This window comes from Epinephelus lanceolatus, chromosome 16 (assembly GCF_041903045.1).
Source record: "Epinephelus lanceolatus isolate andai-2023 chromosome 16, ASM4190304v1, whole genome shotgun sequence".
Lineage (NCBI taxonomy): Eukaryota > Metazoa > Chordata > Actinopteri > Perciformes > Serranidae > Epinephelus > Epinephelus lanceolatus.
In genome coordinates this window covers 36953473-37016810 of record NC_135749.1, presented here as the reverse complement: position 1 = coordinate 37016810, position 63338 = coordinate 36953473, and the positions used below count along the sequence as shown (strand labels likewise).

The following is a 63338-nucleotide window of genomic DNA, read 5'->3' as shown; positions in this document are numbered from 1 at the left end:
ATAGGAAACAGCTAATGTCCATGTGTATTTTCTTGGCTGTCTTGTTGGAGTTATGTTTTTCAGTATTGTAAAGAGCCTTTTAAAGTCAGTAATGTACCAGTTGAAGGTGGGCTTGCTATTTTTCCATTTGCAACAATGAATATGATATTTACTTAGAAGAACAATTATACTGACCATGTCAGAGATCAATGGGTTTAAGTTGTCCATATAAAAAAGGATATGGACAATATTAAAAGATGGAATGTCATTAATCTTGAGAGATAACCAAATTTTTTATGTCTGACCAAAATTTTTGTACCACTAGGCATGAAAAAAACATATGTTCCAGGGTTTCTTCACAAACACTGCAGAAGGCACGGGGGTCCACCTCGAATTTAAATCTTTTTTTAAGAACCTCAGTGACTGGATAGAACTTATGAATTATTTTAAAGTGGGTTTCTTTAACTTTTGGGGAAACTGGCCATTTGATAAATTTAGAAACTGCCTTTTCCACAGTGGACAAGGATGACTCGGGGACCCGTAGCCCTCTGCGATAGTCGTGGAACACATTGGGTTTCAAAACTGCACTGATAAACTTATCATTACATTTTTTATCATTTAAATTACAACCTTCAATTACTATACTTGGCGAGATTGGCTTAATATTGGAGTACCTTGTGGTGTTACTAATTAAATGTATCAAGGGTACAGGAATAGCTATATCAATCAATCAATCAATTTTATTTTTAAAGCCCAATATCACAAATCACAATTTGCCTCAGAGGGCTTTACAGCATATGACATCCCTCTGTCCTTAGGACCCTCACAGCGGATAAGGAAAAACTCCCCAAAAAACCCCTTTAAAGGGGAAAAAAATGGTAGAAACCTCAGGAAGAGCAACTGAGGAGGGATCCCTCTTCCAGGACGGACAGACAAGCAATAGATGTCGTACAGAACAGATCAACATAATAAATTAACAGTAAACCGTATGACACAATGACACAGAGAGGGAGAGAGGGAGAGAGAGAGAGAGAGAGAGAGAGATGCAGGACAGACGGTAATGACAGTAGCTTACAACAACATTAATGAAAGTAATAATATTATAATTAATTAATAATAATATATTAATATCTGATAGTATGCATGTGTGACAATAATCATATGTGTATAATAACAGTAGAAGTATGACTAATGATAACAGCAGCAGCAGGAGGCATCTGGCAGGACCACGGCAGCAGCACAACCACACACATCACACTATCCAGGCACCGCTACAATACGAGTTAACCTGAGAGACAGTGGAGCACAAAGGCTCCGGAGAAGAAGCCGAGTTAGTGACATCCAGAATGGCCGAGTTAGCAAGATGCAGTAACAGGACACGAGAGAGAGAGAGGGAGAGAAGGTGTCCGGTGTATTATAGGAGGTCCCCCGGCAGACTAGGCCTAAGTCAGCCTAACTAGGGGCTGGTACAACGCAAACCTGAGCCAGCCCTAACTATAAGCTTTATCAAAGAGGAAAATCTTAAGTCTAGTCTTAAATGTGGAGACAGTGTCTGCCTCCCGGACCGCAACAGGAAGATGATTCCACAGGAGAGGAGCCTGATAGCTGAAGGCTCTGGCTCCTGATCTACTTTTGGAGACTTTAGGGACCATGAGTAACCCTGCATTCTCAGAGCGCAGAGTTCTGGTGGGATAATAGGGCACTATGAGCTCTCTAAGATATGACGGAGCTTGACCATTTAGAGCTTTATAAGTTAACAGTAGGATTTTAAATTCAATTCTGGATTTTACAGGGAGCCAGTGCAGAGAAGCTAAAACAGGAGAAATATGATCACGTTTCTTAGTTCCTGTTAATACACGTGCTGCTGCATTCTGAATTAGCTGGAGAGTTTTTAAGGACTTACTAGAGCTACCAGCAGTGTTGTGTGTAACGCGTTACAGTAACGTAACTACTTTTATTGGGTAAAAAGTAGTGTAACGCGTTACTACTGAAAATATGGTAAAGGAACGTAGTTACTTTGTCAGTTGGGCACAACATTACTTTTCCCGGGGACAGATTTGACGGTGACACTGCCTGTCTGCCTCAGCTGCGCACTAGGCAGGAACTGTGACAGTTGCCATGTCAACAGTACAGACAGGAGCGCCAAAATCAAGAATCGTATGAGGAATATGGAAGATACACACGCCTCCTCGGATTATTTTAACGGTTTGTCAACCAAAGACAGGTTAGCTTATTGTAATAAGCTAACAATTAGCAACGGAGTGAGGTTTCCAACCCAACGAAATGGCCTAAGCTACAGTGGCCGGACATTTTTTTATATCTTGTGGAGAAACCCGGCATTTATACGCATGAAAAACTCAAGGCATATAAATCCCTTGATGTGTATAATTTTGTACTTTGCGGTCATGTCCAAGATATTGAATACCGGGATTTATCTGATGGTTTTTGTGCTCTACGGACCGAAGTACTGCCGAGCCAGCAACAAGGACACAAAACAGTAACGTTAACTAATCAGGGTTCAACGCTAAGGTTTTTTTTCACTTGCCCAGTCGGGCAAGTTGGTCAGAGATCTACTTGCCCGAAGTCAGTTTTTACTTGCCCTATAAAAATTGTTTAATTTAAGCGGCTATCAAATAACAAAGACTGCAGTTATTTTTATGTTATGTAATCTTTATTCACACTGTATTTATTAATTAAAACAACATACGTCATGTATTGTAGCTTAATTCCTACACAAAAATGACAGTGTCAGGGCTTAAAGTGAAAAATTTGTCAATCATTCTCCGTCTATAATTTTGCGCCCTACTTGAGCCATGCCCACCTCTATTTATTTTTCACCCCTCTCTCCAGTTCTGCTGTATTAACACCGGGTTTAATATATTTTGCTTCCATCTCTCTGCCCTGCTCAACTCTACTTCAACACTACTTAGCTCTCTCTCTACTCTACCAGTAGACTACCACATCCACCTGTTGCACAAAATGCACACAGCAGTGTTTCCCCTAGGATGGAGTTGTAGCAGCGGAGGTGAAGCACATGCATGAAAAATAATTTTCACATGCATGAAACTTTTTTGTATGCTTGCAAAGCACAGCCTGCTGGGATGTTTCTATGTATCTACTGGCACCAGAAGGGCTCTTTAGGACTAAGTACATACAGTACATGTGTGCACAGTAATGAGCAGGTGAAATGTCTGTCTAGCTTACATATGAGGTGTATCAAGATTTAGGAACATACAATTTTATTGAATATAATAAATAGTGCTGCACGATTTGATAAAAAAGTGCGATTGTGATTATGGTGGACAATATTGCGATTTGCGATTGCGATTACAATATAATTACAATAAAATGTTATAAATAAATGGTATCATGAGTCTTTTTTGCTTGATTCAGTGTTGATTCATAGTTATTATTATGGACAAACAGTGTGTCAATGACCATTAACAGACTGAGCACAGTCAAACGCTGCTCACACAGCAGCGCAGCACATCTGCAGATGAAAATTAGCCTGTATGGCTAAATTTGGCACATTTACGTGACTTAAGTGATTATGTTAATTAATGTGCACTGTCCCTTCTTAAATAAAATAAACATAAACACAAACTGTACACACAGCGGAGCGAGCCTGTGTGGTGTTCAGGCGTTGTCACGTAAATGACAAATTCCAGCACGCCATAGCACAACACAGCAGCATGTCAAGTGGGCCAAAACAGAGCAAAATTGCTCAATTTTTCATTTGTTACGGAGTCCATGATTTCCCTGTGACACTTACAAATGTTTGCTTAACTGTGCTTGGATGTTGTTTTATGAGGCTCTGGTGGCTTTCAGTTGTCTATTTGTCTTTAACGTTACACGGCTCGGCTTTCTCTAGCATGCACTCTTCCTACTTTTCCCTGTGCTGTCTCAAGTGTTGTTATAGATTGGTGGTGTTGCCGCGGGACGTGGCGACTTTTATCTTTTAAACTTTTACACAGCACGTCTTTCAGGTATGGCGACGTTGGACAGAAAGACTATGGAAAGCCGAAAGTGCCATATATCGCCACTATTTCAACGCTACCTGTGTGAAGACGCCGCTTTTTACGGCCGTTTTTAATTATAACGCCGCAAAAAGTGGCGCTTTACTTGTCTAAAGCGCCACTTTTTCCGGCGCTTTTGCGGGGAGCCTTAAAACGCCGCTTTTAACGCGACAAAAGTGCCATAAAACGCGCGCCCCCTTTACACAAAAATAACTTTGTTGACACACAGTAAAAAATATCTTAAGACATGTATTAACCGTATTAGAGTGTGTGTGTGTGACTGTGTGTGTGATAGCTAAAGTTAGCAACCGGTAGTGGTTGTGATCAAGCTAGCAAATATGATGATTATTAACAAATATTTCAGATTACGAAATGTGATTCAATTTTCGTTTTACTTTTGCCTAACTGGGTGGGAATGTTAAGGAGAAATGAAAAAAACTGATACTTACTCAGGAATAGAAGATGACCGGGGAGTAACTTAAAGTGCAGTGACCACAATATATTTAAAGGGACAGTAGGCTAACCACAACAGTAGCCTAACTGCTTACAGTACCCCCACTACACACACACACCCACACACACACACACACACACACACACACACTAACATGGTTAATACATGTCTTAAGATATTTTTTACTGTGTCAACAAAGTTATTTTTGTGTAAAGCTACAGTGCGTAACTGTAACCCTAACCCCAAAACACCACCTAGAATCACATTTCATTATCCGAAATAACAACCCAGTAGCAGTCCACTTTAAACAGGCTAATCATCCAATTACAGCCTTTAGCTATTGTGGTACAGAAAAAGTAGTCCTGCCTAGACGTGGGGGTGATCTAAAGGAGAAACTTCTTAGATGAGAAGCCTTTTGGATCACAGAACTTCAAACTTTTGGGACTAACTTTGGTCTTAATGATTAATTGGACTTGAGTGTGTTTGTAGAAAAGGCTCCCATATCTAACTTATTGAATTGTTGTTTAATTACTTGTACTATTCTGATTGAAGCTTTTAATGGGATTCTACAAAGAATTAATAGTGTTGTCTGCATTTATGATATGTATTTTTCTCTTTTTCCCAATATTTTTCCTATATATAAGATGTTGGTGTAGATAATATTTATATTTGTATTTGATCTTTTTTTTTTCTCTTTTTCTCTATCGCTACATATCTTCTATTGCAGTCCAGAATATATTGTTATTTGATTGATTTAATGTGTTAATTGCACACACCTGTAATCAACTAATTGCATAGGTGTGCATATTTGACAAGAGGCTATGGCTGAGAACATTACACCGATTACACTGCCAATTATCAGATTCCATCAGGGAGGCTGATCTTTATACTTTTCTCAGGACTTGTAGACATAGAGCAGGTGAGGATACCTGGAGGGGGTGTTTTGAGCCTGTTACTGGTCTCATTCTCCCCAGCTTCTTCGTGAACCCGTGGGCTGAAGTCCTTCTTGCTGTCCCTCAAATTTCTTGTAGTAATGGAAAGAAAATACAAAACACGTCAATTAAATGATCCAGTTTGACCCTGATAACCTCTCCTCTTCCTCCCAGGCTAAGGAAGTGGGAGCACATTCTGATCAAGACAAAGGAGGAGCTGCACACTGTGATGAGCTCCACTAATTCAACTCCCGCTGCCGCTGCCTCCTCTTCGTCCAGACAGCGAGAGACTTCATTCAACCTTTAAAATAATATAATAAAATAGTTTTTGAAGTTTTTCCTGACTTGATTATTGATTGCAGCAGTGTGTGGTGGTGTTCATGTTACTGTTAAAATTCATACCAGATATACTCCATTTAAAAACCAGCAAAGCAAGTCTTAATACATTGTTTAATTTTACATTTAAACTGCACACGTTTCAACAATTTACAGCACTGGAAATGTATCCAAAAAAAAGCTGTGGAGGATGTAAAGGTGAGTCAAGTTTGAATAATAGAAGCTTAATTTCCAGTGCAACATCGTTTTAGTAACTGCAAGAATTATGATGAAATTAAAAATAATGGCTGATTGAGTGTGGTCGACAGGTTGCAGCCTTGTAGCTCCAGCAGCTGGGAAAAGCCAGTTTTAACCACTACTGCCACCCTGTGGTTAAAATGTGTAACATCGCCTACACCAGTTTGCAGAGATCAGATGTGGCGCAACTTGATATGTTTTACATTAGAAATTGTGCTAATGATTACTGGTGAACATGGAAATAACTGTAACGAGTAGCATGTCAAAATAAATGTTTTAGCTAGAGATTGTTCAGATAATTATGACATTAAAACAAAACAAAAAGCAAGACTAATAAATGGAAATTGTATGACGAGTAACACATTTGGACTTCATACATTTTGAAAAATATTGTAGGCATTATTTGACACAGAGCTAGAGGCAAACCACTTTTAGAAGTGCTGCAAAGGGGGAAAAACTTATGACGCTGACACACACAGTCAGCAAGCCTAAGTCTCTCACAGAGGCAGTGCTCTGGTTGGTTCACGGTTAAATGTACAATATGATGATTAATGTTTTGTTTATTTTATAAACCGATATATTCTGAGCACAGCGTTTCCAGCCACGGTGATTATACTTTCATGCAGATCAGTAATTAATCCTTTGAATTTTAGTAATTTCCTCTGGCGATACAAAAGAGCAACACAGCAGCCAAATCTTGTGGATCCATTGTTTTGTTTGTTTTACGGCACTTTGTCGCGTTAAAAGCGGCGTTTTAAGGCTCCCCGCAAAAGCGCCGGAAAAAGCGGCGCTTTAGACAAGTAAAGCGCCGCTTTTTGCGGCGTTATAATTAAAAACGGCCGCAAAAAGCGGCGTCTTCAGACAGGTAGCATTGAAATAGTGGCGATATATGGCACTTTCGGCTTTCCATAAAAGACGTGCTGTGTAAACGTTTAAAAGTTAAAGTCGTCACGTCCCGTCTCAAGTGCTGATATAGATTGGTCGTGTTGCCGCGGGACGTGGCGACTTTAACTTTTACACTTACACAGCACGTCTTTCTGTTCAACGTCGCCGTACCTGAATCCAAAGTATCGCCATGTAACAGACGTTTTTTCCGCCACCAATTCAGCCTGTTCATGGTCGTGCTCATGCTCTTCTTCAGCGTCTGTGTTGCTCACTGCTGCACGCCGGCTGCATGCACCAGGGGCCTGTATCACGAAGCGAGATCAACCTTTCCTGGGTTACCCAGACCTATCCTGGGTTGACTAACCCTAACAATGGCAATCAGGATAATCGGTATCACGACGCTGGATATCAACTCGGCAACTCAACCCAGTGTTGCTTTATCAAGAGCCGTGAACGCGCACGCAGCGGACCAATCACAATCATGAGAGAAGCGCAGTGTCACTGAGTGTCACTGAGCATCCTCACAGAGTGCCGTATGTGAGGGGAAAAAAAGTATTTCTCGTGAGGATCAGAGATTAATTGTACTAAAATATGAGGAGGAGAAAAGCAACATTACAGAAAAGGCCAACACCGTGGCAGCTGCAGGAGGAGGAAACATGCGTGGCAACGCATAACGGGATGAATAATGTTTAGTTTTAGTTTAGATTAGTTTATTTGCACATAATGTTAAAAATAGACAGTATAAAATTTACAAGATTAAAAAAAAGAAAAGTGCCGGAGAGGTTAGAAGCCACTAAAAGCTTATCAAAGAAATTCCCCAGTCAAAACATCAATGAAATCACATAATAGAGAAGAAAAAAAATGGGTAAGGAAAGAAGAAATAGAGGAGGAGAGAGGGAAAAATCAAGACAAAACAAGATAGTAAATAAAATGATGTGTAGGTTAAATTACTCATCACTGGTTCAAGTAGCTACAGTACCTGTACCTGTACATCTGACACTGATCACACCCTTGAATCCCATGAAATCAATGCTGCACAGATGAACTGCGTGTATTACAATTATCGTCTAACATCATTGCGTATGATAAATTGGTCTTCTTTGTCATAACGTTATATATGCTACAATAAAGCTTAAAGCTGACGCCACAATTAAATCATATCAACACCAAATTGATAGTCTGAATAAAATCATCCTGATATTGAGCTGTGTTAGAAATTAACAGCTGCGCAGAAATATTGTCCCTCTTTAAAAAAAAAAACAAAAAGGAAAATCCCTCAAACACTATGAGGTGTAGACATGATAGGCTACTTTCCACATTTCCAGCAGCAAAGCTGTCAATTAGGCCCATTATCTTTAACAGGGATCATTTCCTCCAACAAAACAAAATGTTGGCACTAATTAATGGTGCTATTAAGTGTCCGCAAATGATCAGTTTCTTTCTTATGAAGGCGTGAGATGAAATTTCGACTTCTGTCCACTCCTTTTTGAACAATCTTTTCATTGTCTGTTGTTGTTGCTTTCTTTTCTTTTTTAATGTTCAAAATGAACTTTCAAATCAAAATCAATCAAATTAATTAAACTTCCCGTCATGACTGGGCTGCATTTCTGTCAGCGGAGTCGTTTTTTTCCGAACAGCTGATTGGCCAGTGGGTGGTGCTTTTTATAGGATCAGATTCAACCCTGAACTTACCCTGCTCTGGAGCAGGATAGCCGTTCAGAATAAGTTACCATGGTGATCTACCCCGATAAGAACTGAACCGGCTTCGTGAGACCGAAAACCCAGAGTTAACCCTGAAGTTACCTCGCTGAGACATTAATCCTGCTTCGTGATACAGGCCCCAGGATAGCTTGTGGGCGTGATGTCAACAAACTCCACACACTACAGGAGAGGCAGTCACGTTCACAGGCGCACACGTTAACATTTGTTTAGCCTACATTAAATCGCAAATCGCAGCCTTTTATGCGGTTATGTAATCGCACAGCCTGACATCGCGATTGCGATTGTGATTAGATTAATCGTGCAGCACTAATAATAAAGTAAAAAGTCACTTGACATGCTGCTGTTTTGTGCTATGACCTATTTAAGTGTTGGAAGTTGTTATTTACGTGACAACGCCTGAACGCAACACAAGCTCCGCATGAGTGCCGTGCTGAGTTGCTGTGCAAGCAGCGTCTTTGTCTGTGCGTAACAGCAGTCTGTTGATGGTTATTTACACACTGTCCATTTCAATAACTTTGTCAGCTGACAAACTGCACCGGGCTCGGGGTCAGGTTTGGTCAGGAAAATGCGGCCCGAGCCGCTCTAGCGTGCTCACCTGTGTGTGTGTGTGTGGGGCGGAACTCCGCCGTGCGCCTGCATCAGAGCAGAAGAAGTGAGTTGTTAGTTTACATGCCCGACAAGCGAGTTTTACTTGCCCCGGGCAATCGGGCAATCCTTATTGTTGAGCCCTGCTAATGTACAAGACCTGGGCGATTCTGAACAAGTCGACCAACTATATACTGACAGCGAACTGCACTTGTATGGTTGGGTAAGTGTTGTTTAATGTAACGTTAACCTCGCTAGTCAGACCTCAGACATGGGCAACATACGACCCCGGAACCTCAAAGGAAATCAAAACGACCCCCAAAACATCAATAAAATGCAGCATTGTGTTAACAGAAAACAGAACAATCATAACCTGCCTACCTTCCTGGCGCTGTGTGAACGGCAGCCTGTTGCAGCAGCTCCTATTTGGTGTATTTTAAATTGCTGCTGTGACATTGAAATTTCCCCTCGAGGGGTTAATAAAGTACCTACCAGAAGAGAAAATGAATTAATTTATTCGTGCAGGTCTGTAGCTTACTGCAAAGTATGAGTCTGTTACACAAACACAGTCTCACAGTTACACACGTAATAACAGAACACAAAATGATTGATTCATGAATATGACACTATTTGTTCAAAGATAGTGTCTGTGAATATTAATATTTTCCTCATTCAGTGATGCAGCAGGTCTGGCAAATAGGCTATTAGTAGTAGTAATCTGTCATGTAACAAATTCATGTAGCCTAGTTAACACAAATTAACTCTCACTCTTTAATCTTTATCACCAAAGTGGTAAATACCAGTGGGAAACTCGGATTTTTTCACATTTAGGAAATGAGATGGGGTTCTACCCAAAGTCAAGCACCATAAAAGTAACGTAAAAGTAACGAGTAACGTAAAAAGTTACTTTTCACAGAGGGTAACTAAGTAAAGTAAGGGATTACTTTTTTAAGAAGTAACGAGTAACGAGCAAACACTACTTTTTAAAAGTAACTTCCCCAACACTGGCTACCAGATAATAGAGAGTTACAGTAATCCAGCCTTGAGGTAACAAAGGCGTGGACCAATTTTTCTGCATCTTTTCGGGTCAGGATAGGCCTAATTTTTGCAATATTACGCAGATGAAGAAATGCAGTCCGTGAGGTTTGTTTTAAATGAGAATTAAAAGACAAATCTTGATCAAATGTTACTCCGAGGTTTCTTACGGTAGTGCTAGAGGCCAGAGCAATGCCATCTAGAGAAACTATGTCATCAGATAAAGAGTCTCTGAGTTGTTTCGGGCCAAGAACAATAACTTCAGTTTTGTCTGAATTTAACATCAGGAAATTGGTGCTCATCCAGGTTTTTATGTCTTTAAGGCAATTATGAAGTTTAGTTAATTGATTACTTTCTTCTGGCTTCATTGATAAATACAACTGTGTATCATCCGCATAACAATGGAAATTTACAGAGTGATTTCTAATGATGTTACCTAAAGGAAGCATATATAGAGTAAATAGGATTGGTCCGAGCACAGAACCTTGCGGAACTCTAAAACAAACTTTAGTACGTAAGGATGACTCATTATGAACATGAACGAACTGAAAACGATCAGATAAATAAGATTTAAACCAGCTTAGTGCTGAACCTTTTAGGCCAATTAAGTGATCCAGTCTCTGTAGCAGAATTTGATGGTCAGTTGTGTCAAACGCCGATCTAATAAAACAAGTACAGAGACGAGTCCTTTGTCTGAAGCAATCAGAAGGTCATTTGTAATTTTAACTAGTGCTGTCTCAGTGCTATGATGCACTCTAAATCCCGACTGAAATTCCTCAAATAAATTATTATCATGGAGAAAATCACACAGCTGGTCTGCGACTACTTTCTCAAGGATCTTTGAAAGAAAGGGAAGATTAGATATTGGTCTATAGTTGGCTAACACCTCTGGATTCAGGGTGGACTTTTTTAGGAGAGGTTTAATTACAGCTACCTTAAAAGACTGTGGTACATAGCCTGTTAATAAGGATATATTGATCATATCTAATATATGAGTGTTAACTAAAGGTAAGACCTCCTTAAGTTGCCTAGTTGGGATGGGGTCTAAGAGACACGTTGATGATTTAAAAAAAGCATTAGGATTGTACATTATGTTGGGCATAGGGCGCACATGATCTCACTGTTTTTAATGTCATGTACACTGAAATTCTGAGATCTGGTTAAATTTAAAACAGTAAAAATAATGTACAAAGCAAGAATCTACTCCCAGGCAATATTCAAAAAATGTTTTGTGACAGGGAGGGAGGATATAATTTAAGAGGAAAATGAAATCTATAAAACATTGTGTTCCTGCAACTTTGAAAAGTGTGTGTATTTCAGTGTGTGGGGTGGATTTATAGAATGGATTAGATGAGGAGTTAAAGGGAACTACTACAGAGCACTTTGACAAGATGTACAGACAGTATATTTAGGAGGTATGCAGATGAAGATGGTTGATGCTGATGGGCTTGTTCAGAGGTGTAGTGGTAGCTGATGGGGTGGGTGCACTACTACGTAAATGGGTAAGTTAGAGAGGAGGAAATGGGTATACTCTCCCATATATTTCAATGGCTTTTTGGCTGATAGGTGGGTATACTGTAAACAGCCAGAAAAAGAGGTGGGTATAGCCTACCTGTGTATACCCTCCACTACATGCACTATATTTTTCCTGGGGGTAGGATTATAGAAATGTACTCGTCTTCCACCTACCTTTCCCGTAAGTCTGTTGATGTATTGTTTGTTTTTGGTTTTTTTTTCTCTAAATAAACGTATTCACTCCTTACACCATGGCCCTCCGGCCCTCATTAAACTAAGATTAAATCCAAACTCCAGGAAAATCGTCAGTCTGGATAATCTGGTTATCCATACAAAAAATAGGGCCGGGATGTCTCTGAACCTGCACAAGCTGGTAATTCTCCTTTCCTGTACAGCCCTCTGGTTGTTTGCCAATACAGAGTAGTAGGTGTGGAGTAACAAGCATACTTACAGATGGAACAGGATGTGTGATTGTAAAACCCAAAACAAACATTCTCTACTTTATATGTGTTGAAGTCAAATAGTCTCTTAAAGCTGGAACGAGAGCAGAGGCTATCACCTCCTTTACAGCAGAGACATTACCTATCTGTATCTCTGGAAAAAAAAACAACAACCTTAAAAATAGGTAACTAGTGTCCAGCTCCATTCTGTGGGACTTTCTCTAAAAACACAATGTTGAGACTTTGCAGCAGAACTCTGGTAAGTAAACAACAGCATTTAAAATATAACAAATATTTCTTTATCCTTGCATGACACTAGTGTTTACCACCCTGCATTCTTATGTCTTACATTTAAAGAACATGTAAATGAAAAATTATATAAAATAAATGGCAAGGCTGTACGTTAACTTAGCATAGCACATAGCATTGGAGCTATAGAGGTTTAAAGGTTTGCAGCACAGGACACAATACTGTAACACAAGTATAAAAGTATCAAGAAGGTTTGAAACAATTAAAAATCTTTGTGGAGACATCAAAATTAGATTTTCCCTCTTGTGGAAATATTTGATTATTAACACTTGGTGACACTATTTGTGGTAGAAAAAAGCAAAACAGTTCAATAAAATATTGTTGATATTACTGATTACCTCCTGAATTAATTTCATGCTAGAAAATCTTAAATATTTTTATTTACTTAGGCCATACATAGCATTACCAGAGAGGCCAAGGGAAGGGAGTAGTGAGATACTCTTTCAGACACTCTCGCGTTATATACATCTTGTATATGAAATGTCTATTGTTGTGTCTAGTGATGTGGCGTTATTCTGAATCCCACTGCTTTTCTAAGCACGCTAAAAGTGTTTGTGTTATTACTCAATGCCAGAGAGGGCTGACAAATGCTACACACTCCATCTTTAAATTCAATGCAGTCAGGTTTCTTCTTGTTTTTGCAGAATTGACTAACACAATAAATCCTCACTGGTATCTGATGAAACAGTTGTCATTATAACTAGTTATAACATACATGTTTTTGTTGCTGTATCTCTCAGATAAAGGTGGGGATGGTGAAGCCCTGTCACTTGGTGAAACCTGTATCAGTGACCCTGGCCTCTGGCAGAAACCTGAGCCAGCAGATGGAACTGCCCAGGCAGCCTATCCCTGATCTGCAGCAGACCTGTAACCGCTACCTCAGCTTCCTGGAGCCAATGGTGGAGGTGGACGAGCTGAAGCGAACACAAAAACTGACGGAAGAGTTTCTAAAAGCAGGAGGGGATGGAGAAAGACTGCAGAGAAGTCTGGAGAGGAAAGCACACAACACTGAGAACTGGGTGAGCTCAACAACTACAATAACAGCTGCAGACACATTTACTGAGACACATTCTGCAGTTATTTAGCCCCTGATTTATCAAATCAGTAGCTCATTATGCACTCAGCTCCTGGGACTGACCGTTAGAGACATTCAGAAAAGTGCAAAATATGCCTCCACAATAGGTGGAGACAGGATGGGGCAGAAGTGAGAGAGTGGTGCCAGAGAGTGATGAAGACATAGGGGCTGGACAAGGACTGAGAGAGAGAGGATGGGGATGGAAAATGTAGACAGGGGGTGGGGGCTGGAGAGGGACACACAGAGAGAGAGAGAGAGAGAGAGAGAGACTAGAGAGGGTGGGTGGGGCTGGAAATAGAGGGCGGGGCTTGAGATAGAGGGTGGGCTGGAGGGGGATGGAGACAGAGGCTGCAGTCGAAAAGTCCCTCCTATCATCTATTCCTAACCACTTTTCCTTGACCTCGAAGGAAAACGTCACGAGGTCAAGGGAAGATGTGAAGGAGAATTCATAAGGACTTAGGAAAAGACAACTGCGGTGCTGAGAGAATCCGACTGCACTTATACTGGGCTACATAATGATGCGACGGCAGATGCTATGGGTCTGCTGTGGTGAAACTACAATGTTCTGAAGATGGACTACAAAAAGCGCATCTTAGATAATGCGCCCCGTCCGTTCTCACCATGTTGTTTCATGCAGGATATATAAACGTGATCAACACAGTGAAAGTGTTATTATGTGTATTGTATGTGTATTATTTAATTACTAGGGTCGGGAGTGAATTAAAAAAAGGAATAGGCCTATAGGCTACCAGCCACAAACTGAAACGAAATTGTCACATTGAGAATGTTTGCTCACACTCAACCATCTGAATCCCAAGTAGTAAAATGAATTAATGATATTACTAAAGGCTGGCAATACAACAACGCTCAAATGAATAAATGACTGATGCAAACTGAGCATATGTTACGGGTGCGTGTCCCCTCCGTCCACAGCTGTGTTCAACTTGTTTGTTTTATAACAGGATAAACAGATATTAAATGCATTATTTTGTTTGTCCGTGTGAATAAAAAAAAGAATGGAAATCCATGTGCTTTTTCCATTTTCTTCTTCAAATGGGCAATTGGAGGCGAAATTAGACCACAACCAGTAATTAACTTGTGTTTGGCCTTTATTGTTATATCAATATTATGTGCCCCTACTGCATAGATAAATAATTAATAATAATATTAATAATAAAAGTGACGTTGCTGTGCCTCATGCGTAAATGCACACAGCGTCTCTCTTTATGGGGTAACACACTTATTGTTTCTGCTGCAGGGTGGGGGGTGGGGTGGGGTGCTCTTGCAAGTAGCCTATTTATTAACCTCAGGCAGATATCTGTTAACGTTACAGTCTTTTGTATTTTTTGTTATGATCCTTCCACTGTAGCTCTGCAGGGAAACACTGTACAGGGGAATAAACGGTGACAAGCAGTAACTTTAAATCTCCAGATACACTGCACGTTACGTCATTGATTATTTATCTTTTTTTTTTTTTTTTCAATTCAATTTTATTTATATAGTGCCAAATCACAACAAAAGTCATCTCAGGGCACTTTACCCATAGAGCAGGTCTAGATAATACTCTAGGTCTAGATAATACTCTTGAATCTATCTATCTATCTATCTATCTATCTATCTATCTATCTAGGTCATAAGCATAGCCGATGCCAATGTTTTGAGATGCAATAGCGACAGATAATATCGATATAACAATCAAGGCGAAAAACAAGTAGGTTTCTGGTTGTGGTTTAATTTCTGTTTCAATAAGCCATTTGAAGACGAAAACAGGAAAAGCACGTGGATTTCCGTTTTTTTCTCATTCACACGAAAATTGGAAAATTAAAATGATGCATTGTATATTTGTTTATCCTGTTATATCCTGTTCCTGTTACATGAGATGTATAATGCTTCATAAACATATAGCATATGAACAAGTTATGGCACGAGATGTATAATGCTTCATAAACATATAGCATATGAACAAGTTATGGCACGAGATGTACAATGCTTCATAAACATATAGCATATGAACAAGTTATGGCACGAGATGTACAATGCTTCATAAACAACGGTAACTTAGATGGTGATCTCCTTCCTTTCTCAGTCATGTTGATCTTTTTTTCTTTCCTAATGATTTGAGTTTATGAATGGTTCGTCGCTTTGTCGCTTTAAAAATTGCCACCGCAAGGACTTGTGGGACGGAATAATCTCCTTTCCTTTTGTAAAGGATGGTCCAGTGTACCCTATGCTACAGGAGATTAGAAAGGAAGCATTGAAGCACCTTTCCTTAAAATTTAGAGAATTCGACCAGCTCTTATCATGGCTGCCACTTAGATACTTCCGGTTCATTTCACTCAGTTAGGAACCTTCCTAAGCAAAAAAGACTATTCAACCGCAGCCAGAGGGTGGGCCTGGAGACAGTGGGTGGGGCTGGAAGTAGAGGGCAGGGCTGGAGAGAGCTGGAGAGGGTTGGAGAGAGAGGGTGGGGCAGGGGAGAGAGGGTGTGGCTGGAGACAGAGGGTGTGGCTGGAGAGGGATGGAGAGAGAGGGTGGGGCTGGAGACAGAGGGTGTGGCTATAGAGGGATGGAGAGAGGGTGGGGCAAGTGCACATACACACACTCACAGATAGTGATTTTTTTTTTTTTAATTCTTTTTTTGTTACGCACTGTGGCAGTATCAAAACCTTGCACAAATAAGAGGAGAGCCTGGGCATAGAAAGCTAGCAGCTCATGTATCGGCTCTCACAGTGGTGACTGTGACTGACTTATTGGAAACTTAACTCCTTTTTTGTACATTTTGTACAATTCAACCTTAATTTGGAAAAAGACAATGTCCAGAAACATTTAGCATGAAGTAAAGGCACCATGAAATACCTTCTTTACAAACTCATGGCCAGTGGTGGTTCTAGCCTAAATGGCGCCCTTGGCGGACCCCCCTCCCCCCCCCCCAGGTTAATTTTATTTAATTTAATTTTCTATGTAGCGCCAGATCACAACACAAGTCATTTAAGGTTTACTTTTCCTACAGAACAGGTCTATACCTTGTCCCTTTATTAAACAAACTAACAAACTCCTGCCCATTCGGCCCATATCAGGATCCGCTACTGCTCAAGGCACTGTCCATGTTTGTGTGTATCATCTGTGTGTCACTCTGTTTGTAGTTTACAGAGGACTACGTGAAAATGGATTATCTCTACAAGAGGCATTCTGTTGTGGGTTATTCAAATCCTGGGGCGCTTTATCCCGAAACGGACTACAGAGATAAAAAGGGACAAATAAGGTAAACAAACAAACACACACACACACACACACACACACACACAGGTTTGGGACCCAGAGGCCGTTTACACGTTGCCGGCTATTTTCATAAATGGACATTTCACCGTCTCCATTTTCAAAAAGATCTTCGTTTACACTTACCCGTGTATATATACACAAGAGCATGCCAAACCTGTAGGTGGCAGTTCTGGCCGGAGTTTTTAGAAAGACTCGTTTTCAGAGGAGAAATCTCTGTTTGCGTGTAAACGAAGCGCACAAACGAAGGAAGATGTCTCCGTTTATCAAAATCACCGTGTACGTGTAAACGGCCTCCCAGAGTCGCCCTTTTTTGCAACAAGTAGTACATGTGATTGTGAATCGGTTTCAGCTGCTTTGGTGCAAATCAAAGTGACAACAGGTGCAATGGAGAGGCAAAGGCAAGATAACCTCTAAAGGGGGAACGGTTTTACATGTGGTGGCCGCAGACAGTTGCTCTCTCCTTCTCCAAAGCAGCTCATAGATGAGTATCTTAGTTTCAAACAGCACATACAATATTTAGTAACAAAATTATCTAAATATGTTGGTTTATTTTATAAAATTAGACACTACCAGACGTTGTCAGAAGTGTATACGGGCCTGCAGGGGCCGTACACACTACTGTGCATTATGAGTTGATATAAAATTCACACAAGTTGGATCAGCCTGTGATTTCAATTTTTTATTTTTATTTTCGATGTGATTTTGAATCCAGCCCTCAGTGAGTTGATCATTTTGGTTTCCATTGGCCCTCGGTGTGTCATTTTGTTCTCAACAAATTATACAATGTACATCAGTAAAAACTTTCAACTTGAATAATTTGTTCATCAAGATCAGATGTGTGATTTAAGTGTTTAATTATTGTTTTTGAACACTGTATATTACCTGAATACCACTGTCATACTGAGCATCCTGCTGAGCCCGTTCAATCATTAACACTTTGTATGGAAAAAAAACCCTTGAATTGTCGAATGTTCATCATCAATTTGCTATATAATGTCCTCTGTGGCTCTGGAGGTAACCTTCTAAAAGCTGAGAAACTACATCAGGGTTATTTTGGATTGGTCTTGAGATTTCAATTTTTGGGTTTTAGGAGATTGAGCTATACAAGGGATAAAAGTCAGGATATCTCAGCCTCTAATTTGGACGATTCTTTTATAAAATTTCTGGAGTTCCTTTCGAACATTTAAATGAATAACCACATCTTCTCTGTTCAGGTTTGCTGCCAAATTCCTAGCAGCTACAATGGACTTAAAAACAATGATTGACAAGTAAGTACTGAACTTAAACTTCTGATTTTGATTTTTTACCAGATGTAAGAGATCTTTATCATCCTAAAAGTTTCATTACTTTCTGTCATGACGTATTGCTTCGCACAGTGTAATACTGAATACAACTATTGTGCAGCTCAGAAATGAACTGTAACAATGACTCAATTTCTTTGTTGTTCTCACCTTCAAACATTAAATGGCAGAAGCAGTTTATACATTAACAGAGGTTTTAACTGGTGCCTGAATGTAGTACTGAAAGTAGTACTGTGCTTTTTTTTCAATGATTGTTGAGTAACATATGTTTTTGATGTTGCCTGATGTTGCTTTGTGTCGAAGATGGCTGCTGGTTAGATGCATTGTGTTGTCCTGCTCTTCCAATCCATCAAATATCATGGAAATAACTTGACATCTAAGTAGGAAGTAAACTTTTTTGGTTTTATATGAACATTCTTTTTTAATATTTTATTTCCCAGATTAATAATACAACACAAACAATATACAGAAACATAGACAGGGCAGGATATAACACAAATATCGAAATTACTCCACCAATCTTGCTCCCCAGAAGACACACTATTGGACATAATGTGAAATCTATATTGAATATTTTGCACAAAAAATCTTTCACATTTAGTCAACACTTTTTTTTAACCTCTGTTTGACTACCTATAGTTTGACCAGCTCAGTATAACTTTCCACTGAGCTAATCTTAGAGGTACACCCAGGTCCTTCTCCTATTGTGTTTTGGTAGATGCACAGCATTTAGAAAAGGTATGACATAATATTCTATATAATTTAGAGACAGTTCCTCTGCCAGCGTCTGCATCTCTTAAAGTCATATCAATGGTTTCATTGTTACCAAGAGCAATGTTTTTCAGTGTATAACTGCACAAAATAAATTTTAATTGCAAATAATGAAAGAAGTATGAATTATTTAAACCAAAATGTATCTTGAGTTTGTGGAAATGTATCCATTCTTTAGTAACTGCCCCACCTTTACAATATTTTCATTTTGCAGTGTGTCATTATTAAGTGGTTTACCACGTGTTGTAAATAATGGATAAACCACTGATTTTAAGATGTTTATGTATTTCTTTATCCATTTTGCATGAAAACAGCATCACGTGGCTCTTTATTTTCTTATCACATTTAGGATGATAGCAGGGGGAGACCAGAGAAACATGTTTATTGTTTTCAGAAACCATCTTCTGCTCCAGCCATCTCCAGCTACCTACATCTGCATGCTCTGTCTTATAGGCCCAGGATAATATATATATAGGATATATACTATTGTAAGCCACGTAATATAAATACACATCTGGTACCCCTAACCCACCTTTGTTCCTAGGAACAGCTAATTTTTTTTTTCAGGCTAATTTGGGGCTTTTTGTCCCTCCATAGAATCAATGAAAGTAGTTTGTTAATCTCATTGAAACATTTTGGGGGAAATTGTAATGGGATTGCAGAAAACAGATAACAGAAAAAGATAATCTGGGGAGTACATTCACTTTTAATACTTCTGCCCTCCCCCTCAGTGTGATTTTTTGGGGGGGCATTTTGCCTTTAATGGACAGGACAGCCAAGTGTGAAGGAGGGGGAGAGAGAGAGGGGATGACAAGCAGCAAAGGCCACAGGCGGCAACAGCCTTGTACATGGGCCGCCTGCTCTATCCACTAAGCCACCGACGCCCCAATCTCTTTAAATCTTTGACAGTTTTCAAGAGCTTGGGGTCATTCAACTCAAAGATACTCCCAATTGGAGTTCTGATGTTGACTCCAAGATATTTCATGCCCTGTGATTTCCATACAACAGGAGTTGTGGTCAGATGTCCAGGGTGTGTTAGACGGTTTAAAGAGATAGCTTCACTCTTAGACCAGTTGATTTTGTACCCAGAAATCAGGCCAAAATCACTGATAAATTTAAGAAGGTGTGGAATTGAATGATTTGGACTGGACAATGTCATTAAAATATCATCTGCTTAAAGGTTGGCATTGAAATCATGATTAAAAAGTGTGATACTGATTATATCTTGGTTAGCCCTGATAGCACAGGCAAGAGGCTAAAGTGCTACCATAAAGATAACTGGTGAGGCTGAGCATCCCTGTCTGGTGGATCCGAAAAGCTGGAAAGGAGAAGATATTAAGCCATTAGTTTTGACACATGCAACTGGGATAAAGATAAGACCACTCTATTCTGTCAAATGCTTTTTCAGCATCGAGTGATATTGCAACAGCTGGGTGTTGGAGAGATGCAGCCTCTGACATTACATGAGCAAGTCTTCTCATATTATGTGCGGCATGGCATCCAGCTATAAAACCCAATTGATCTAAATTAATTAATGAAGTATTAACTTTCTCAAGACACAATGCAAGCATCTTAGCAAATACTTTGTAGTCATTATTTAACAGGCTGAGAGGATTGAAATTGCACATTTCTAAATGGTCTTTACCTGGTTTTGGTAACAAGACAAGACAACTTGGAATCAAAAGGCCTAGTATTTAATGTTTGTATGTTTTCCAGTGACACACTACCAGTTGAGTACATGAGAGGGAAGCCAATGTGTATGAAGCAGTATGAGCAGTTGTTTTCATCATGCCGTAAGCCTGGTCTGAACATAGACACCATTGAGTACTACACCAGCAAACACATCACCGTAGTACACAACGGTCAGGTGAGGAGCATCACATCACTGTAGTACACAACTGACAGGTGACAAACACCTCATCACTGTAGTAATTACAGTTATTTATTGTAAAGCAAAATACCACAAAGTAATTTCCTCACAGACAACCTGTTTCTTTGCTCCCGGGGATTTTGCTCAGTTGGTAATTCAGTCTTGCTTTCATGTTTTCCCCTCTTGGATTCAGTTCTTTGTACTGGAAGTGTACAACAGTGACGGGACTCTGCTGACAGTTGATCAGCTCTGTGTTCAGCTGGAGAGGATCTACAACTCCTCCCTACAGACCAACATGGAGCCTGTTGGGATCCTCACCACCCAGCATCGTGACGTCTGGGCCAAACACTATACTGACCTCATCAAGGGTGAGGGTCAACTCTGCTCTCATGCAAGTCAAACTAAAGAGCCACTAACCTAATAATTAATAAGGACATGTGAAATAAACTTTTGTCTACAGTGATGCATGCCTGGTGTAGAACAAGAAGAAGAGGACATACACCAATCAGCCAAAATATTAAAACCACTGACAGATGAAGTGCATAACACTCATCATCTTGTTACAATCCAATATTCTGCTGGGAAACCTTTGGTCCTGGCATTCATGTGGATGCCATTTGACTCGCTCCATCCACCCAAACACTGATGCAGACCAATTACCCTGTGTCTGTGTTTGATTGACACAGGTTGGATGGTCGTGTTTAATTGCTAGTCTGGTCCTTGCTCTATAATACTACTGCATACAACACACTGTCAGTCAAACACAGATACATCCATCCAGTGGCTGTAAGGCTGCTGAGATAAAAAGGAGCATGTCTTTTTTTCCCCAGAGATCTTTTTCCTTTTCAGTGATGTACAAAAATTACATCTTCATATTTTTTTATTGTAAAAAGGGAAGACTAGTGGTGATCCCAGATAGACATTATTGACACCAGGAAATTTAAAATGACATAGAAAAACAACATTTTTGCAAGCATCATGTTTTACACAAAGTGTGTATATGACCACCCAATTATCTGGCTTGGCTACACAAGCAAATATTGCAGGGAAGATAAGACAACAAATATGGGATCATGCTGAAATATAGTATAAGAAAGAGGCTGAATCAGTTGTATGCATTTGTAGGATTTTTGCCATAACATACAAAAAGTCTAATGCGGTTTTAAAGAGAATTCTAAATAACCTGAAACGTGTGAAAAACACTTGAAATGTTTCCTGGAAAAGCAGGTCTAAGGCTCGGGCCACCCTGCATGCGTGAGCAGCGTGTGAGCTACCTCGCTGAACTGCTGCAGCATGCACGCTTGCAGTGTTCACACATTCAGCATTGTTGCTGTGGCACTGTATTTCCACAATTAAAAGCCAATATTCCGCTCATTAATGGAGCTGTGCAGCCACTGAGTTGTCAACACAAACATGCAAATATTTTACAATAAAAAGCCTTGTGTTAACAAATGAAGGAATTCTATGCACAGAAACTTTGTCAAAGTGCTTTTATTTTTAAATGGAAATGGAAATCCATGGAAACACTACTGAAGGGTGATATAATGTCAAAGTGATTTTTAAAAGACCATTTTCACTGTCTGTTTTTGCTGACATCCTTGTGCCTCACACAGAAAAAAATGAGCCTCTGAATCTCTGGATGTGCTGCAGTTGAGCAGCAGCTGAGCCATGCCTGAGCAGCGGTGCTCACGCAGGCAGTGTGGCCCAGGCCTTAGTATATATTGTGAAAATATCTAGGACCGATTTGTTGAACTGTTGTAGTCGGATTACATAATAAAATGATGTTTGTTCTGTGTGCATGTCCTTGATGTGTTTAGATAAGACCAACAAAGAGTCAGTGTCAGCTCTCGAACGCAGCATCGTCACAGTGTGTTTGGATGGAGCGATGCCCCCAGCGTCTGATAACATGTATCGCACCAGTGGTTTTCATCAGGTGCTGCATGGAGGAGGCAGCCAGTGGAACAGTGGAAACCGCTGGTTTGACAAGGGAATTCAGGTGATATAACAAGCATGCCAATAATACACAATTCACAAGTTTATTGTCATTTGCACTGTAAAAAAGTCAGCGATTGCACAGCACAAGGAATTCTTAATTGCCAGTCGTTCTTCTTACCAGGCAATAATGGAAATAGAATTAAAGTTAGATTTCAAGATAGATAAATAAAATAGCAGAAACAAAAAAATAAGTTGCAAAACCTGAGTTAAAATGGTGATGGGGTTTGATGGCCTGTGGGTAGAAGCTGTTGGTCAGTCTTCTTGTCCTTGATTTAACACTCCTGTAGCATCTGCCTCATTGCAGAGGTGTGAAAAGAGTAAAAGGAAAAGTGGTTGGGGTGTGTACTGTCCTTGATGATGTTGTAGGCCCTTCTGATGACCCTGCTGTTACAAATTTCCTGAATGAAAGGAAAGACTGCTTCTGATATGAGTTGTGCAGTTTTTAATCACACGCTGGAGGGCCTTCCTGTCCTAAGTAGTACAATTTCCATACCAGACTGTGACTGAGCTGGTGAGGACACCCTGAACTGTACATCTGTAAAAGTTAACGAGGATATTGGTTGGCAATGCCAATTTCCTCAGCTTTCCTTAGAAGTACAGTTGCTGCTGGCATTTCCTAATGATCTGATGTGTGTTGATGTGGGTGCCAAGAAGCTTAAAGGTTTTCACCCTCTCTACCTCTGTCTCACCAGTGTGTAGTGGCATGTGCTTCCCTTTCTACCTCCTGGGATCAATAATCATCTCACTGGTCTTATATGTATTCAGGGAGAGGTTATTATCCCGACACCAGGCCACCAGTTCAGCTACCTGTCTTCTGTATGATATTTCTACCCCACCAGTGATCAGCCCAATGACTGCAGTGTCATCTGAGAGTTTTTTAATGCAGATATTGGTCTGGGAGGCCACACAATCATATGTGAAGAGTGTGAACAGCAGGGGGCTCAGCACATAGTCCTGGGAGGTCCCTGTGCTTACAGTTCTTATGCCTGATGTACGGTTTCCAACTCTGACTGACTAGGGTCTGTCTAATAGGAATTCTGCACCCAGGCACAGAGGAAGGGTATCAGTCCGAGGATGAGGAGCTTTTCAGAGAGTTTGTGTGGTATAACTGTGTTGAATGCCGAGCTGTAGTGAGTAAATAGCATTCTCACATATGTGTCCTTGCACTGTGTGAGGGCTGTATGGATGGTGGTGTTGACTGCATCCTCAGTGGACCAGTTCTGACAATATGCAAACTGCCATGGGTCCAAGGTGGTTTGAATGGCCTTTCTGATGTGTCATGACAATCCTTTCAAAACACTTCATCACAGTTGGGGTGAGTGCAACGGGACGATAATCGTTTTAGCAGGTCACAGTATTTTTCTCTGGGAGGGGCACAATAATGGTGTACTTAAAGCAGGTGGGCACACAAGTCTGAGTGAGGGACAGATTGAAAAAGTCAGTAAATACACCAGCCAGCTCTGATGAGCAGAACCTGAGTGCTTTTGTCTGGACCAGCTGCCTTCCATGGATTTGTTCTCCTCAGAGCTGTGCACACCTCCACTGATGACACAGAGAGTGGTGTGTCCTGTGTGCCCCCTGTGGCCGTAATCTCTTTCTGTTGGTTGGTGTTGTTGGTTTCAAAGCGAGCATAGATCTCGTTCAGCTCATCCGGTAGTGTGACTTGGCTGGTTGTGTTCCCCTAGGTCCTCTGCTGGTAATCTGTTATGCTGCAGACCTTGCCACATGCGTCAGGGGATCTGCAGTGGTGCAATATCCCTCCAGCTTCAGTCTGTACTGTCTCTTGGCCTGCTTGATTGATCTGCGCAGGTTATATCTGGCCTTTTTGTAGTCCTCAGAATGAGGAGCTACCTGAGACAAATGCATGGATTGTTCTTCACAGATAATCCAGGATTTCTCATTAGTCCTGCAGTGTTTGGTGGGAAAAGCGCTCTCAATGCATGTGCTTATATATGCAGTTACAGCTGAAGCATATTCCTCCCTGCTGTGTCTCACTGTTGTATACATGAGCTGTACGTGTAAGATACATATCAATGCTAACATAAATACTAAGTAGTGGTGGTAACGGGAGAGCGAAGCAAATACGTCAGCCACAATGAACGCCATCTGAAAAAAAAACCATACAACTAAATCGTACAAGAAAACACATTGTTTTGTGATGTTTTTCTTCTGGCACAAATACTGTGATTAATAACATGAATCACAACTAGAATTTGTGGATCTAAAGGCACAGCTGGGGAGAAGAAGGGGTCTAGTTTGGTGACCTCAGAATTGGATCTCTGCTTTTTGCAGATGATATGGTTCTGTTGGCTTCATCACACCATGACCTCCACCATGCACTGGGGCAGTTTGCAGCTGAGAGTCAAGCAGTCAGCCCCTCCCAATCTGGCTGAATTAAAAAATGTCAGCTGGTTAAGGCAGCGCATTGGTGAAATACATTTTTGAGTGATAGGGGATTGTAAACCTTCTCATTGGACAAATTAAAAAAATGATTGACTGACTGAGGGATGCTCCCTTAATGTCTCTGGTCTGCAGAGACACCCTTCTCTAATGTTGTGTTTACACCAAACATGATGTGAATTGTGATTGGCTATTGCTGCGCAAACTGGTCTCTGAAGTTCAGATTTTTCAATAGCGGAAAATTTGCTTCTAATGGCATCTTTACATGGACTTTACATGTAAGTCACTCACGTGAATTGTTTTATTTGCACCCCGTGTGAACACAACATATAAAAGAAGAAATATGCTGAACAGTTTCACTCCTTGGAGTGGCACAACAGCAGGTTTCTTTTTGGTGTGAGTTACTGTTGATTCACTACAAACAGGAAACAGGAAAATTTTGAAATAGGTGTTAAGCTCCAATATCATCTAGTCACCCTCTAGGTTTCCCTTCTTGTCAGAGGACACTTAGCATTTACACATTCACTAACAAACAGACTCACGAGGAGTTTGGATGTATTGCTAATTGTTTCTTTTTTTTCTCCAGTTAATTATTGGAGAAGATGGGATACACGGTGTGACCTTCTCAAATACTGCTGCTGATGGTGTAGTCATGACATCCGTGAATGACTTTATAATAGCAGCCATGTAAGTAGACTAAAATTAAATGCGTTTCTGTAAGTGTAGCTGTTTGGATTTGCTCTTTGAATGACTGGAAGTTCAATGATTAGGCAGAGTGTATAATCACAACAACCTGTTGCATGGACAGGTGTAAGGATACCTGTCTTTGTTCAGTCACACATATGGCTACATTACAGAGCTACTGAAATGTGCCCTGTGAAGTTTTGTGGTATAGAAAACATTTGGCCTCATTCACCAATATCTTCCTACATTTTCTCTTAAATTTAACTATATATATATATATATATACAGTACAGGCCAAAAGTTTGGACACACCTTCTCATTCAATGCGTTTTCTTTATTTTCATGACTATTTACATTGTAGATTCTCACTGAAGGCATCAAAACTATGAATGAACACATGTGGAGTTATGTACTTAACAAAAAAAGGTGAAATAACTGAAAACATGTTTTATATTCTAGTTTCTTCAAAATAGCCACCCTTTGCTCTGATTACTGCTTTGCACACTCTTGGCATTCTCTCCATGAGCTTCAAGAGGTAGTCACCTGAAATGGTTTTCCAACAGTCTTGAAGGAGTTCCCAGAGGTGTTTAGCACTTGTTGGCCCCTTTGCCTTCACTCTGCGGTCCAGCTCACCCCAAACCATCTGGATTGGGTTCAGGTCCGGTGACTGTGGAGGCCAGGTCATCTGCCGCAGCACTCCATCACTCTTCTTCTTGGTCAAATAGCCCTTACACAGCCTGGAGGTGTGTTTGGGGTCATTGTCCTGTTGAAAAATAAATGATCGTCCAACTAAATGCAAACCGGATGGGATGGCATGTCGCTGCAGGATGCTGTGGTAGCCATGCTGGTTCAGTGTGCCTTCAATTTTGAATAAATCCCCAACAGTGTCACCAGCAAAACACCCCCACACCATCACACCTCCTCCTCCATGCTTCACAGTGGGAACCAGGCATGTGGAATCCATCCGTTCACCTTTTCTGCGTCTCACAAAGACACGGCGGTTGGAACCAAAGATCTCAAATTTGGACTCATCAGACCAAAGCACAGATTTCCACTGCTCTAATGTCCATTCCTTGTGTTTCTTGGCCCAAACAAATCTCTTCTGCTTGTTGCCTCTCCTTAGCAGTGGTTTCCTAGCAGCTATTTGACCATGAAGGCCTGATTCGCGCAGTCTCCTCTTAACAGTTGTTCTAGAGATGGGTCTGCTGCTAGAACTCTGTGTGGCATTCATCTGGTCTCTGATCTGAGCTGCTGTTAACTTGCCATTTCTGAGGCTGGTGACTCGGATGAACTTATCCTCAGAAGCAGAGGTGACTCTTGGTCTTCCTTTCCTGGGTCGGTCCTCATGTGTGCCAGTTTCGTTGTAGCACTTGATGGTTTTTGCGACTCCACTTGGGGACACATTTAAAGTTTTTGCAATTTTCCGGACTGACTGACCTTCATTTCTTAAAGTAATGATGGCCACTCGTTTTTCTTTAGTTAGCTGATTGGTTCTTGCCATAATATGAATTTTAACAGTTGTCCAATAGGGCTGTCGGCTGTGTATTAACCTGACTTCTGCACAACACAACTGATGGTCCCAACCCCATTGATAAAGCAAGAAATTCCACTAATTAACCCTGATAAGGCACACCTGTGAAGTGGAAACCATTTCAGGTGACTACCTCTTGAAGCTCATGGAGAGAATGCCAAGAGTGTGCAAAGCAGTAATCAGAGCAAAGGGTGGCTATTTTGAAGAAACTAGAATATAAAACATGTTTTCAGTTATTTCACCTTTTTTTGTTAAGTACATAACTCCACATGTGTTCATTCATAGTTCTGATGCCTTCAGTGAGAATCTACAATGTAAATAGTCATGAAAATAAAGAAAACGCATTGAATGAGAAGGTGTGTCCAAACTTTTGGCCTGTACTGTATATATATATATATATATATATATACATATATATATATATATATATATATATATATATATATATATATATATATATATATATGTATATATGAAAGAACAAGATCCAAGCCATCAACACTCGCTGATTTAATTATAATTTGGCCAAAGGGGGAGACAGAGGCCACTGATATCAAGACAAGGAAGCTTTTCACAATGCATGGAGGATTTAATCCCAAGTCCAGCACCCTGAGACTGTACACTAAGCATAGCGAGGGGGGCCGAGCACTGGTGAGCATCAGTGCCATTGTCCAGGACAAAACAACCAAGATCCAGGGATACATCAGGAAGATGGCCCCCGAAGATGAGCTGCTAACCCTCAGGCAGCAGAAGAGAAAGACAAAGCATCATGAAAGGACAATCCCCTGCACAACATGTACCACCGACAGATTGAAAAAGTGGCCAACATCAAGAAATCCTACCAGTGGCTAGAAAAGGCTAGACTAAAGGACAGCACAGAAGCACTATCATGGTATCTTAAAGGGATAGTGCACCCAAAAATGAAAATTCAGCCATTATCTACTCACCCATATGCCAATGGAGGTTCAGGTGTTTTAGAGTCCTCACATCCCTTGCAGAGTCCAAAAACACATAATTGAAACCACAAAATATCTCCATACTGCTCGTCCGTAGTGATCCAAGTGTCCTGAAGCCCCGACATGAAAAGTTGTTTGGAAAAATGTCATTTGAACTCTGTTTTTAGCCTCATTATAGCCTGTAGCTCTAACTGCCTCTCTGTACACTGATCTCACGTGTGCGTGCTTGCGCGTGAGACCAGCGAAAGCACGTGAACACACATGAAGGTGGTGTGTTGCTACCCCCTCTCCCCTGGGATCTCCGCAAGAGATGTGAGGACTCTAAAACTTCACCTGAGCCTCCCTTGACATATGGGTGAGTAGATAATGGCTGAATTTTCATTTTTGGGTGCAATATCCCTTTAAGAACAGGCACTTAGTACAAGATCATGGATAATGGGAGCACTCGGGCTGTGACCCCCAAACTGGGAGAGTGGCTCCAGCAGATTCCAGGTACAACACCCATCAGCACACAAGGATCCTAAATGAAGACCCTGCCTACGACTTCCAAATCTTAATTTTACATTCACTATTACAGTCCTTTTTGTAATGCACAAATTGATGTAATTGACAGATTAAATTTCACTGAAATTGTATCTTACATACTTTAATGTGACAGATTGATTGATTGATTGATTTTCTCTTGTGTGTGGAAACAGGAAAAAGCCACAGGTGACGCGGGCTACCACAGAGTCTTTACCTGAGCCCCAGAAATTACAATTCAACCTCACACCTGAGCTCAAGAAGAACATTGAGGAGGCCAAGCAGCACCTGAACATGTGAGAGCAGGTTTTAGTTATGATAGTTATATAGACACTCGGTGACCAGACAACAACTACATGCAGCAGCAACTCCATTTTCACAATTTATGTATATATAGACTACAGATAAATGGCTTCAAATGCAACCTTAGAGATTTAAAATAAACCTGCATAAGCCTGTATTATGTCCAATGCTTTTATTTTTTTGCATTCAGGGTCAGCATTTTTAAAAATCTTTCTACTGAATTTGCCACAAAAAGATTGTGACTGATTGCCCCCTCTGGGTTGGGAGAGAGTTATTGCCTCAAGCAAGGGAGTTCAAGTATCTTGGTGTCTCATTCACGAGTGAGGGTAGAATGCAGATGGATCCACGGTTTAGTGCGGCATCTGCAGTGATGCGGGCGCTGCACCATACCGTTGTAGTGAAGAAGGAGCTGAGCAGGAAGGCAAAGCTTTTGATTTACTGGTCCATCTTCTCAACCCTCACCTATGGTCATGAGCTCTGGGTGGTGACCGCAAGAATGAGATTGAATTCAATGAAATGAGTGTCCTCTGTGTGGTGGCTGGGCTCAGTCTTAGAAACAGGGCGAGGGGCTCAGACATCTGGAGGGAGCTTGGAGTAGAGCCGCTGCTCCTTCGCGTCGAAAAGGGTCAGTTGAGGTGATTCAGGCATCTGATCGGGATGCCTCCTGGGCGCCTCCTGTTAGAGGTGTTCCGGGCATGTCCCACTGGTAGGAGGCAGGAGGGATTACATATCTTGTCTGGCCTGGGAATGCCTTGGGGTCCCCCAGGAGGAGCTGGAATGTGTCGCAAGGGAGAGGGACGTCTGGGGTGCTTTGCCTGGCCTGCTGCCCCCGTGACCTGGCCCTGGATAAGCCGATGAAAATGGATGGATGGATGGATGGATGAATAAGATATTATGTTTATAGTGATTAAACAGCTTTGTTCTCCTCCCAACCTTTATCATTGTTCACAAAAAATGACTACAACCTGTGGGACCTCAGGCAATCTCAGTAGACATTAATGTCATTAAGAGGCTATTTAAAGCTTAACATTGTGAGAAACAGCAGTGTGAGTGAAAAGAAGCTGCTGCTCATCATTACTGTACAGAAGCTTTCTGTCCCAAAAAAGAGGGAACAGAAAATTCAGTCTGATATGGACAGAAATAAGACTGCAGGAAGTATGTAAGGGTATCACATTTTCAGAGAAATGTGTTTAATACATCACTTTTACTTAATGCATAATGCTGTCAAATACTTTTTCAAACATCTGTCAAACTACCCAAGAAATGTCTCTCATCCTCACCACCACAGACTGGTCCAAGACCTGCAAGTGTGCGCCATGGTATTTAAACACTACGGGAAAACTTTAATAAAGGCCCACAAGATGAGCCCTGATGGTTTCCTACAGATTGCACTACAGCTGGCCTACTACAGGTGAGGTGCTGAAAAGTCATGTGGAGATGGATTGTCTTTGTATGGAAACTTTTTACTCTTTACTTTTTACTCGTTAGAAGCCGAGGGGAACTACTGTAAAACAATTAAAAGCCTAGTCCCAATCATATGCCCAGTCCCTTTTACCAGCCGGGTGCAGCTATACTTTTTGAAAAATATATTCTTGTCCCAATTAGATGCCTGGTCTGGTTCCTAGCCGTTTATTTTTTACAGAAGTTGTTTGGATGTATAAATTCGGGTTGTTGGCTGCCCACTTGAGCTTATGTTGGTTAGCTGCTTCAATCATGCATACATATACAAATGTTTAAACTTTTGTAAGTATGGATATGCTACACATTTTTAGCTCTGTTAGATTCTCCACAATTCAATCCTGAGTTCATTTTACTGAAACCATGAGCACCAAAGAATACAGTAATTGTTTTAGATTTAGCCGACCTGGTAAACATGAGAGACAAGAAAAACAAATTGGTGACTCCTTACCTTTGAAGTGGTCATAAAGTCAGAATGTGTTCATTCCTTAGCCTATAAATTATTCATATTCCTTTTTTTTATACGGGTCCAACAATCAAAAGAATCAAAAGGTTGTTGTTTTTTTTCTAAAAATTTATCCAAGTTCTGAGTATTGTTTTGACATGATAAAGTGGTGTCTTGTTGGTATGCTTTAATCCGTGGGTGCCATAAAAAGAGTATTGTAACTTTGTCTCTAATTTTCTGTCTGTCTGAGCTAGAACAAATGACTGATTCATAATTAATGTCATTCAAAGACCAATTTCTATACAAGTAATAATTATGTTGGTTTAAATCAACAACTTGATCGTATTTCCCATCATTGTTGATCAACAGTTTTGTGTGAAGGGAAATAAGGGCCTGTCCCATAAACAGTAGACGCCTGTCCCAAATAAAGGCCTGTTGAGTTCAGCGATTTAAGCAAATTAAAGCCTGGGTTATTTATTGAAGTTTTACAGTAGATAGCAGTAAAGGTCCCATTAAAAACAAACAAAAACAAAAACAAACAAAAAACCCCTTGATCATACAGTCAGGCAGGAACAGAGAATCTTGTAAAACTGAGTTTTCCAAAGCTTTCAGGTTAAGTTTAAAAAGTTGGCATTAGTGATCAGGAAACAAAATAAATCACAGACAGCACATTTTCTTATCAGCCATACACTGGAGTAATGAATTAACAAAAGCGCTCAGCAAACCCAAATTGGATAGTAAGTGAAACATTATACTAACTGTGCTGCAGAGCTCCGGTATTTCTCGACTGGTCACCAAGTTTTAGGGCTGTGCATGTTGGAACAAGGAGTATGGTGAAAAAAAGTCTCTCATTTATTTTGTCAGGATGCACCAGAAGATCACTTCATCACTGGAACCTGTCTCCCTGCGTACATTCAGACTTGGACGTTTGAGTGTGATGAATACAAACACGCCTGCTGCAGTTGCCTTCGTCATGGCCTTTGATGATCCCAAAATACAGGTCAAAAATACAGGGGAACTTGTATGCAACTGTTATATAATGTAACTGTGCAATGAAAAAATGTGTTGACATCTTAGATACTGCCATGGTTTCCTTTAGATCATACTACTGCTGTACAGCAATCACGCTTATAAACCTAAAAGTGGTGAGTTGTAACATTCTTGTTGTCTTCTTGTTGTGCACAGAACCCAGAGAAGGTTGATTTATTGGACAAAGCTATGAAGGCGCACGTACAGAACATTGAGATGGTGAGTACCATGCACCGCACCACTCAAGAATTCAGTTCAGTGTTTGTCCAGTTTATTTTCAGTGTAAGGATGCCGGTCAGCAATAACAAAGGTTACGATATGGTAATCCTAGTTCTGTTAACACAGACAGAGCTCTCTGCTGGACTCTGTGTGTACTCTCTCCTCCAATCATGAGCAAGCATTCACCCACTGAAACTTGCATAAAGTGTCCGTAACCCTTGTCGCTGCAGTGTGCCCCGCACCATTGGTTCTCACTGGCCCTAGTAGGCTTTTTTCCCCCCACCAATTCAGCATGATGATTTAGCACTGGAGCCCATCTGTGATTGAAATCACTCTGATTGGCAGTTCAGCTCAGCCCATGAGAAAAGAAACGGAAGTAAGGAAAGTAAACAAACAGCTAAAGTCAAGAGGGAGTGAGAACAAAACAAAGTTGTTACATAAGGTAAGATTCGTTTTCTTTAGCCATTGAGCTCTTTAGCAGAAACATTTCCTGATGGTTTGTGTTATTGTTTACTGGCCAATGGTAAATATTATATATGGGGACTGTTCTGAATTCCCCATCTTCGCCAGTAGGTGGCATTGTTTCCTAAGGAACGGTCTGGTCATTTGGGTCAGGCAGTGAGTTGGACCACTAAAGGAGTCCCTGAAGGGTCCTTAACGTGTGCTCACCATAGTTGCTTCGCGCTGGTCTGGACAGTCGGCACCAGAGGCCTCTCAAGTGCACATTTCTGGAAGTCTTGTAGTGCCATCCCAGGACGAAACACAAACAATACAGTAATGTAATAATATAGCCTACATATATCTTAAAATACACAATAATGAGTCATGAAAAGTTATAAAATGTTTTTATTATTTAATTACACAGAAACCACATGGTAGGTGCTGTTCTCAAATCTACAGTGTACTTTCACCAAAACTTACAGGGAAACTAGGCAGTACTTTCCACCTACCACCTAAGGAACGAACTTCTGTGGAGCTGAGAGGGAGTTGAAGGAGGCCTTGGCTGCAATGGAACCAGGATTACGTGAAAATCTTGCCAAGTACCAAATCAAACTCCAGTTCAATCCACCAGGTGCTCCTCTCTTTGGAGGCATGTGGGAGCGTGAAATTTGCTCCATCAAAAACGCTCCCTGAGTCGATGTATCTACTTCACTCGATTCTTAATAGGGACTTTAATAACTGCACCATGTCGAAGTCTCTAAGGAACTTTCATCAATATGTCACATGCCCGACGAGATATAATAAGACTCTGGACTTGTGCTTTGGGTCAGTTAAAGGCGCGTACAAATCCATACCGCTACCCCCGCTGAGCACAGCTGACCACAACTGCGTGCACCTTATCCCGGTGTACCGCACTGCTCTGCAGAGGGTAAAAGTGATCACTAAGCGGGTTAAGATCTGGACAGAGGATTCCTCACTGACTATGTAGGGATGCATGGACAACACTGGAATATGTTTGTGGACTCTAGCAGGGATATTAATGAATTAGCAGATGTTGTCAGTTCATGGTCATCATATTGTAAAGATATTGTGCTTCCTGATAAAATTGTAAAAATTTACCCTAACAGCAGGCCCTGGGTTAGTAAGTCCTTGAGGATTTTGTTGAACCAAAGAGACAAGCCTTTAAACAGGGCAAACTCTCTGAAGTTAAGAGACTGCAAAAAGAAGTGAAATTTGAGGTTAGGAGAGCCAGACAGACATATAAAGAAAAAGTGGAGGACAGACTTAGCAGCAATAGCCTTGGTTCAGCATGGGATGTAATGAAAACTATGACTGGTCTGCAAGATAGTAAATGCAGGAAAAAAGTGTTTTTAGATGGTTTTGACAGTAAGTCACTGGCTGATGAGCTGAATCGGTTTTATCTTAGGTTTGATGATAATGATTTTTCTAAGGAATCTGAATTTTTAAAGGCCAGTCTCTCCAACTCTTCTCCTGTCACTGCATTCGATGATCGCTCAGTAGTTAACATCTTCAAGCATTGCAAACGTAAGATTAGCCCTGGCTCTGATAACACTGGGAGCAGAGCATGTGAGCGGAGCGGAGCGGGAGCAGAGCAGAGCAGAGCGGGAGGATTTTGTGTTGAGCGAGGAGCGGCTATTTTTTTAAAGGGGGGAGCGGAGCCTTATCTCTCGCTCCAATTTTGCTCCGGTCGCTCATGCCCCATCCAGAATGCATCTTTGCACCTGCGCACACCCACACTATTTTCTTTCAAAACTATGGAGTTTACTGTGTACTTCAGAAAAGAAACTGAGAAGAGAAGCAGCGGTACCTTGGAGAACAGTCCCTAACTGTGGGGAAAGGCGAGAGGGCTTCAGAGGTTGGCCGCTTAACCTGGTCCGTCTCCTCCACACTTTGACTATTTCCACCCTGCCAGCGGTACCGTGTAGAACGGTCCCTAACTGCGGGGAGAGGGTTTCCCCAGAGAATCTACCAAGCTCATGCTTTATTGGTGCCGTAGCATTGTTCTGACCTCTCATTGTTCCGACCTCTCATTAGTCCGACGTCCCGTTGTTCCGATATGTGATTATTACTGTAGCCTATTTGTGTACTATAGAAGATCAGCAACGCAACAAAAGTAGGCTACTGGTCGAGATTACAAGTGCCATAGAGAGGAGAAAATGAAACACCATAACCTCCTGTTATTCACTCTGGGGTCCGGGTTGTGTGGGGAGCTCTCCGTGTTGCTGAACGGCTCCAGGTGGGCGTATTTCTGCCTTGATGGTAAAGCTGGGAAAGGCTTGAGGCGAAGCAGGCTCACGGCTTATGTGTTTGCCACTTTCTTTTTCATTTTAACCCACACCATGAGTTTTTCCTGACCCTAACCAAGTGGTTTTTGTGCCTAAACCTAACCAGACCTTAATCACAGGGCATCATGAACAATGGGTTTAATATGGTCGGAACAATGGGATGTCGGACCAATGGGCTGTCGGAAAAATGGGCAGACCCCGTTTTATTTGTGAATAGAAGATTACAGGTTAGGGTAGTACAACGCAGTTGTTTTGAGCGGAGTGGTGAGCGAGTGGAGTGGGATAAAATTTATGATGGAGCGAAGAATGCGCAGAACCAAGCGGAGCGGACGAGCGGCGCGAAGTGACAGGTCTGCGAGCGAGGAGTGGAAATTTTCACCCGCTCCGCTCCGCTCATGCTCTGATTGGGAGCCGTTTACTTTCCAGTTGTGCAGAACAGCTGGGTCCCATTTTTTATCGGATCGTTATCACTTTGTCAGCAGAGGGTTCCACAATATGGAAACAGTCCATTATAGTCCCTGTTACTAAAAACAACCATTTCAAGGTTCCAAATGACTATAGGCCAGTTGCTCTTACTTCCCTGGTCATGAAGTCATTTGAGAAACTGATAAAACATGAACTTCTGGTTAATACACAACATCTCCTTGACCCCCTTCAGTTTGCATATAGGATGGGGCAGGGCGTTCAATGCTTCCATCACATTGCTAGATCTTTTATTTAAACACTTGGAGGGCAGCAAAGCGCACGCTAAGCTCTTATTTGTGGACTTCTCGTCAGCGTTCAACACCATCCAGCCACACTTGTTGGTGGATAGGCTTCTTAACAACTTTGGTGTTGACTCCAATCTGGCTTGCTGGATTCTGGACTTTCTCTCTTATACACTGAACAAAAATATAAACGCAACACTTTTGTTTTTGCTCCCATTTTTCATGAGCTTAACTCAAAGATCTAAAACATTTTCTATATACACAAAAGACCATTTCTCACAAATTTTGTTCACAAATCTGTCTAAATCTGCGTTAGTGAGCATTTCTCCTTTGCCGAGATAATCCATCCCACCTCACAGGTGTGGCATATCAAGATGCTGATTAGACAGCATGATTATTGCACAGGTGTGCCTTAGGCTGGCCACAATAAAAGGCCACTTAATGGCCAATAAAAGCAAAACTGCACATTTCAGAGTGGCCTTTTATTGTGGCCAGCCTAAGGCACACCTGTGCAATAATCATGCTGTCTAATCAGCATCTTGATATGCCACACCTGTGAGGTGGGATGGATTATCTCGGCAAAGGAGAAATGCTCACTAACGCAGATTTAGACAGATTTGTGAACAAAATTTGTGAGAAATGGTCTTTTGTGTATATAGAAAATGTTTTAGATCTTTGAGTTCAGCTCATGAAAAATGGGAGCAAAAACAAAAGTGTTGCGTTTATATTTTTGTTCAGTGTAAATCTCAGAGGGTGAGGGTGAATGGGTGTATGTCAGGAGTGATGTCTTCATCCACTGGCTCACCTCAAGGGTGTGTCCTCTCACCACTCCTTTACATCTTGTACACCGATGACAGTAAGAGCCAGTTTTTAAACAGACACATCTTGAAGTTCGCAGATGACACAGTTATTGTAAGTCTCCTGCATGATAATGAATCTAGCCATGGCCCTGTGATTGACTACTTTTTAAACTGGTGTAAAAACTCTTTTCTTAATCTTAATGTATCTAAGACAAAGGACATGTGCATTGACTTTAGACGCCATGCTCCTGCACCTCAGTGCACTGTTATTGATGGCCAAGAGGTGGAATCTGTTGTTAAATACAAATATCTGGGGTCCATCATTGATAATAAGCTCACCTTTGTGGATAACACGGAAATGATCTGCAAAAAAGGCCAACAATGACTTTTTTGTTTAAGGAAACTTGCTAAATTTCACGTTGACAAAACCCTGATGACCCTTTTTTACACATCTTACATTGAATCAGTTTTGACATTTTCTTTTATCTGTTGGTTTGGTGGTTTGAACACTAAAAACAAGAATGCTCTGTCAAAAATTGTTACCATTAGCAGCAAAATCATCGGTGTCCAGCAGAGTAACCTGTCTGTGTTGTATAATAGTCAGGTGGTGAAGAGGGCACAGTCCATTCTTTCAGACCATTCTCACCCTCTTCATCAGGAGTTTCAGTCCCTCCCCTCTGGTACCCGTTTCAGATTCCCCTCAGTTAAGTCTAACAGACACAAACACTCATACATTCCCTCAGCCATCACCCTCCTTAATGCAGGGAAAAGGAGGTGACTTATAGCCTCATACATGCACATATTTATATTTATTTAATTATTTATTGCTGTTTTTGTATTACACTGTGGATAATGTTTGTTTGTAAGATTTGACTGCTGTCAATTTTTAACTATGGAGATGGCAGAACTGTTGTTGTTGCTGTTGTTGTTTTTGCATTGTGACTAGCACAAGAGTGTGTTTCCTTGTGTGTGTTTTTTTTACTGTAGCTTTCTGCCTGTCATCAATGTAGTGCTGTTGTGCTTGTTCTGGTGTCTGTTTCTTTGTCTTTCTTTTTATGTCAGTACCATGCTGCAGCACAAATTGCCCACTCAGGGACAATAAAGTTTAACTTGACTTGAATATGCTAACTAGCTTCATGACAGTCTTAGGTTTCCCTTTTTGTATGACGATTATAGACTACTACTGTCTGCTGGTGTGGAGAGTTATTTCCAATCATGCAAGTGCAGAATGCATGTGTTGGTTTGTCGTTGTTTGTAGTCTTTGTGGTGTGTTCATATGCAGGTCTTTGGCCGTGACACAGGTGGCCTGAGGCAACACAGTAGTAGGCTTTTGTTGCTGCTAGTTCCCCGAAGTTGGCTTGGTGTGTCTGAGGCTTAAAACGGCAGAGCCCCTAGGTAGAGGGCTCCACCTGTGCTAATAAAACTACGCACCCTATAGATACAAAGAATGAATGCCATGTTGCGACATAACATCAACTCAGCCACACTGATCCTGACAGGCTAAAGATTAGTCGCTGCAGTCTGCCTGCTTCTATATAACTTAGGCTGATGCAGCGGAGGGGTGGATCGTCTTGTGATGCCAGAGAGAACTATTGCGGCCAGTGGATGTTGCATCGGCTGGCTAAAAGATTCCCTTCCACTTTTCCAAACTGGGTGGAAATCTGCTTCACCACCTTGAAGGAAAAGCCTCCACTACTCCTCTTGGATCACCATAACATAGAAGGTCTCTTGTCTTAGCAATGTACCCTACAGGTGTTGAAGAGACCCTCAGGTTCTTGGAGATCATCCTGATCCTTTTTGGGGAGCTTGAGTCCCAGCCACACGTGAGGGGAACCTACTGTGACTAAACATCACACTGCCCACTTCAGCATTACCTTAAATGTGATTATGAATTTTGCCGATGCTGTGTTCCAAAATGTTCTTCTGAGATGGTGAGGGGGGCATTTAGGTGAGTGGAAACCAGCAAAATGCCCAACACGCTCAGTTTGTTTAGCACCTAGCAGTGGTGATCGAGGCTCCCTGCTCTCTGACCAGCCAGCTGACTGTGGAAAGTGGGCTGCTGGGCCATCAAAGGGGGGTACGCGTGGTTTAACTTTTCCATGCCGTTTGACACCTTTTCAGAATGAACGGGACAACTTGACTTTGTTTAATGATAAGATAATTGCATATTACTGTGTACTGCGGAAAGGACTGGCAGAGAGCTAAAGGTATCCTGTCAAGTTTTTGACCACTTTTAGTGCTATGGAGCAATGCTGTACCTGTGGGTCTCCATGTTGTTTGTTCTTGTGCACTAGGATGTACTTAAATGTGTAAGCAGTTACTGTGTGTTACATGCACCAGCAATGGTAGGGAAGTAGAAGACTGCTAGCAAGTAAACATGACTGTAAACAGTGCAGGTTTCAAACTTTGAGGAAAAATCAGGTCCACAAATATTTTCAGAGGATAGAAATGCATTTAACATGTTTGTTGTACCTGAAGGCACAAAGTGAGTTTTGGTGAAAAACAAAAACAAGACTAGGTCAAAACCTAGAATATAGCTGGACCTTATGAATTGCTAGAGGGCTTTTAAATTGAAACAAAGACCTTTAGTTTGAAACAGGAAGTGGCTGGCATATACCCAGTCGGATTTTTGTTCGCTCTGACTTTTGCTTTACAGAGCTGGGACACAGTCATACAGCAGAGTGGAGCTGCTTTCTCTGGAGCTGTACCCACTGATCAAACTCCTTCTCTCCCGGAGCCGAGGTACATCCCCGCATGGCTTGTGGAGGCTACTTTCTGTGCCAAGTTCCACTATATTGATGCCATTGTACTGAACTTCTCTCTTCCTTTTTGATAAAGCTTATATTTAGGGCTGGCTCAGGCTTGCCTTGTACCAGCCCCTAGTTAGGCTGACTTAGGCCTAGTCTGCCCGGGGACCTCCTATAATACACCTAGCACGTTCTCTCTCTCTCTCTCTCTCTCTCTCTATCTATCCTATTACTGCATCTTGCTAACTCGGCCATTCTGGATGTCACTAACTCGGCTTCTTCTCCGGAGCCTTTGTATCGCAGTGGTGCCTGGATACCGTGACGTGTGTGGTTGTGCTGCTGCCGTGGTCCTGCCAGATGCCTCCTGCTGCTGCTGCCGTCATTAGTCATACTTCTACTGTTATTATACACATATGATTATTGTCACACATGTATACTGCCAGATATTAATATATACTTTCAACATATTGTACCACAGTAGCCAGAACTATAACTATAATATTATTACTTTCATTAATGTTGTTGTAAGCTACTGTCATTACCGTCTGTCCTGCATCTCTCTCTCTCTCTCTCTCTCTCTCTCTCTTTCTGTCTCAGTGTTTCATACGGATTACTGTTAATTTATTATGTTGATCTGTTCTGTACGACATCTATTGCTCGTCTGTCCGTCCTGGAAGAGGGATCCCTCCTCAGTTGCTCTTCCTGAGGTTTCTACCGTTTTTTTCCCCCGTTAAAGGGTTTTTTTTTGGGGGGGAGTTTTTCCTTATCCGCTGTGAGGGTCCTAAGGACAGAGGGATGTTGTATGCTGTAAAGCCCTGTGAGGCAAATTGTGATTTGTGATATTGGGCTTTATAAATAAAATTGATTGATTGACTGATTGATTGAATAATGATCGGCCTATTTCAAACTTACCATTTTTAAGTAAAGTTATTGAAAAAGTTGTCTACCAGCAACTTTGCAACTTTTTGAAGTTATGGTAATAAATGACATTCAATTCAATTCAATTTTATTTATAAAGCCCAATATCACAAATCACAATTTGCCTCACAGGGCTTTACAGCATACGACATCCCTCTGTCCTTAAGACCCTCACAGCGGATAAGGAAAAACTCCCCAAAAAAAAACCCTTTAACGGGGAAAAAAAAAACGGTAGAAACCTCAGGAAGAGCAACTGAGGAGGGATCCCTCTTCCAGGACGGACAGACGTGCAATAGATGTCGTACAGAACAGATCAGCATAATAAATTAACAGTAATCCATATGACACAATGAGACAGAGAGAGAGAGAGAGAGAGAGAGAGAGAGATGCAGGTAATGACAGTAGCTTACAACAACATTAATGAAAGTAATAATATTATAGTTATAGTTCTGGCTACTGTGGTACAATATGTTGAAAGTATGTATTAATATCAGACAGTATACTTGTGTGACAATAGTCATATGTGTATAATAACAGTAGAAGTATGACTAATGACTAATGATGGCAGCAGCAGCAGGAGGCATCTGGCAGGACCACGGCAGCAGCACAACCACACACGTCACACTGTCCAGGCACCGCTGCGGTATGAGTTATTCTGAGAGACAGTGGAGCACAAAGGCTCCGGAGAAGAAGCCGAGTTAGTGACATCCAGAATGGCCGAGTTAGCAAGATGCAGTAATAGGATGAGAGAGAGAGAGAGAGAGAGAGAGAGAGAGAGAGGGAGAGAGAGGGAGCCCGGTGTATTATAGGGGGTCCTCCGGCAGACTAGGCCTAAGTCAGCCTAACTAGGGGCTGGTACAGGGCAAGCCTGAGCCAGCCCTAACTATAAGCTTTATCAAAGAGGAAAGTCTTAAGTCTAGTCTTAAATGTGGAGACGGTGTCTGCCTCCCGGACCGTAACAGGAAGATGATTCCACAGGAGAGGAGCCTGATAGCTGAAGGCTCTGGCTCCTGATCTGCTTTTGGAGACTTTAGGGACCACGAGTAACCCTGCGTTCTCAGAGCGCAGTGTTCTGGTGGGATAATATGGCACTATGAGCTCTCTAAGATATGACGGAGCTTGACCATTTAGAGCTTTATAAGTTAACAGTAGGATTTTAAATTCAATTCTGGATTTTACAGGGAGCCAGTGCAGAGAAGCTAAAACAGGAGAAATATGATCTCGTTTCTTAGTTCCTGTTAGTACACGTGCTGCTGCATTCTGAATTAGCTGGAGAGTTTTTAAGGACTTACTAGAGCTACCTGATAATAGAGAGTTACAGTAATCCAGCCTTGAGGTAACAAAAGCGTGGACCAATTTTTCTGCATCTTTTCGGGTCAGGATAGGCCTAATTTTCGCAATATTACGCAGATGAAAAAATGCAGTCCGTGAGGTTTGCTTTAAATGAGAATTAAAAGACAAATCTTGATCAAATATTACTCCGAGGTTTCTTACGGTAGTGCTAGAGGCCAGAGCAATGCCATCTGGAGAAACTATGTCATCAGATAAAGAGTCTCTGAGTTGTTTGGGGCCAAGAACAATAACTTCAGTTTTGTCTGAATTTAACATCAGGAAATTGGTGCTCATCCAATTTTTTATGTCTTTAAGGCAGTTATGGAGTTTAGTTAATTGATTACTTTCTTCTGGCTTCATCGATAAATACAACTGTGTATCATCCGCATAACAATGGAAATTTATAGAGTGATTTCTAATGATGTTACCTAAAGGAAGCATATATAGAGTAAATAGGATTGGTCCGAGCACAGAACCTTGCGGAACTCCAAAACAAACTTTGGTACGTAAGGATGATTCATTACGAACGTCAACAAATTGAAAACGATCAGATAAATAAGATTTAAACCAGCTTAGTGCTGAACCTTTTAGGCCAATTAAGTGATCCAGTCTCTGCAGTAGAATTTGATGGTCAATTGTGTCAAACGCCGCACTAAGATCTAATAAAACAAGAACAGAGACGAGTCCTTTGTCTGAAGCAATCAGAAGGTCATTTGTAATTTTAACTAGAGCTGTCTCAGTGCTATGATGCACTCTAAATCCTGACTGAAATTCCTCAAATAAATTATTATCCTGGAGAAAATCACACAGCTGGTCTGCGACTACTTTCTCAAGGATCTTTGACATAAAGGGAAGATTAGATATTGGTCTATAGTTGGCTAACACCTCTGGATCCAGGGTGGGCTTTTTTAGGAGAGGTTTAATTACAGCTACCTTAAAAGACTGTGGTACATAGCCTGTTAATAGGGATATATTGATCATATCTAATATATGAGTGTTAACTAAAGGAAAGACCTCCTTAAGTAGCCTAGTTGGGATGGGGTCTAAGAGACACGTTGATGATTTAGATGAAGAAATCACTGCGGTCAATTCTTGAAGAGAAATTGGGGAGAAGCAATCTAAATATATATTAGATTCTACAGCTGTGTTTGAGGTTAGATAGGTAGGCCTACCATCCGAGGGCAGGAGGTCATGAATTTTGCCTCTAATAGTTAGAATTTTGTCATTAAAAAAGCTCATAAAATCATTACTGCTAAGGGCTAAAGGAATACAAGGCTCAATAGAGCTTTGACTCTCAGTCAGCCTGGCTACAGTGCTGAAAAGAAACCTGGGGTTGTTCTTGTTTTCTTCTATTAATGCTGAGTAATAGTTTGCTCTGGCATTGCGGAGGCCCCTCTTATAAGTTTTGAGACTGTCTGTCCAGATTAAACGAGATTCTTCCAGTTTGGTTAATCGCCAATTCCTTTCAAATTTTCGCGATATTTGTTTTAACCTACGGGTTTGAGAGTTATACCAAGGAGCAAACTTTCTTTGCTTTGTTAACTTCTTTTTAAGAGGAGCTACAGAGTCGAGCGTTGTTCGCAGCGAGCCTACGGCGCTATCAACAAAATGATCAATTTGGGAGAGGTTAAAGTCGGCACGGGAAACCTCTGTTACTGAAGGTATTGGTATTGAATTTAACGACGAAGTAATCTTTTCCTTAAATTTTGTGACAGCACTATCTGATAAACATCTAGTATAGTAACTGTTGCTAAGTGGCGTGTAATCGAGTAAAAAGAAATCAAAAGTAATCAGATAATGATCTGATAGCAAGGGATTCTGTGGAAAGACTTTTAGGTTATCAATTTCAATTCCATACGTCAGAACTAGATCGAGGGTATGGTTAAAACAGTGAGTGGGTTCATGTACACCCTGACTGAAGCCAATGGAGTCTATTAATGAGATAAACGCGGTAGCCAGGGAGTCATTATCAACGTCGACATGAATGTTAAAATCGCCTACAATAATAACTTTATCTGATTTAAGAACTAAACTGGATAAAAACTCTGAGAATTCAGATACAAATTCAGAATACGGGCCAGGAGCACGGTACACTATAACAAATAAAAGTGGCTGCGAGGTTTTCCAGGTCGGATGTAAAACACTAAGAACGAGGCTTTCAAATGAATTATAATCTAGTTTAGGTTTAGGGCTGATTAACAGACTAGAGTTAAAAATGGCTGCAACTCCCCCTCCTCGGCCGCTGCCTCGAGGAATGTGGGTATTATTATGACTGGGAGGAGTGGACTCATTTAGACTAACATATTCATCTTGACACAGCCAGGTTTCAGTGAGACTGAGTAAATCAATATGATTATCTGATATTAATTCGTTTACTAACACTGCTTTAGACGATAGAGACCTGATATTTAACAGTCCGCATTTAATTCTCCTGTTTTGTCTTTCTGTCACAGAAGAGGTTTTAATTTTTATGAGGTTGTTATGCACAACTCCTCTTTGTTTAATTTTAGATTTAAATAATTTAGGTGGTCGGGGGACAGACACCGTTTGTATAAAACTATGAAAACTATGGCTGGGTAACTGAACTAGAAGCTCAGAGAGGCGTTTAGGACTGCAACTCTCTGTCCTGGTCTCAACTCTGGGTTGTCAGGGATTTAAATTACTAATAAAATTTGCCAGGTTCCTAGAAATGAGAGCAGCTCCATCCAAAGTGGGGTGAATGCCGTCTCTCCTAATAAGACCAGGTTTTCCCCAGAAAGTTTGCCAGTTATTAACAAAACCCACATCGTTTGCTGGACACCACCTGGACAGCCAGCGGTTAAATGATGACATGCGGCTAAACATGTCATCACTGGTCAGATTTGGGAGGGGTCCAGAGAAAACTACGGAGTCCGACATCGTTTTTGCATATTCACACACCGAGGCAATATTAATTTTAGTGACCTCCGATTGGCGTAACCGGGTGTCATTGCCGCCGACGTGAATAACAATCTTACTGAATCTACGTTTAGCTTTAGCCAGCAGTTTTAAATTTGATTCAATGTCGCCCGCTCTGGCCCCAGGGATACATTTGACTATGGCCGCTGGTGTTGCTAACTTCACGTTCCTCAGAATAGAGCTGCCAATAACCAGAGTTTTATCCTCAGCGGGTGTGTCGCTGAGTGGGGAAAAGCGGTTGGAAACGTGAACAGGCTGGTGGTGAACCGTGGGCTTCTGCTTGGAGCTGTGCTTCTGGCGAACCGTAACCCAACCTCCCGGCTGAACGGGAGTTACCGGAGGACAGTTAGCAGAGGCTAAGGCTATGCTATGTGGCTCCGCACCGGCTACAGGGGGCTGGCTAACTACCGCAGCTTTTGAATGGTTTTCCATGGTGCGGAGCCGCGCTTCTAATTCACTAAGCCTCGCCTCCAACGCAGCAAATAAGCTACACTTATTACAATTACCACTGTCGCTAAAGGAGGCAGAGGCATAACTGAACATTTGGCACACCGGGCAAGAAAGAGCAGGAGAAGGAGAAGCCATGGCTAAGCTAAAGTAGCTAACAAGGCTAAGAGCGTGCAAACAACAGCTAAGAGATTAGCGAGAAAGTCGTAGAAAGAAGGAGAGCTATAAGTGCTTAAACAGAACCAGTGTGGGTTATGACTTGAAGTAGACGTTAAAGCAGCGTTAAAGCAACTGAGGTGAGAAAGCAGGCTAGCAGAATTCACCAGAGCAGTACAGAGACACTGTCACAGAAACACCGGAAATGACACAACTCGCTTACCGCAATACGTCAGCACGTGAGTGCCTGCACAACGACTCAGGCAAAGTCTTTGTTTTAGTGCTGTTGGATTTAAGTGCTGTTTTTGACGCAGTGGACCATTTTGTTACAAAGACTAGAAAACTGGGTCTGACATGTGGGGTCCCACAAGGATCCATTTTGGGACCTCTCTTGTTTAATCTCTATATGCTCCCATTGGGCCACTCATACAAAATAATAATGTAGCCTACCATAATTATGCAGATAACTCGCAAATATACTTACCACTCACCAGGTGATTATGGACCTGTAGAACACATGTGTCACTCTATCAAGCAAATAATGACTGGATGCGTCAAAATTTTCTCCATCTCAACAGAGATACAGTAAGACTGACATGATTATCTCTGGGCTGCGTAAAGAAAAACAGAGTGTCAGCTCTCACCTCAAATCCCTCTTTCTTGTAACTAGGAGTCAAGCAAGACGTCTTGGTGTTAGCCTGGACTCAGATTTAAAATTCCACAGCCACATCAAATCTGTAATGTCATCTGCCGACTACCGTTTAAAAAACATTGCAAGAGTCAGAGGAATAATGTCAAAGCATGACCTGGAAAGGCGCAACCAAGCCTTTATTTCCAGTAAATTAGATGACTGCAGTGGTCAGTTTGTAGGACTTTCAAAACAAGCTGTTCAACAGCCTTAGCTTATTCAGAATGCGGGTCCTGACAAAAACTAGGAAATATGACCACATTACTCTAGTTCTAAAATCTTTGCACTGGCTAACCGTCACTCAGAGAATTCATTTCAAAATCTTGCTGCTTGTGTATAAATCACGCTGTGGCTCAGTGTCCAAATATATCGCACACATGCTTGTGACATATGAACCTTCTGGGACCCTGAGGACAGCCTATTAAACGTCCCTAAGAGTCACAAAACAAGTGAAGCAGCATTTTGTTATCATGCAGCACAAACCTGAAATAACCTCCCAGATGATGTTTGACAAGCCCCAACTCTGAACACTGTTCAGTCAAGCCTAAAGAAAAATATTTTTTTTTTTACATTGCCTACTCGGCCCTGTAATGACTGCAACCTTATTTTTAAACTCAGTTTAAAATCATTTTAAATAACCTTTTTATCTTTGCACCTCTTACCTGCAATTTTGCTATTTTTCATCATTTTTCAAACTGTAAATCATTTAGTAATCAATGTTTTATATTTTATTGCTCTGCAAAGCACTATAAATTGTCCTTGTGTATGAAATGTGCTACACAAATAAATCTGCCTTGCCTATAACAACAATTTGTAAAACGTCCAGTCGGTACCCATTCCCAAAAGGAGAATTTTGTCGTAGTGGCAGCACCTATTCTGACATTTTTAACGTGATATTTACTTTAATTTTAATCAGTGTCTTATTTCCACCTTCTCTTTATAACAGTGGCTGCACCTGTGACCCTCTATGTTTCTGACATTGTAACACATAATGGTCAATAGTGTTTAAATACATTTAAGGCTTGTGTCATACAGACACGGCTGTTCCTCAAACATACCGATGAGGTGATCCTCTCTTTTCGCCATCAAAAACTGCCATTTTGCCGGTGGGTGGCTGGCTAGCTTGCTAATTACCCCATGCTTTTATTTTTTAATGCTACAGTGCTTACAGAAAATGAGCCAAACGAAGTTGTCACTAATCTGATGATAGCAATGTACTTTTCTAGGCTGCCATAAAAGTGTATGAATGAAGCATTAAGTTGTTACATTTTACTAATGTAGCGGCTGGCTTGTTAGCTAGCTAGCATCCGCCATGCTATCATGCTACACTAATTACAGAAAATGAGTGGTTGTACTTCATCGCTCACTCACTCATTCATAGACAGATTTATGTGTTTATAGACCTTTCACTGTTAGTAAACAGTATGACTTTTTTTGGTGGACGGGCTTAGCTGGAGGCAAAACAATTCTCTACAGATGTTAGCTAGCGCTAGTTAGCAAGTTCTTTTGGCTTGTGTTACACAATGGAAGAAGATGATGCTAGTGGTGCATTCAGAAATACTCATTTGAGTGCCGGAAAGCACTCTGGCACAAACTGTACTGTTCGTAAATTTGTAACGCAGTCTGAATGTACTGTTTGGTTATGCAGAGCACCGCACTCTGTGAGTAGCAGAGCCCACTCTGGCCACTCTGTCTGTTTCGTATAGAAATATAATGCTCCGCTTCTTTGACCAACAGGGCCTTCATTTTAACGTAAAGCCTTGACTGAATTTACCAATGCACCATGTCAGGTCAGACCAGACCGGCCGACCCGTATGCTCTCAATCAGTGGCTGGATGATGTCACAGGAAGCTTTGTGGTTGATAACTATACCAATCTATACCATAGGAGGATGACACACAGTTTCTTCCAGTTTGTTTTTCTGTTGAAGCGAATGTTAGCTAATGCGCTAAAAAGTTTGCATTATGGGGAAATCCAATATTCCTCTTACTACCTCCCCAGTTTCTGATAAGGTGGACATGATAACCCTTAATACATATATATATTATGTATACATATATTATTCATCCCTACAACAGAAAATTTCTAGTTTCTCCCCAACTTGAAATGAATTGTGTGTTGCACATGTGAGCATTTTTGATGATCGCCTCCATCCAACCTTTTGTCCTATCACATGTAACCATAGTTGTCTTCGATTTTGTTGATGAGTTTAACTTAAGTTTTGACTCCTTCTATTCTGGCACCAAAGAACACAAAAAGACCACATTTAAGACTTCTATGTAGCCTACAGCCCTGTGGTGGCGAGTCATGTTATGCTTCCAGCTAATACAATGACGTAATCATGGAGGTTTGTAGGGCTGGCCCCCTCTGTGGTCAAGCCAAAAACTGATAAAAACAAAAACTTTTTTTTTTACTAGAAAACATCACAGGGTACCTTTAATAGAACTTGTAATCAACTTTGTAAACAAATTGAATTGTCTTCTCCTTAACAGGCATTAAAAGGCCAGGACATCTACTGCCACCTCTGGGCTCTGCAGCACCAGGCTGTTCAGGAGAAGATCCCCATGCATGATTTCTTCAAAGACACCAGCTTCAAAAAAATATTTGACTTCAAACTCGCTGCAAGTAATGTAAGGACCTGGCTTGAAAAATGACAATAGCACAATACTACCACTAAATATTTCCCATTACTTTATACCCTGCAACAAAATGATTAACTGGTTACATAATCTAATATTAGTCTTGGTGTGATACAATACAGAACTTCAGTCAGCCCTTTGCTCAAAGCAGCAGGTGGAGTTGTCCACCCAGTCTGTGTGCCCAAGACCTACAACCTTTTATATGTCGTTGTGCTTGCTGAATTAAAAAAGGGGTCTTCAAATGCGAGCTTGCACAGGAAATTAGAGGAGACGAGTTATTTCCTAACTTTACTGCCAGTTTGTTCCTGTCTTCTACCTGTTCGTTCCTCTCCTCCATCCGTTTATTCCTTTCACTCAATCTGGTTGTTCCTCTCCTCCACTTGTTTGTATCTCTCCTCCTGGTTTTCTTCTCCACCTGTTTATTCTTCTCGTTTTCTCCTCTATGCATTTGTTCCTCACCTTCACCTTTTTGTTCCTCTCCTCCATCTGTTTCTCTCCACCTGTTTATTCTTCTCTTCCAACTGTTTGTTCCTCTCCTTCACCTTCCTCACCTCCACCTGTTTATTCTTCTCTTCCAACTGTTTGCTTTCTCCACATCTGTTTGGTCCTCTCCTCCACCTGTTTGTCCCTCTCCTCCTGGTTGTTTTCTGCTCCATCTGTTGGTTGCTGACATCCACCCATCTGTTCCTCTCCTCCACATATTTGTTCCTCTCTTGCTTGTTTTCTCCTCTGTTTGTTCCTCTGCTTCGCCTGTTTGTTACGCTTGTTATTCACCTCCACCTCTTTATTCTTCTCTTCCGACTGCTTGTTTTCTCCTGTTTTGCTCTACTTGTTCAGTTCACTTCAATTTATTTGTAAAGCCCAATATCACAAGTCACAGTTTGCCTCAGAGGGCTTTACAGCATGACATCTCTCTGTTCTAAGAACCACAATGTATCATTTCACCAGATGAGTGACAGACACAGCATGATATTTAATGGAAGGAGTGAAATATGGAAGCAGGTAGAGAGAAAATCTATCTTTAGGGGAAAATTAGCGAACAAGTGCCACACTCTGTGGGGGAATCTGGGTGTGAGGGTGAAGGAGTAGGCTGAGGACAGGGCTGCAAGGGTGGAGGTGTTCTCTGGAGTGATCCAAGATCAAATGAAGCCAGAGCCGGAGATTAATGGGTCAGATTGGCAATTCCACAGGCCCCCTGTGACAAGGTGTTGGGTATTTGTGAAGCAGGTGGGGTACAAAAGATTGGAAAGGTTACAGTGATGCAGAAAGTTGCAGTCCACCCCACATTCATATGGAATATGTCAGGGAAAATGCTGCTGAAAATGATCGTTTAGCCCGAAAAGAAGATTCCCTATATTTCATAGAAACACATAGCAGAGGTGTCAGTGCTGCAACGTTAACTATCTGCATTTTAACTTCTGTCCCTGTTCACCAGATAACAAGCAAGGCTGGAGTTATACCATGCTTTGGCCCTGAAGAACCTGGACAATACGATGTGGTCTACAGTATGAAGAACAACTACATTGAATTTGCATTGGGTGCTCTTAAATCTGACAACGTCTGCAATAAAAGTAATGCAGCACGTTTAGCCCGAGCCACGGAAAATGCACTGTTGGACATGAGGACCCTGCTGGAACAAACTACAAGAGACTAATCTGGATTTAAAGTAACTAGTTCAAAACATGCGTTATCCGAATTGGCCGACTGCTCAGCCTATGGTGTTGCTGCTTGCAGCTCTGCTCATACAAACGGGACTGTACTTATTTTGGATTTTTTAACAGGGAAGGAAAGAAGGACTTTGAATATCACTCCTTTGTTCTTAACAGTCCTCCTATACTGTGTATGTGTGTTTATCCACCCAAATAAAGCTCCTCTTTTATCTCAGACTCTCAGACCACTGAAATGGTGTAAATCATCCACACTAACTACTACAAAGTTATTATTTTAGGTGATTTTAATCTGCACGTAGACAAACAATCCGACTCCTTTGCATTAGAATTTTTAATTTATTTAACTGTATGAATTTTATCCAACATGTTAGCCAGCCAACACACAACAGAGGCCACATCGTAGACCTAGTGATAATCCATGGCCTCTCTACACATTTCTGATCATTTCTGTGTCTTTTTTAATGTAAATGGTTTTATACAAGAGTATATTACAGAACACACTGTCAGTAAACACTATCTTACTGCTGAAGTGGCTGCAAATTTTATTGAGCTTTTAGGTGACACTCCTGCAGGCATTTTACCCTTGTCTTGTGATTTTATTGTAAACAGTTATAACAGTGAATTTAGATAAACTCTGGATACAGCAGCCCCACTACAACTGAAAAACTGGTCAGTGGCGAAAAAAGCACTTTTAATGCACAAACCTATATGGGACGCATTTGCCCCCATTACCGTTTTAGCTCGTTTCGCGGCTCCCTGCTGCATCCGCCTCCCTCAATACTGAACCAATTTTAGAACGAGTTGTACCTATGAATCATACGCACACATACACATGGGGAAATAGGGCCCAGGTTGAAAAATACTGAAGTTGTCCTTTAATGACCTGAAGTCTAATATGGATATGAAAAAACTCTCTGTACTAGTACAACTCAATCTTAACTGCAGCCTTTGATGCAGTTAACCACTCAGTTCTTTTAGTTAGACTTCACAATCTGGTTGGCCTCTTTGGTACTGTTTTTAACTGGTTTAAATCTTATCTTTCCAAAAGAGAATTTCATGTAACAATGGATGAATGTTCATCAAAAAGCTATAAAATGAATTGTGGGGTCCCCCAAGATTCAATTTTAGGTCCAACCCTTTTTAATCTTTACATGCTGCCACTTGGAAACGTCATCAGGAGGCACGGCATCAGTTTCCATAGTTATGCTGATGATACACAGCTGTACATGGCTGTGTCTCCTGATGACTGAGGGCCAATCGATGCCCTTTTTAACTGTATTTTAGATATCAATTCCTGAATGGCAGAAAACTTTCTTCAACTCAACCAGGACAAAACCAAGGTCTTAGTTATTGGTCCTGAAGCTCAGAAAGAGAAACTCAACACAAAACTGCGAGAACTGGCACTAAAACCCTGTCAACAAGTAAAAAAAAACCTTGGAGTTATCTTTGATTCCAATCTTAGTTTTGAACCCTATATTAGAAGTACAGTGCCCTCCAAAAGTATTGGAACAGTGAGGCCAATTCCTTTATTTTTGTTGTAGACTGAAAATATTTGGGTTTGACATCAAAAGATGAATATGGGACAAGAGATCAACATTTCAGCTTTCATTTCCAGGTATTTACATCTGGATCTGATACACAACTTAGAAGATAGCACCTTTTGTTTGAACCCACCCATTTTTCATGAGAGGAAAAGTATTGGAACATGTGACTGACAGGTGTGTTTTGTTGCCCAGTTGTCTCCCAATTACATTGATTATTCAAACAATAAATAGTACTGAATGTCTGAGCTCAGTTTCAGATTGGGTACGATAGGTTTTGCCTGTGCAGACTGCATTTAGAGGTGGAACCAACATGAAAACCAGAGAGCTGTCTATGGGTGAAAAAGAAGCAATTGTGAATCTGAGAGAAGATGGACAATCAATCAGAGCCATTGCACAAACATTGGCCATAGCCAGTACAACCATTTGGAATGTCCTGAAGAAGAAAGAAACCACTGGTGTACTAAGCGACAGACGTCGAACAGGTAGACCAAGGAAAACATCAGCAGTTGATGACAGAAACATTGTGAGAGCTGTAAAGAAAGACCCTAAAACAACTGTTAGTGACATCAGCAACAACCTCCAGAGGGCAGGAGTGAAGGTATCACAATCTACTGTTCGCAGAAGACTTCATGAACAAAAGTACAGAGGCTACACCAGATGATGCAAACCACTCATTAGCAAGAAGAATAGGAAGGCCAGGCTGGAATTTGTCAAAAGGTACAGAGATGAGCCTCAAAAATTCTGGGAAAAAGTTTTATGGACTGATGAGACAAAGATTAACTTTTTCCAAAGTGATGGAAAGGTGAAAGTTTGGAGAAAGAAAGGATCTGCTCATGATCCCAAACATTCAAGCTCATCTGTGAAACACGGTGGAGGTAATGTCATGGCTTGGGCTTGCATGGCTTCTTCTGGGACGGACTCTTTCATCTTCATTGATGATGTAACACATGTTGGCAGCAGCAAAATGAACTCAGAAGTCTACAGAAACATTTTGTCTGCTAATTTAAAGAAAGATGCAACCAAACTGATTGGGAGATCCTTCATCATGCAGCAAGATAACGACCCAAAACACACTGCCAAAACAACAAAGGAGTTCATCAGGGGCAAGAAGTGGAAGGTTTTAGACTGGCCAAGTCAGTCTCCAGACTTAAACCCAATAGAGCATGCATTTTACCTGCTGAAGAGGAGACTGAAGGGAGTAACCCCCCAAAACAAACAACAACTGAAAGAGACTGCGGTGAAAGCCTGGAAAAGCATCACAAAAGAAGAATGCATGTTTGGTGATGTCAATGGGTCACAGGCTTGATGCAGTTATTGAAAGCAAAGGATTTACAACTAAATATTAAGTCTCATTCACTTTAATCTATTTTAAGTTTATATGTTCCAATACTTTTGCTCACCTAAAAATTTTGTGTTCCATTACAAATAATGCTATCTTCTAAGTTGTGTATCAGATCCAGATGTAAATACCTGGAAATAAAAGCTGAAATGTTGATCTCTTGTCTCTTATTCATCTTTTGATGTCAAACCCAAATGTTTTCAGTCTACAACAAAAGTAAACGAATTGGACTCACTGTTCCAATACTTTTGGAGGGCACTGTATAACCAAAACTGGATTTCATCATCTTAAGAACATTGCCAGAGTGCTACTGTTTCTCTCTCAAACCATCACAGAGACAATAATGCATGCTTTTCTTACCTGCAGAGGTGATTACTATAATGCTCTACTCTCTGGTCTTCCTAAGAAAAACATTGCTCAGTTATAGTTATCACAAAACTCAGCTGCCCTGACAAGGAATAGAAAGAAAGCACACATTACACCAATTTTAAAGTCTCCGCATTGGCTTCCTGTGTGCTTCAGGATTGATTTTAAGGTCCTTTTATTGGTTTATTAAGCTTTTAATGGTCTTTGTCCAATCTATTTATCTGATTTGCTTTTATCGTATGAACCCTCTAGAACCCCTACTTATGATAGCGTTTCCTCAGTTGCAGGTTCTTTGTGCTGTTGTAATATTAGTCCTAACCATTGCAGTCTCTGAATTTGTGTGTGTGTTTTTATCAAGTGAAGCACTTTGTGTTGCATTCTGTTTGTATGAAAAGTGCTATATAAATAAAGTTTGACTTGGATATAACAGATGATTTGTATGCAGTGCCACATGAGAATAAAATACTCTGGGAATACTACGAACATGAGGGCTCACCTCACAAGCCACCATCCAGAGATATCGTTAGCCGCTGGCGGCCAAGCTAACGCTAAACCCACTCCACCAAAAAATCAACTAACACTAGACACACTTTGTTTGACACAACTACCATCCAACTCTGTGAGCGAAGAAAATAACACAGTCCATCACCTACTTCATGAGCAAAGATCTGCGTCCATACAGCGCTGTTAAAAACCAAGGCTTGTTTGACGTTTGACTTGGATATAACAGATGATTTGATTGATGAAGTTAAATCATGGCGCTCCGAAGCTAACTGTGCACTGCACGAATTCATGACAGTGAGGACTGATTGACAAACTAGACGACCTAGATGCGAGGGCCAGAAAGAACAACTTGCAGATTTATGGAGTACAGGAGGGAGTCACTTTAAGTCATTCCTCCTGTCCTCTGTCCTCCTGTCCTGCTCCCTCTCTGCTGATGTGATTCACTGTGTGCAGGTAGTATTAGCACTGATAGAGGGAGGACGAGCTGTTTCATTTTAGCTTATTTTTAACAATTTTCCATTAGTCGAAGTAGTGTGCTGTCCTTGTGTAAAACAATATTAGCGGCAGTGGATAAGATACTGCGGACAGAGCAGAATTAAATATTGCTGCTTACATGTTCATACTTGCTGAACACATATTTATGAAGTTCTGGATTTTTACTTGCAAATGTATAATTGCACATACAGTCACGAGCTTAGCTGCCATCAGTAATTTTAAACTGATTTTACTCAATGACATGTCTGTGTGTGTGTGTTTGTGTGTGGAGGTCAGCCCCAGCACAGAGCACAGGTGAGGGGCTGCAGGATGATAATGAATTAAACCAAAATGTAAAAAAAGTAAAAGTAAAAAAGTCATGATAAAAGAACCGATAACGTCGGAGTTTGTCAAAACTACAGTCTTTGAAAATGTAGCCCCGTGTCTCGTTTAATATCGGGTTTCGGTACCCATCTCTATGTATGTCTGACTAATCATTGTATTGCAGCAAAATGTGATGTAAAGCTGACAGACTGACTGACACCATCATAAAACCTGTAAGAAATGCTGCATACACCTGACAGACTTAACTGTTGGCAGATTTAACACCCTCTGCCAGGCCAGGTTGTGAGCAAAACACTTGACATGCAGGTATCCTGCTAACTGAATGGCAACACCCATGTTAGATGTGTTGTTGGTTACATTCTTGTGCTGCATTTTGCAGGAGGTCTGCAGTGTTTGCTCCAGTGTTACTTTGGTGTACTGCTCTAGTTTGGAGAGCGTGAGACAGCAGTCTCCAGTCTGAGATAATGTGCCATTACAGTCACATATGAATCCACTGACCTTGAAATCCAGGCATCACAAGTTAATGCCACCCTTCCTAATGTACTCAAAGATTTCCCAGCTTTATGCTTCACTTCTCTGTAGAGCTTGGGTACGGCTGTGTTGGTGAAAAACCATGGGGGCGGAGTCACATACCTGGGTTCATGTGTTTTTCAACAAGCAGAGGACAGGAGGAATGACTTTACTGATAAATATTAAACTAAATACTAAACTTCTCCCAGTATTGTGATGTCATGAATATTATTTATATGACTGCTGTTGTAAAAATGTCTGTTGCTGCTCTACAAACAAAATTTAGTTATATTTAAAATATTCAATAATTCTGTTCTGAGTTTTTTCTTATTAAATTAATTTATCTTTTAAAAAGCTATATTTAAAGATGAAAAAGAACTGATAAAAGTATCCATAAAAGTAGCAGTATCGATAAAATCTTAACAATACCCATCCCTAGGGGAAATAATTTGCAATTGGAAAAAAGGTAATAAATTGCAATATATTGCAGTATGCTCCATCGCAATACTGAGCAGATCGCAATAATACCGTATTAAGTACCGTGATAATATTGTATTGTGAGTCCTCTGGCGATTCCCACCCCTATGGTGTACTACTGAAAGTTGAGGATTGATCTGGGAGGCTGACCTGCTTTAGGTTTCGGTGTCAGAGCTCTGGGCACGCTAACTCTGAAGATAAGTGATTATTAAGAGTTCATCACGGAGTCATTTCTCCATGCCACTGGGTCGCTCTTCGACTCGCCTCCCTCCTGTACTCCATAAATCCTTAAGTTGTTCTTTTTGGCCCTCATATCTAGGTCATCTAGTTTGTCCATCAATCCTCACTGCGCTGTCATTAATTGCTGCAGTGCACAGTTAGCTTCGGAGCTCCATGATTTAACTTCATCAATATAAGTTAAAGTAGCATCCACCTTTTCTCTCCACTCGCCTATCTCATTAGTTATTTTGGTAAATTTGTGGTCAGTCATCTTTGAGCTCTCACAGTTCATTTCTCATTCTGTTTGGTCTCTGACCAATTTCAGGTCTGATTTCAGTTCGGTTTGAAACTGTTTGCTTCATGCCATCCTGGCTCATCATCATTAGCTTCAGGTGTTAGCATACTTTTTCCATCCGTCATACAGTTTACTTCTTCATCTTGGTTGTCCAAGTATTTTGTTTTGTTGTCACGATACTGGAAAGTCCAACTTTGATACCATACCTTGACAAATATAGATATTTGATACCATTTTTAACACCACAGGGAAGAATTGATATTAAGGCCATACAATTAATTTTTTTATTGAAAAACAAATTATAACAAGGCTACAACATGACAATGCTGACTCGAATTGGGATCGGGGGCAAATAAAACGTGATCAGGACATCCCTAATTCAAGTGGTTGTGTGGCTTCATCTTTGCTGAAAAGACTCAATTTTTAGACTGTATCAGCCTCAAGTCTGACAGTTTTTAGTTGATCAGTGCTGAACCGAGTCTTTCCCTCTGTACTTAGTGCTGCTGGAAAAAATAATGGCTCAAGAAACATTTCGTCGACTTCACTTATTACTGCTGCTCTCACCAACACACTTATGTCTTTTGACATTATAGAGCCGGGCGAATCTTTTTTTGCAAACGCTACAACTAAATTGTTTCTCTCCTGTGTGAGCAGTCAAGTGTAGTTTCAGAGTTCCCTTTTGTGTGAAACTTTTACCACAAACTGAACAACTAAATGGTTTCTCCCCTGTGTGGACAGTAGAGTGTCGTCTCAAATCTCTACTTTGTGTGAAACCTTTACTACAAATTGAACAAATAAATGGTTTCTCCCCTGTGTGGACAAGCAAGTGTCTTCTCATGTCTCCTTTATGTGCAAATGTTTTGCCACAAACTGAACAACTGAATGGTTTCTCCCCTGTGTGGACAGTCATGTGTCGTCTCAGATTACCCTGGGCAGCGAATCTTACACTACAAAATGGACAATTAAATGGTTTCTCCCCTGTGTGGACATTCAAGTGTTGTCTCAGGTGGGCCATTTCTGTGAATCTTTTACCACACTGGGAACAACTAAATGGTTTCTCCCCAGTATGGATTCTCATGTGTTTAACGAAATTGCTTCGGCAATTGATTTTAAGTTTACAAACTGAGCAGCTGAATCGTTTTTCTCCTGAATGAAGTCTCATATGAGTTGTTAAGTAATACTTTCTAGAGAATGTTTTGCCACAGACAAAGCAACTAAATGGTTTTTCCCCTGTTTTGATTCCAGTGTGTTTCTGCAGATGTCCCTTGTGGTCAAACCTTTCAGCACATTTAGAGGAACTAACTGATATTTTTTCAGTATTGCATTCCACAGCACTAACAGGTACCTCACTGTTTTGCAGCAAGTTTAATCCTGACTGTGGTTCCCGTGTCTCCTCCCAATCTCTACTGTCATCAGTCTCAGTCTCAGACTGTGAAGTCTCCTCATCAGGACTATCTGGATCTAAGATCCTGGCTTGTTCTGATCCCCCGCAGTCCTCCCCATCAGTTTCTGTTTTCAAATGCTCTGCCTCTCTGTTCTCCTCAGTTTGTCTTTGATGAAGCTGTGAGGACTGAGCACTCTCTTCATCATCATCTTCACTCTTCACAGGGACAGGAGTGAATGTGAACTTGACATCAGCCTCCTCCAGCCCTTGAAGCTGCTCTCCCTCCTGACTGCTCCAGAGTTCTTCCTGTTCCTCTTTAATGTGTGGGGGCTCTGGTTCATCCTGGTCCAGACTGAAGCACCACTCCTGCTGCTCATGGGGAACCTCTTCTTTAACCACCACCAACAGCTGCTGGATGTCTGTGGAGAGAAATGAAATAAATAGATACAGCTTCGAAAATTGCTACATAATGTTAACACTAAAACCCTGATACCACTACTGTTCAATGAGAAAAGAAACTAGTTTCAACACACTACAAGCTGTTTGGTGCTGTTGGGCACTAACCAGTGTATCCCAATCCATTAGTTAACAAGTTGAAGTAATAAAAGTTAATCATACTAAATGTGCATTTACAAACTGATCTTTCATGCAATTAAAACCATCTCTTAAAATACCTATGAATATCTTTTTAAATTCAAATGTATTCATTTCAAACTTGAGAATACTTGCCATTTTTCTTCTTTACACAACACATTATGCTTTTATTTTAGGTTCACAACTGTATTCATTATCTATTAATGTGTTGATTATTTTAACAAAAATATCAAGTAATCGTTTAGGTTAATTTATAAAATGACCAAAAACAATCTCACATAGCCCTGAATGTCACTTTCAAATTGCTTTTTCGGTCCAGTCACAGCCAAAAATCCTTACATTCAGGAAGTTGGAACCAGACAATATTTGGCATTTTTCCTTCATCAGATAACTTAAATTAATCTAAAATCAAACTGCCAAACATTATCTTTCTATTGACCATTTGATTAAATGCCTAATTGATTCAGTTCTGAAGCAGAAAGTGCACTCAGCAGAGTGCAGTTCTCCGACCTTAGACAATGCGGGGGGCTAGGGCTGAGCAATATGGCCTATAAATATGATCACAATATTTTTTGGCTATATTGTGGTCCATGATATCCTTCCATCCATCAATCAATCCATCCACTTATCCCGGGCCGGGTCGTGGGGGCAGCAGGTCAAGCAAAGCACCCAGGCATCTCTCTTCCGACCAACACTTTCCAGCTCCTCCTAGGGGACTCCAAGGTGTTCCCAAGCCAGATGAGATACAGTCAGGTCCATAATTATTTGGACAATGATACAGTTGTCGTCATTTTGGCTCTGTACACCACCACAATGGGTTTTAAATGAAACAATGAATACCTGCTTAAAGTGCAGACTCTCAGCTTTCATTTAAGGCTTTTTTCAAAAATGTAGTATGAACCGTGTAGGAATTACAACCATTTCTTCACACAGTCCCCCAACTTTAAGGGCTCATAAGTATTTGGACAAACTAACATAATCATCAATTAAACAGTCAGTTTTAATACTTGGTTGCAAATCCTTTACAGTCAATGACTGCCTGAAGTGTTGGACACATAGGCATCATCAGATGCTGGGCTTCTTCCCTGGTGATGCTCTGCCAGCCCTTTACTGTAGCCGTCTGCACTTCCTGCTTGTGTTTTGGGTGTTTTGCCCTCAGTTTTGGCTTCAGCAAGAGAAACGCATGCTCAATTGGATTCAGGTCAGATGATATGACTTGGCCATTGCAGAACATTCCACTTCTTTGCCTTAAAAATGTCTTTGGTTGCTTTTGCAGTATGCTTCAGGTCATTGTCCAACTGCACTGTGAAGCATTGTCCGATGAGTTTTGAAGCATTTAGTTGAATCTGAGCAGATAATGGTGCCCCAAACACTTCAGCTTTCATCCTGCTGCTCTTGTCAGCAGTCACATCATCAATAAATACAAGAGAACCAGTTCCACTGGCAGCCATACATGGCCATGACATAACAGTACCTCCACCATGCTTCACTGATGAGGTGGTGTGCTTTGGATCATGAGCAGTTCCTTCCCTTCTTCCTTCTCTTGGCTTCCCATCATTCTGGTAGTTGATCTTTGTTTTATCTGTCCATATTATGCTGTTCCACAACTGTACAGGCTTTTTAGATGGTTTTTGACAAACTCTAATCTGGCCTTCCATTTTTAAGGCTAACCAATGGTTTGCATCTTGTGATAAACCCTCTGTATTTATTCTAGTGAAGTCTTGTCTTGCTTACAAGAGCAGCAGGATGAAAGCTGAAGTGTTTGGGGCTACATTATCTGCTCAGATTCAGTTAAATGCTCCAAAACTCATTGGACGATGCTTCACAGTGCAGTTGGACATTGACCTGAAGCATACTGCAAAAGCAACCAAAGACATTTTTAAGGCAAAGAAGTGGAATGTTCTGCAACGGCCAAGTCATATCATCTGACCTGAATCCAACTGAGCATGCGTTTCTCTTGCTGAAGCCAAAACTGAGGGCAAAACACCCAAAACACAAGCAGGAAGTGCAGACGGCTACAGTAAAGGGCTGGCAGAGCATCACCAGGGAAGAAACCCAGCATCTTTTTCATCAATTTTCATGTTTGGGTGCACTATCCCTTTAACATGCAGGGTTGCATGGCACCATAAATGAGTGGAGTACCAGCTTCATCCTTCAGTTTATCACAAACACTAAAATTCAAATCAAACCAAATCTGGAGATACACGGTTTGGTACTGGACCAAAAGAAGGTGAAAAACTGTACTCTGAAAAGTAACTAATGCGTAGAAGTGCAATGGTGAAAAAAATCAAGTACACTTACAAAGAATTTGTACTTAAGTACAATTCTTGAGTAAGCAGGCTCTCCGCACAGCGCATGCCAGTTAGTTTATATTTGACTTCATTCCAACTTGCTCTGACATCTTTCACAAGTGGACAATGATGCTCTCACAAGATCAAGGCAGCCGCACTTTTTAGAGCACCCAGGGCATGATAGAAAATACCTGGCTCTCATCTGATCTAACAGCTAAGAGGTTTAGATGTTGACTGAACAACATGACATTTTATATAAACTTTTCATTTTTGTTAAACAGGAGAGCCATATATATATATATATATATATATATATATATATATATATATATATATATATATATATATATATATATATATATATATGTACATACAGTACAGGCCAAAAGTTTGGACACACCTTCTCATTCAATGTGTTTTCTTTATTTTCATGACTATTTACATTGTGGATTCTCACTGAAGGCATCAAAACTATGAATGAACACATCTGGAGTTATGTACTTAACAAAAAAAGGTGAAATAACTGAAAACATGTTTTATATTCTAGTTTCTTCAAAATAGCCACCCTTTGCTCTGATTACTGCTTTGCACACTCTTGGCATTCTCTCCATGAGCTTCAAGAGGTAGTCACCTGAAATGGTTTTCCAACAGTCTTGAAGGAGTTCCCAGAGGTGTTTAGCACTTGTTGGCCCCTTTGCCTTCACTCTGCGGTCCAGCTCACCCCAAACCATCTGGATTGGGTTCAGGTCCGGTGACTGTGGAGGCCAGGTCATCTGCCGCAGCACTCCATCACTCTCCTTCTTGGTCAAATAGCCCTTACACAGCCTGGAGGTGTGTTTGGGGTCATTGTCCTGTTGAAAAATAAATGATCGTCCAACTAAACGCAAACCGGATGGGATGGCATGTCGCTGCAGGATGCTGTGGTAGCCATGCTGGTTCAGTGTGCCTTCAATTTTGAATAAATCCCCAACAGTGTCACCAGCAAAACACCCCCACACCATCACACCTCCTCCTCCATGCTTCACAGTGGGAACCAGGCATGTGGAATCCATCCGTTCACCTTTTCTGCGTCTCACAAAGACACGGCGGTTGGAACCAAAGATCTCAAATTTGGACTCATCAGACCAAAGCACAGATTTCCACTGGTCTAATGTCCATTCCTTGTGTTTCTTGGCCCAAACAAATCTCTTCTACTTCTTGCCTCTCCTTAGCAGTGGTTTCCTAGCAGCTATTTGACCATGAAGGCCTGATTGGCGCAGTCTCCTCTTAACAGTTGTTCTAGAGATGGGTCTGCTGCTAGAACTCTGTGTGGCATTCATCTGGTCTCTGATCTGAGCTGCTGTTAACTTGCATTTTCTGAGGCTGGTGACTCGGATGAACTTATTCTCAGAAGCAGAGGTGACTCTTGGTCTTCCTTTCCTGGGTCGGTCCTCATGTGTGCCAGTTTCGTTGTAGCGCTTGATGGTTTCTGCGACTCCACTTGGGGACACATTTAAAGTTTTTGCAATTTTCCGGACTGACTGACCTTCATTTCTTAAAGTAATGATGGCCAGTCGTTTTCCTTTAGTTAGCTGATTGGTTCTTGCCATAATATGAATTTTAACAGTTGTCCAATAGGGCTGTCGGCTGTGTATTAACCTGACTTCTGCACAACACAACTGATGGTCCCAACCCCATTGATAAAGCAAGAAATTCCACTAATTAACCCTGATAAGGCACACCTGTGAAGTGGAAACCATTTCAGGTGACTACCTCTTGAAGCTCATGGAGAGAATGCCAAGAGTGTGCAAAGCAGTAATCAGAGCAAAGGGTGGCTATTTTGAAGAAACTAGAATATAAAACATGTTTTCAGTTATTTCACCTTTTTTTGTTAAGTACATAACTCCACATGTGTTCATTCATAGTTTTGATGCCTTCAGTGAGAATCTACAATGTAAACAGTCATGAAAATAAAGAAAACGCATTGAATGGTCGGTGTAATAAGTAAATTGTACAAAACAAAGCTAATAACGACACAGACTGAATGGCTGATTTTACATTATTAGCTGATATTAGCTGACAGTTTAGCATACACTAATACTGCACAATGTATTGTGTATTAACACTGGGCTGTTTTAAATAATAAGGTACTAAAGAACAGATCTGTGGTCAGTGAGATGTGAAGCTTCTTAAAATAACACTGAAGCCCTGACTATATCAGACTGATCTTAAATGAAAGCTGTTATCTTGAATTTCTATTCTCTGTTTAACTGTTAACTAATGCTTTAATGTATTTATGTTTGAGCGTGACATGTCTGCTCGATTTATTTGTATACAGCAGCAAGCTGATATGATGCTTTTTTACATGAAAATTCAGTAAAATGGAGGTTGAACCATGAACAGAAAGTACAGATCGCCTGTTAAGCATTTAATTAGTTTACTCTGATTAATTAAAATAATAGGAGACTGCGAACAAACAGATATATGAGTTTGATAACATTTTAAATAATTCTGAATCAGATCTAACAGGATGAGACATCCTGTACAGATCTCGTCCACTTTTTCAGGTGAGGCGCAGTTCAGCCTAATCTAACGTTACTGAGTAACATTCCACAACTGCTTGTAAAAGAGTATTTCCACAGTGTTATATTTGCACTTTTACTTAGTATAAGAAATCAGAATGCTCCCTCCACTACTGGTTTCATAGCGGTTTAAAGTCATAATAAAACAATGAAACAGTACAAACCTGGTCCGTTTAATCGGTCGTCAGAGTTGAAAACAGCACCAGTTAGTTTCCGCTGTCTGAGATTCTCGTTTGTACTAAACTCAAGCTCCTCCATTTTTAATAAATCACAGCAGCTTTTCCTCCTGACACACCCCGTTGAAACACCCCGATGTATTCCTGGTTATGTTCGTGTCTTGTCTATGGTCAGCTAGCAAGCTAAC

General features: G+C 41.0%; 2 protein-coding genes across 4 annotated transcripts in view; one reads left to right on the top strand and one right to left on the bottom strand.

The window, feature by feature from the left end:
- Nucleotides 1-9177: 9177 nt before the first annotated feature.
- LOC117264175 (carnitine O-acetyltransferase-like) lies at nucleotides 9178-50287 on the top strand. Of its 3 annotated transcripts, none has more exons than XM_078176052.1 (14): nucleotides 9178-9369; nucleotides 13186-13464; nucleotides 16664-16782; nucleotides 18014-18067; nucleotides 20588-20738; nucleotides 20935-21109; nucleotides 22559-22737; nucleotides 25723-25823; nucleotides 29006-29125; nucleotides 30421-30543; nucleotides 31900-32035; nucleotides 32221-32283; nucleotides 48255-48392; nucleotides 49837-50287. In XM_078176052.1, the coding sequence occupies exons 2-14, from the start codon at nucleotides 13198-13200 to the stop codon at nucleotides 50053-50055; spliced, it is 1845 nt and encodes a 614-aa protein (XP_078032178.1). In that variant the 5' UTR covers nucleotides 9178-9369; nucleotides 13186-13197; the 3' UTR covers nucleotides 50056-50287. The 3 variants fall into 3 exon arrangements, with proteins under 3 accessions (XP_078032178.1, XP_033493921.2, XP_033493922.2); XM_033638030.2 differs by lacking the exon at nucleotides 9178-9369 and adding an exon at nucleotides 12215-12395; XM_033638031.2 differs by lacking the exons at nucleotides 9178-9369; nucleotides 49837-50287 and adding exons at nucleotides 12215-12395; nucleotides 39194-39279 and having other exon boundaries at nucleotides 48255-48386.
- A 6127-nt stretch (nucleotides 50288-56414) lies between these two features.
- LOC117263808 (uncharacterized) overlaps nucleotides 56415-63338 on the bottom strand; it is a 7369-nt gene continuing 445 nt past the window's right edge. The window contains exons 1-2 of the mRNA XM_033637452.2: nucleotides 63139-63338; nucleotides 56415-57947 (exon numbers count right to left, since the gene is read on the bottom strand). The exon at nucleotides 63139-63338 is cut by the window's right edge and continues 445 nt beyond it. Coding sequence (XP_033493343.1) covers nucleotides 56686-57947; nucleotides 63139-63232 — 1356 coding nt within the window. The 5' untranslated portion in view covers nucleotides 63233-63338 and the 3' untranslated portion in view covers nucleotides 56415-56685. The remainder of the gene's footprint in view (nucleotides 57948-63138) is intronic.

Excerpts from the sequence above, each read along its gene's own strand:
- LOC117264175 (XM_033638030.2), top strand. The coding sequence starts at position 12,369 with ATGTTGAGACTTTGCAGCAGAACTCTG. Across the intron at positions 21,110-22,558 it reads CTATACTGACCTCATCAAGG|ATAAGACCAACAAAGAGTCA; the intron begins GTGAGGGTCAAC and ends TGATGTGTTTAG. Across the intron at positions 48,393-49,836 it reads TCAAACTCGCTGCAAGTAAT|ATAACAAGCAAGGCTGGAGT; the intron begins GTAAGGACCTGG and ends CCTGTTCACCAG.